At 57.7% G+C, this 68,429-nt stretch overlaps 2 protein-coding genes across 3 annotated transcripts; both read right to left on the bottom strand.

Annotated features, from left to right (window-relative positions):
• Window positions 1-1,852: 1,852 nt before the first annotated feature.
• GNAT1 (G protein subunit alpha transducin 1) lies at window positions 1,853-5,265 on the bottom strand. The gene is made up of 8 exons (XM_046637541.1): window positions 5,160-5,265; window positions 3,858-3,863; window positions 3,574-3,743; window positions 3,323-3,480; window positions 3,104-3,232; window positions 2,741-2,870; window positions 2,279-2,432; window positions 1,853-2,155 (listed from the first exon to the last, which is right to left on the bottom strand). Exons 1-8 carry the CDS (start codon window positions 5,263-5,265, stop codon window positions 1,965-1,967), a joined length of 1,044 nt encoding a protein of 347 aa, XP_046493497.1. The 3' UTR covers window positions 1,853-1,964.
• A 2,490-nt stretch (window positions 5,266-7,755) lies between these two features.
• On the bottom strand, window positions 7,756-37,518 carry SEMA3F (semaphorin 3F). Of its 2 annotated transcripts, XM_046684727.1 has the most exons (19): window positions 37,002-37,518; window positions 32,858-33,017; window positions 18,653-18,813; window positions 18,488-18,550; window positions 18,249-18,368; window positions 17,442-17,534; window positions 15,788-15,881; window positions 14,346-14,465; window positions 13,727-13,866; window positions 13,493-13,607; window positions 13,258-13,327; window positions 12,946-13,090; window positions 11,660-11,882; window positions 10,934-11,022; window positions 10,760-10,801; window positions 10,417-10,574; window positions 10,161-10,228; window positions 9,746-9,879; window positions 7,756-9,093 (listed from the first exon to the last, which is right to left on the bottom strand). In XM_046684727.1, exons 2-19 carry the CDS (start codon window positions 32,967-32,969, stop codon window positions 8,683-8,685), a joined length of 2,358 nt encoding a protein of 785 aa, XP_046540683.1. In that variant the 5' UTR covers window positions 32,970-33,017; window positions 37,002-37,518; the 3' UTR covers window positions 7,756-8,682. The 2 variants fall into 2 exon arrangements, with proteins under 2 accessions (XP_046540683.1, XP_046540691.1); XM_046684735.1 differs by lacking the exon at window positions 17,442-17,534 and having other exon boundaries at window positions 37,002-37,517.
• Between the last annotated feature and the right edge of the window lie 30,911 nt (window positions 37,519-68,429).

The raw sequence follows: 68,429 nt of genomic DNA on the forward strand, positions 1-68,429 counted from the left end.
ATTGTCTCCCCACCCCATGTCCCCCTTCCCTGCTCCTTCTCTGCTGAACTGTGGCCCATGTTCCTGGGCATTACACATTCTACTGTCCCCACCAGACTGAACTTCCACCTCAGAACTCCCTCTTGATCCAAGACCGTCCCTGTGAACATCTCCCATGGCTCCTTTCCCCCTCATTCCTCCTCAAGAGACACAAGTTGGTCCCATGGCCCCAAGAGTGCCCCCTGCCATGTCAGGCCAGGTGCTTCTCCCTGGAAGGGACTATCTTCCCACTCATGTCCAGCCCAGCACTGGGCACTGAATATTTAAATGCCCGCGACTCGCGATAATTAATGCTCTCCCCTCTCCCCAAGAAAGGACAGCTGGGCCCTGATGTAAAGGTTTATTACAGAGTCCGTGCATCCAGCTAAGTGGAGGGCAAATCGTGCCTGGCCTTGCTAGATGAAGCTCTTTGTCCTCACCTGCAGCACAGACTCCAGCCCACAGGCATCCGAAAGGACTCCGTGCCTGATGAGGAAGCAGGGAGCAGGGATGTGGGGCATGGGCCTTTGTCCCTGATGGTTCAGGCATGGCCCTCAGTTTTTCCTGCCAGGTAATGGGCCCTGAGTGGAAAGGGTGAAAGAAGCTGCTGGCAGGGACAAGAGGGTCACCTAGGTTTGCTTATGACCTCACCTGCGGTAGACCCCTCTGGGCACAACCTAGGCCTCCATCCTGTCCCAAATCCTCTGCCTGGGGCTGATCGATGCGAGCTGAACTCTGCCCCCAGCCACCCCTCAGGACAGCTCGACTATTGGCCACAGCTGGTGTCAACAGTACCCTCCCTCAACAGACCATGCCCTTGACCTGAGGGCCTGGAGTACTGTGGGTGGCTGGGTAAGGTAGAACATGGATCTGGTGTCCAAGGACGGACAGAGGGGGAAGAGCTTGTGGGGGAAGGGGCTAGGGGGTTACTCTAAACCTGGAATGTGGGGAAGAGTCCAGCTTGAGTCTCTCCCTAGCACCTAGGGGCTCCCAGGCCTGCCCCTACTCATTAATTCATCTATGTAGGAGCTGCACAGGCCAGAGCTGGCTTGGACTTTGGACCCCTGAAGTTGCTGAGAAGGACAGTCACTGGCCACTGGGTAGACAGGTGTCAGACTTGTCACATGGAGGTGGTAAGGCTGGTATGGGCTGATGGTAGGCAACAGGACTGTGTGGAGGAGGGATCTCTGCCTGCTCCACTGCCCTTCATGAAACTCTGGGAGGGAGGGCTATTTGCTGAGCCCAGACCCACCAGGTGAGTCACGGGCGAGAGCTGTAGGAGACTGGTCGGTCCTGCACTGCTGAGTCACTGTGAGCTCTGGCACCCCAAGTCTTGCCTGTTCCTAGCTGGGGCTGGCTGTGGTGGGTCCTGGAGGCTAGTGCAGCCAGGCCACGAAGGGCAGCGCTGGGGTTGGGGGCAGTGGACTCTAGGAGACCTGGGAGCCATAGGGGAGGCTCCGGGCTTTGGTTCTGTGGCTGGTGGGGCCACAGGTTGGGGCCCAGGAGTCCTGGGAAGCTGATAGGGTCCTGTGGGCTGGGGCTACGAGGCGGCTAGGGCTAAAAGGTCTCAGGGACACAAATGAGTTCAGGCACCTGTGAAGAGAAAAGGAACCATGTCAACATCCTTGAGCCCCAAAATAATTTGGCTTAGGCTGAGAGACATGTGGAGGTGGGTTTGGAAGCAGTGACACCTGGGGATCTGGGCGGGGTCAAGAGATATTAAGTAGGTGGGACTTGTGACCCAGGGGAGGGACCTGTGGCAGTGGGGTGGAACCTGAGGAACCAGGGTGGGGCCTAGAAGCAGTAGAGTCCAGGCAGTGCTGTGAGTCTGGAGAGCTGGGGCGAGGTCTGCTGTAGTGATGTGGGGTGGGGAGCCGAGGACCGGGCTTGGGGTACTGAGACAAAGGGGCACGACAGGGAGCATCCGGGCCCGCGAGGGGCCCACCTCAGAAGAGGCCGCAATCTTTCAGGTTCTCCTTGATGATGATGTCGGTGACAGCGTCGAAGACAAACTTGACGTTCTGCGTGTCGGTGGCGCACGTCATATGGGAATAGATCTCCTTCACGTCGCGTCGCATGTTGAGCTCGAGGAACTGCACCTTGATGTAGTTGCCCGCGTCCTCGTAGGTGTTGGGCCCTGGCGGGGGAGGGGGCTATCACTCCCTGCGGATCCTTCCCGCAGCGCCGCGCGGGGAGCGCAGGCCGAGGTCGAGCGTGGGGTTGGGGCGCCGCCTGGCGGCCGGGCCGGGGGGGGTCTCACCGTTGTAGTCCGGGAAGCAGATGCTGAGGTGCGCCTTTTTTATCTTCTCCGAGAAAACGTCCTTCTTGTTGAGGAAGAGCACGATGGACGTGGTGGCGAAGTAGCGGTGGTTGCAGATGCTGTTGAACAGGTGCAGGCTCTCGTGCATGCGGTTCTGAGGAGGGCAGAGGCTGTCAGGCACCACGGGGAGAGACGGGCAGCTGCCCCCCGCGCGGCCTCGGCCGACGAGCCGACCCCTCCTCTCTGGGCTCTGGGGCACCCGGGGCCTCCCCGCTCTGACAGCCCCAAGTCTTCCAGGGTCCCCCTCAGCGGGGCTGCTGGCTGCCTCCTCTCCTGCTTCAGACAGCTCTGGAACGAATATCCCCTCGCAGACGCTCCGGCTTCCGCAACACTGACTCCCGCTTCCCGTAGGCGGGCAGCTCCGCCTCCCCCCTCAACACACAGGCCCTGCTTGGCACTCACCACTTCATCATCCTCCACTAGCACCATGTCGTAGGCGCTCAGTGCCGCAATGAAGATGATGCAGGTTACACCCTCGAAGCAGTGGATCCACTTCTTGCGCTCCGAGCGCTGTCCACCAACATCGAACATCCTGCCAGGCCATTGGCGCCTGAACCCACGCATCCAGGCCTCTGGACGTGCCCACAGGCATCCCCTCGCCTCCTAATGCCGGCTGGGGGGTGCTCAGAGGGGACTGGCATCTGAAGGGCCGGGCCTTTCCGCGGGCAGGGTGTCTCAGAAGGGGCAGGGTCTCTAGTAGGGACGGGGCCTCGGGGCGGTAAACTCGTGGGTAGGCCCCGGGAGTGAGAGCGAGGGTGGTTGTACCGGAAGTTGAGGTCCTTGAAGGAGAACTGCGTCTCAATGATGCCCGTGGTCTTGACACGCGAGCGCAGCACGTCCTGCTCAGTGGGCACATAGCCCGGGGTTACCAGGCGCTCCAGGTCGGAGAGGTAGCTGCGGGAGACCCCGGGGTGTGGGTGGGGTTGGGTGGAGGGGGTGTGACAGGACCCTGCCCGCACCCCCGCGCCCTGCCTGTGCGCTCACTAGCCAGCGGAGTCGTTGAGCTGGTACTCCGAGGCGCGATCAAAACAGGCCTGAATACCCGAGTCCTTCCACAGTCGCTGGATGATGTCCGACATCTCTTTGGGCATCGTGCCCTCTTCGATGGTGTCTGCCATGTGCATCAGCTTCCGGGCATCGTCCTGGGGTCAGGGCGGGAGTGGTTGGTGTGACCGTGGGCCCAGCCCTGGGCCTCGAGTACCCAGAGGCCCTGCTCAGCCCGCCTCCTGGCACACCTGGCGCGCAGAGTCTCCGTATTGGATGTTGAGCGTAGTCATGGCGCGCACGATGGCCAGGATGGACTGCAGCGTGTTGCCGTAGATGATGGCAATGAACTCGAGGCACTCTTCCAGCGAGTACCCATCCTGGTGGATAATCCTGCGGCCGAGGTGAACCGGGTCAGCGACTCATGGGCGGCTGGGGAAGGACAGGCCCCATTCACGCGCCCATCCCCAGGGTCCTGGGACCGGCAGGGGTACTCACTTCATCTGCTTGACAATGGTGCTCTTCCCGGACTCACCTGCACCTGGAAGGGAAGCCCCGGTGCCTCAGAGCCACGCTGACCGCACCTCCCCCAATTCCACCCGCCCGCCCCCACCCCCTCCCCGGGAAGCCCGGAAGATGGCTAGGGGGACACAGGGCTTAAGCCCAACCCCCAGTCCCACCTGTTTTCCCCCCACCCCTCAAAGATTCTGATACCCTGGCAGAAAAACTTTTGTAAATATCAGGAGTGACGGAGAGGGGCTGACGAGGGGCATCAGCGACCTCAACTGTGCTGGCGAGCCTCGAAGATGCTGATATACGAAGTCTTTATTAGTCTGAGACCAAAATAAAGACAAACTGGAGCGCCACCTTGTGAAGAGTTCTTGTACTGCACGCACGAGATTATTTGAGCTGGGTCAACCCCTGCTTTTCATCTGAGGTGGGAGGGGAGTGTCTCCAAGAGGCTCAAAGGGAATTAGCACCTTTGGGTCGGGGAGAGGACAGAGTTGACATCCCCTCTGAGCCTGCTCTCGCGAGGGCGTTGGGCGTAGTTAATGGGATTTCTGGTTTAGCTTCTCTGTCTTCCCCAGGATAGTCTGTCTTGGTCCCTCTGCCCACATCCAGCTGCCTGACTGGACCCTGGAGAGCCTGCGGGGGAGCCTGCACTACCCTCTCAAAGCAGCTCCTTCTTTCCTTCTTCCCTTTGGGGGGAGGCAGTGGCCTCGAGGCACTGGGTCAGCCTCATCTCCCCTCACTACTCATGGGACCAGGGACATGGCTTTCTCTATCCCCCAATGGGCATTAGTACCCCTCTACCCCCTTTAGCTGCTTTGCAGGTCTGCCAACAATAAAACGCTGGAAGCTGGGGGTCATTGTCTGTGGATCTGAGCAGTCCTAGAGGCTACCCACTCCCAGGAGCACCGTGACCTTGTCCTTCCCAAGGGAGCAGCCCTATTGTGGGGCTACCAAGGAGACCCCTCATTTCTGAGCCCTTCCCAGAAGGCCCATCAAGTGGAAGGCTGAAGCTTGAGGGAGCCCAGCCAGGGTACAAGTGTGCCTCATACACACATCTGCACAAAAATGTGGTTGGCACACACTTCTCCCGAGGGGAGGTTGCCTGAGGGAGGGCCCTCTGGAGAGGGGTCTGTGGGACACCCAGCCTTGGGGAACAGGAGTATTGCCTATCAGGCCAATCCCTGCCAGGGCTCCCACTCTGTTCCCTGCCTTGTTGCAGGCTCATTCTTCTTCCCAGGTTACCCCTGCTTCACAGAAGGGCCACCTGCCTGCCCCTGGGCCTATGCCCTGGTGGCAATGGCCCCACTTGGGCCCACACCCCTACCCAGAAGCAGAAGTTTCACGGTTCGAGCATCCTTCTCAGCATCTTCTTTCAGCTTCTTTTCCAGCTCCCTTGAGTGCTTCTCCTCCGCACTGGCCCCAGCTCCCATGGTTCCAGCAGCAGGTGAAGGAACACGGTGGTCAGGTGGCTCTTCTGGATGGAGGGGATCCCCAGAGCCAGGCTCAGGTCAGCCTCTGGCCTCCCCAGACACCCTTCTGGCCCTAGGACTGGCAACCAACTGGCTCTCCACAGACCTGTGCGGGCCCTGGTGGGGCTGCTTAGTGGGATTTGGGAGCTGGAGGTATCCCAGAGCCAATCAGGGACAAGGACAGGTGAATCCAGCTCAGCCCCCAGCCCTTCTAATCAGGCTGGCATGGCCCCAATCCCTCAACTGCTGACTCTGCACTCCCCTCTACCCGCCCAACACTCCAGGAAAGATCCTGGAGACAGTCCAGCCCCTACCCTAGAGCAGGGAGATAAGTTTGGTAGGGTCCAGCCTCAGAAAGGGGAGGATAGGGCCTCGAGCCCCAGGAGCGGGGACAATAGAGGGTGGGGCTGGCAGCGGGGAGTAGAGGCAGAAGCATGAGCGGAGAGCCTGCCCCCTACCCAGCACTGGGCTCAGCACTGCTCCTTAGCATGTTGTAAGCTCACACTGGCCCTGGGGGGTGGGTGCCCCATCATCAGCTCCATTTTACTGATGAGGAAGTGGAGGCTCAGAGAGTCACACAGTGGGAGGTGATTGAAAAGGGCTGGGTGACTCTGGGCCAGGGTTCCATGGTCTGCAGGGAGTCAAGAGGAAAAAGTGGACCCTACGTTTGCCCGGTACCAAGGGCTGGATCTGACCTGGGCAGGGCCTCTACATGCCTCCATGATTCCAATGGGCTTGGGTGGGCGTGCATGTCTGCTGTGTGCCTGGCTGTGTGTGTCTATCCTTTCCTGGCACCAACCAAGGCTATGACATGACACATATTTGTCAGTATATACTTGTGTGTACACGTTTGTGTGTTTGTGCTTTTGTGAGTGCATGTTTATGTGCAAGTGTGCGCAAATGTGTAGATGTACTTTTGTGAATTTCTCTTCATGTGTACAGTGTTCATATGTGTTCATTGCTGTGCTTGTGTGGATTAACATGTGTGCATATGTGTGTGTGAATGTACACCTGCATGTACACGTGCAATGTGTGTTGGTGCGCGCTGGCCTGTGTTTGTGCCTGTGTGCATGTACATTTATGCATGTGTATGCCTGTATATGTACACACTTGTGTGCGCCTGTGCCTGTGTGTACATGTGTACTCAAGTGCAACAAAGTCTCTGATCTGCAGAGGTGGTCAGGCTCTTCAAGAGAATGTTTTGCAGGCCTGTTGTCAGATGGGGAAACTGAGTTCCAGAGCGGGTTTGGTGTTCTCAGGGGCATGGAGGGGTGGAGCTCATCTACCCTGTTCCTGTTCTGTCCCCAGTGGGTACTTGGGACCTGCCTAGGTGTATCTCTAGGGCACGTCTGCCTCAGTATCAAGGGTCTGTGTGTGGGCTCAGATGGGACAGGGTGGGCTGCCGGGCAGAAGTGGTTCCATTGAGCCACAGTGTTGAGCTCCCAGGCTCTGGAGGTTTCCCACCTCCCATCAGAGGCCCTCCCTGGGCTCTCAGGGCCTCCTGGCTGGACTCCCTCCTGGAAACCTGGCTGCCTTTTAGTACTCAACTCTGTTGCATACCCAAGAGACCACAAGGGGGTGCCAGGGCCCCAGTTACTGAGCATTGAAGACTGTCCCTAAACATGTGGGAAGTGGATACCGGCTCCTACTATTAACTGGTGGCTTCACTATCTACCCTGTTGGATGAGAGGGATCTGTCCAGGAGCAACAGATCATTTGTGTCACTTTCAGCCTTCAGGTTCCATCCATCCTCCACCTCCCACATTGCAAGTGGGCCCTGGGGGTCTCTGCAGCCCCTTATATACTCCTGAGGGGTTTGGGGTGGTACAGGAGCCCAGGATTGCTAAACCAGCAAAAACCTGGTTTCTATATATTGGGTTTATTTAAAGTAGTCAGGCCAATCCACTGCCTCCCAGTCTCCACCTGGCTCCTCTTACCTGCCAGGTATAGCCCTAAGCCCTGCTAGATCCCTGACCTCCCCAGCTCTTAGCTTCCCCTGCCAAGGCTTGACTCATTAATTTGGTCCAGGGCCCCCAGCCCCACTTCCTTCTCTCCTGCAGCTCCCCATCTCTCCTCCTTGCCTTCCCCACTTCTGGACATTTGCTCATGCTGGGCCCTCTGCTGAGAGCTGGCTGGAAGGAGGCAGGAAGAATGGGAATTTTATCGACTCTCAGGGCGGAGGAAGCTGGACTGTGAGGGCTGTGGCTTTGTCTTGCCAGTTCTGAGTCCTTAGTGCCCAGGACAAGGCCAGACACAAAGCCAGGTGAGAAAGCAGCATTGAATAATGATCAAACAGTTGAATGAGTGAATGAAAGTGAATGGAATGAGTGAATGAGTGAAGAGGTGTGGGAACTGGTGGCCAGGCCACATGGTGGGGGGATCAGGAGAGACAGAATCTGGGCACAGGCTGGACCCCCATCCTCCCTCCTCTGCCAAGGAGAAAAGCCAAAGTCCAGTCCCAGAGCCAGTGTTTATTAGCAAGATGGAACCCAAGGGCAGCTGTGGCCTGAGCAGCAGAGGGCCACCAGGAGCCCCTACCCACCTACCCAACTGCCCCCCAGAGCTATTTACACCCATCACCTGAAGTGGTGGGCAGAAGGGAACCCTGAAGAGCTGCTGCAGGCCCCAAGCCTCCACCATGCCCCCCTCCCCCAGCCCTTCCTGCTCCTGGCCTCTCTGCTATTCTCCCAGGCCCTGGGTCACAGTGGCCCAGAAAAAGCAGAGGTAGAGTGGCCAGGAAGGGAGGGAGGAGGGGCTGGAGGTGCTGCAGCACCCAGGTGGGGCTCTTCTCCTGTCCCCAATAAATACAGAATAAATACCCGGGAAGGGGCTGGCCTTGACTGAGTGCCCCCCTCCCAGGCAGGGGCTGGCATCCTGTGACCACCTCTTCTTCCCTTCTCTGAGTGCATCTGAGCCCCCACCCCCCACCCCGAGTCTCCGAAGCAGTCCTCGCATCCACATCTATGCCAGCGGCACAGGTTGACAGCACACATTGACAAAGGTGTACAGTCCATGCCGCATCCAGGTAGAGCTTGCTCCCTCCGTGTCCTGTAGATCCCAGTGGTGGTGTCGAGCAGGTAGACTCCCAGCTGAGTCTAGGGACTGTGTAGTCCTGGCCTGGCCCTGCTAACTGGCTGGGCCTGGTTTGGTGGGCTCTGTTTTCTGCCATCTCTGACCAGCATGGGTTTAAGTTCTGGGTGATGCTGCCGCTGAGGCAGGCTATATACAACCCACCAATAAATACTGTCTTTGCAGGGGCAGGGTGTGTATAGAATATAGATATTTTATATATTTATATATATTTATATATATATATATCTTTTATATTAAAAGAGACAAGGGCTAGGCTGGCCCATGGCAGGGCGCAGACAGCTGGCCTCATGTGTCCGGCGGGTGGTGGCGGCGGTTCCGGGGCTTTTTCTGGTCCTGGGGTTCAGGAGGCCGGGGTGCCCCTGGGGCATCCCTGGGGCTGGGGGGCACGTGGCGCCAGTAGCCCTGGCAGTACTGGTGGATGAGGCCCACTTCTGGCTGGGCCAGCAGCTGGGCCAGCTCCTGGTAAGGGGGCGTGGGGAGGCCAGCGCCTGCAGGTGGAGGGGCGCTCACAGCTGGTGGTGGGAAGAGGGCAGCATGGACAGCGTCCCGGCCCAGTACATGCAGCTGCACTCGTGTGACGACATGCTTGAAGTTGTTCTCGGTGGCTGTGCAGGAGTAGAGGCCGCGGTCCCCGAGCTGCAGGGCACGAAGCAGCAAGCCCTGCTCTGTGCGCAGGAAGCGGTCCTCTGCACGGATCTGCAGGGGTAGGGGGCGGGGGCTCAGGGACTGTTTGACCACTCTGCTGCCCCAGCCAGCTCCCTGATCAGACCACCTTTGTGGCCAATCCATGTAGGGGTACCCATGTGGAATTTCCATATACCAAGAAAAACCACATAACATTTGAAGAAGGCACCAATACACATTTCCATTTCAGGAGGGATGACCATAAGGGGATTCTGTACAATGAGAGAATTTTGGAGCATATACACAGAACTTCTATTTAATGAGAATACTCAATTGGGGCACCCTCATGGAGTTTCCATATAAAAAAGGATGCCTTGGAAGTGTTCCCTTAAAATGAGGGCTACCCCACAGAATGTCCATATACTGGAACTCAACCAAGTGACGTTTCCACACAACGAGGTGTACTTCCAGTGGAGAACACACCTGGAATTTTCATGTAAAGAGGCATGCCTATAAATGTTTTCATATACCATGGAAACTCGACAGCGTTTCCATATAACTAGTCGCCCAAATGATTTCCATGTAGGGAAAGGAGTTTGGAAGGGCTTTCTTAGAACGAGGGCTGCCCCAGATTGGCCCTATGCCACATTCCACCCACGTGGAATTTCTACTGTACAAGGGACGCCTGCATCCACAGCGAGGACTGTGGGGCACAGGAAATCACCTCACGACGCCGGTCACTGGGATCTCGCTGGAACAGCCACTTAACAGTTGCCTGGGGTGAGCGGGGCTGGCACTCAAGGAAGGCTGCACTGCCCGCCACACCATACTGCACCGACTCCACGGCATTCTTGTTGGCTGTAGAACAAGAGGGCGCTGTGGGGAAGCAGCATTGCCTCTGGGCAGACTGCAGGCTAGCAAGGGGCAGCACTGAGGGGCGCATACAGGACACCCATTCATAAAGGCAGGGCTGGCCATCAGGCATCCACTTCTTGAGGGGGTGGCTAGGGACATCCTATCTCCAAAACCCTGAGCCCCCTCACCCCTATGAACCATGGGAGAATCCTTCCAGTGGGGGACCCTGCGAGCAGCTGGGTGGGCTGCCGAGGGCTCCACACTGTGATGCACAGCACACTCACCATTGGAGTTGAACCCACGGCACTGCCTGATGGGGTTCCCGTGCCGGACGTCCTGCCGGCGGCTCCGCCTGGTGAGGATAGCTCCTGAAGGAGTATTCTCAAGGAAGCTTCCCCCCAGGTGCCTGTACCCCTAAGACTCGAGGGTAGGATGTCTCACCCATAGACTTCCCCCGGGTAATATCACCTCCATCTCCAAACACCCAGGACAGGGCCCTGCATCTGGTGGCTAAAGTTCCAAGGATCTGGGGGTCCACACCTCTTGGAGGATGCTGTGTAGCGGGAACAGGCCTGGCCATCCCAGGCGCAGTAGGGGTCCCGGGCGAGGCAGCAGTCGGCACAAGCAGCCCCATAAGCCTGGCAGCGGTGTAGGCTCAGGTGTGTGACACCCACGGCTGAGGCCACGTACAGTTGTTGCTGGAGGTGGGGGTAGGGGATCGTCAATTCCTAGGCCCCACAGTCAGCCCCCATCAGGAGCCAGTTGGGTTGGGTTCCTTCCCTTCCTATTCTGTGCCTCAGTTTCCCTATCGCTGTGCTAAGGGCATGACCCCAAGGCGAAGCAAACTGCAATGCCACCCCCAGCCCACCTCGCCAAAACTCACTCTCTTGGAAGAGATGGTCATGGTCTTAACGGGTGCTGGATCCTGGAAGAATATAAGGGTCAGCTTGGGACCCTGGGGGTCTCCTCCCTGCCCTGACCTTGAAATCTGAGGTCAGGAGCTGGTACTGAGGAGGGCCAGGGTGAGGAAGACAGGACTGGATCGTGTCACACCCACCTTGAAGACCTCCACCTCCTCCAGCATGAGCTCCTCCATCTCCTGGTCATCCTTGGGCAGCACAATGACCTTCTGCACTGTCCCGCGGTCTGGAACGGGCCGAGCAGGGCCTCAGTGGGGCTGAGGACGCTGGGGAAGGGGCACCAGCCTCAGGCCCTTCCCCCACCAGGGCACCCCCACCCCCCCGGAGGGCAGTGGAGAAGGAGCTCTGTGCCAGGGTTGAAGAGTTTCCCACCAGGATGAGGGGAAGAGGTCTGAGAGGAGTGGCCCAGGATTAGGGGGTCACAGCCAGGGTCTGCCCCTCCCACCCCAGACCCTCATTTGGGCACTGCTGAGAACAGGACACTGGAGGTATTCCTCTGTGTTGAGTGAGGCTGGAACTGAGGTGGCTGCACTAGCAAGTGTGCACCTGAGAGCATGTGTGTCAGTATTTGGATCAATGTATCCTGGAGGTGTCTGCCACCTGTCCCCGCTTTCCTGACCATACAAGGGTCCCCAGGTGCCCAGTGTCCCTGCTCTCCCAGCCCCCAAGGATGGGGATGGGAGTTTCCCCATCCCCTAGTCTGTTATCCTGGCAATAGGGAGAAGGCTCCAAAGGATGAAGGTGGCAGAGTTGACCTTGACAAGCCTGTAGCAACCCCCAGCAAGGCAGGTCCCAGCCCCATGGATCAGCACCCTCCACCCAGTGGGCCCAGCGTGGGAGGGGCTGGGAGCAGCAGTGGGTACCTGTGCCCAGGAAAAGCACCTCATAGCGCCCATCAGCTGCATCCACCTGGTCCACAGCAACAGTGGTGAGCCGGTAGGGAGCACCTGTGCGGACCACCAGGGGCCTCCGCTGCAGAGGGTACACAGCCTGGTACATGAGTGGGTGGCTGCGCATGAAGTTGATGACTTCATCAGGATAGTCCTTGGTGGACTTCATGGATGGTGTGAAGGTTCCACCAGGGCACTGCAGGCAGGTGATGAGCATCAGGCCCAGGCCACCTGGGCATGGCTCGCTGGACCCATTAGCTTCAGGAGAAACCTCTGCTCTGTCTGTCCCGACTACCTCCACCTGCTCTGCTCCTCAGAACCCCCATCCAGGCTTTTGTCTTACACCCAGTCTCTACAGGTCCTCCTTCAGCCAAAGTCCCAAGGTCCCACATGGCCAAATACCATGATCACTTCCCTGGCCTCATGTGCCATGACCTTGTGGCAGTGCTCAGCAGAGCTGACCACTCCCTTTCCACGTCATCATCCCCACCCAGTTGTCTCCTTCCTCTCTGGCTATTCCTCCAGTCTCCTCCCCGCCCCCCACCCCTGCTCAGTGGGACTGCAGGCCCTAGTTCCTTTAACACCCTAGGCATGCTCTACTCCTTCCCTGATGCTGTTCCCTCTGCCTGCTCCCCACCCTTGCCAGCCTAACTCCAGCCCATCCTTCCAGCCTCCAAGTTCATCTCTGGGGGGAAGCCTTCCCTGACCTCTGCTGAGACAACCTTCCTGCTTCCAGCCCTGACCACATGGAGTAGTAACTGCCCACTGTGTTTGATCAGATCATGTTGCTCTCCTGCTTACTCCTGCAGTGGCCCATGTCACACCAAGATCAAGTGGATCACCTCCCACCCTGCCCTGCTCACCCTCACCTCCTTGCCTACTGTTAGCCAGCTATGCTGACATCCAGCCTGCCCCACAGCTCTGCCATGAAGACTCTTCCCTCCAACTTTCAGCTCCCAAACAGCACCCTGAGGGAGCAGCCTGTCACACCCAGCCCACCATCTTTGTTTCAGGATCCTGGCTGGGTCCCTTCACAGCCTGACCCTGTGTGTAAATGGTGTTTTTTGTGTTTGTGTGTGTTTTTTTTTAATTTCAGCTTTATTGAGGGTAAATCGTGGGTTTATATGTGTGTATGGTCCACCTCTCCCTCCTAGCTGTGAGCTCCATGATGGTGGGGCCCATGTCTGCAAAGGGCCTGGCCCAGAGCAGGCCTCGTGGAAGGAGAGGAAGGGGAGAGGCGGAGTGAGTGGGGTCCTCACCGTGCCGGGCCGTGGGTAGGGCATCTTCCCTGAGAAGGGCATCCACTGGTAGTTGGGGCCCTCTTTGTGGGCAAAGGGCCCATTGAAGACCATGCGAATGTCAGCCATGGAGTAGACACACACAGCAGAGCCTCGGAACACGGAGCTGCGGGTAGGACAGGCTGCTGCTGTGAGTAGGGCAGACCTTTGGCCCAGGGTCCCTCCCCAGCCTGCTCCCACCCCACAGCTCGCCATCAGGCTGGGGTCCTCCACGAGTCATAGCCCCCCAACCCAGCCACCCTCCACCACTGCTGGCCCCAGCCCCAGCCTCACCCCGAGGAGGTAAAGACAGCGTAAATGACTGGATTCCTCACATCCTGGGTCTGCTGGACAAACACATCCTCTGGGGACAGAGGGAGAAGGTGCTGGGAAGGTACCCAGCCCTAGGAGCCCCAGGGCCCTGCCCACTCCTGCCCAGGGGAGCCCACCAAATGCACCCTGACCACCCATCCAGGCTCCATCCCTCCCATAGTAGCCACAGGACTCCACCTGCCTGCTGGGTACTCACGGAGCTCATCGAAGTGAGTCTCAATGCCATCCTCGCCTGGCACGGAGCAGACTAGCCGTGCCTTCAGGAATGTGCTCCACTTGTTGACCAGGCAGCAGTGGCCACCATCATCATTCTAGGGGGCAGGGGGCCAGATCAGATCAGCTTACTCACCCCCAAGACTCTGCTGGTGGACTGACAGAGCAAGGAACGAGTCTGGAAAGGGGGCCACATGGGGGCCCTGCCAGTGCCTACCAGGCAGATCCGTCCAATTCGGGCATACACAGCGGGGCTCTGCGGCGCCTCTGCGGACCGCTCACGGAAGAAGAAGTAGAGCTTGTCGTCATTGCGCTCAGCGCTGTCGGGGACGAGCTCAGCGTGGATGAAGGAAGGCTCTGCAGGTGGGCAGGGGTTCACTGAGTGAGCCCTCCTCCAACATGCCTCTTTCCCCATCACAATTCCCAGCCAGGCAGAGGAACAGCCCTAATTCTTCCCCAGACAAGAAACTACCCCTGCCCTAGCCAGGCATAGGGCCAAAAATTACCCCACGAGAGGTTTTTTTTTTTTTTGAGGAAGATTAGCCCTGAGCGAACATCTGCCGCCAATCCTCTTCTCTTTGCTGAGGAAGACTGGCCCTGAGCTAACATCTGTGCCCATCTTCCTCTACTTTATATGTGGGACACCTGCCACAGCATGGCTTGCCAGGCAGTGTGATGTCCACACCCGGGATCCAAACCGGCGAACCCTGGGCCGCCGAAGCAGAACGTGCACACTTAACCACTATGCCACCAGGCTGGCCCCAAGAGCTTCTTTATGATTCCCCTGACACATCCCAGACACACTGCCCACTGAAGGTCTTGTAGGTTGTGCTCACCATTGAGCCACCGGGAGTTGTACTGATCTGTGCGCATGGCTGTCTGCTTTCCAAGCGTGCGGAAGATGGCTGCATCGGTGCCCATGAAGTCGATGTACACACCAGCATAGAGTTCCTCGTCTGTGGGTGGGCCGGTGGGTCAGTCAGGGGGACCGCCCTTTGATAGGACCACAACACAGCCCAAATGACCTCCAAGGCAGGGTCCTGTCTCCCCCTCAGGCTCCCCAGGGCACGATCCTATCACCGGTGGGGTGCTGGCTCTGGGAGGACTGGGATTAGTAGCAATTAGCTCTGACTAGTAGCAAGAGCCAATTGCTGTGGTGTAAATACTCCCACCACGGCTGATTTCAAGCTACTAACCTGAGGTCACTGAAAGTGGAGTTGGGAAGAGCTGCCAACAGTATAGTATTTCCACCCCACAGATAAAACAGATGTCAATAACCTCAAGAGCAGAGATAATAATAAAATAGTGGTAAAATAATTAGGAAGTAATGAGTTTTGAGTATTTTTACCTTTGTTTTTAAAGTAATTTATTTAATTCTAAGTTTATAGAATGTTTAATAATAGCTATGTTTAACAGTTAGCTCACAAAATACCTGAAAATTTAACAACCATGCTGGCTCCAGCACTCCACTCATGTCTTCCCTCTAGACTCCCCAGGGCAGGCCCAGTCTTCCCCCATCAGACTCCCTGGTCTGGGCTCTGCCATCAGGCTAGGAACCTTATCACTCACCAAGAGGGGAAGGATAATGCCTACCCTCTGCCCCGGGGCCTTTCCCAGGCTTGGAGGTGGCACAGCGCCCTGCAGCTGCTCTGAGAGGCAGACCGGGTTGGGCAGCCAGAAAACAGGCAGAGTGCAGGGGCCAGGGTCAGTGGTGGACTCACCCCACCGGGAGGCAGGGGCAGCAGCTGCTCTAGAGGCCCCAGGCAGGACCCCTCCTCAGAGAACATTCCCCCAACTCTCCCAGACACCTGGCCAGACCAGAAACAAACTCCCCCGAGCTGGTCACAGGGCCAGGACCTCCATTGGTGCTTCCTTGTGGGCCTTTCTCAGCCTCCAGAACCGAGAACATGTTATGGGACCACCTGCCTTATACTACCCCTAGTACAGACTCAGCTCATCTTCTCTTCCGGGTGCCTGCAGCCGGGAGAATTCTGGCCTTTGCATGAACCACACTGTGGATTTCAGAGTAGGATCTGGTCCCCTTGGCACTCCATCTGAGAGGCTGGATGGAGGCTTACACCACCTTGTTTCCGCCCCTCAGTTCACACTAGGGTCTGGTCTGTACCCCTCTCCCTGCCAAGTGGGGCCCAATTGAGGAGGTTCAGGGACGGCATGTTCACTATCTCAGCCCTGGGGTGTGTTGGTACCATGCCCCCCACTCCAGAGGCAGAGGCCACACCTTCAGGCTGTAGAACCAGGGTGGGGTGGGGGCACTCACTGATGAGGGCTGAGGCTGTGTCCAGCTTGGGGTCGTACGGACACTTGCCCTTCCCTGACTCGAGTCTCTCAGGCTCCAGGTAGAAGATGTAATCCTGCAGGGCAGAGGGGGGCTCAGCATCGTCCAAGCTGGTCCCAGAGCCGGAAAGGGCAAGGGTCATCCCAGGGTGAGAGCGAGTCCCCAGGGACACTCCTGAAGCCACCTCCCTTCAATCCCCACATCTCTTTGGGTTTTAACTGTCTAGCCAGGTCTTCCGGGGTAGGGCCATGCTGAAAGTTCCAAGGGAGGGATTTCCTGATCCCAGGTCTCAGATAAGACCTGGGAATCAAGTCTCAGAGGACTCTGCTTTGGGGGCCATGAGAGGGGCATGGGATGGGCTTATAGGGGCCGAAGCCCGTCCATGCCCACTGGTTCTGGAAGACTTTGGCCATAGCCCCCTTGGGCCACAGAAGCACAACTGTGAGCTGTGGCTGCCTGTCCTGGGCCAAGAAGGGGCTGCCAAATTGACCAAGGTAGGAGGTACCGGCCAAGGGCCTGGGATCCTGTCCTCTGCCATAAGGTCCCTCCAGGTCAGAGGGCTCTGAAGCCACTGCTTCCCCAGGCTTTGTGCCCTACCTGCGGTCCTCAGGACAGACTAATAGGCCATGGCCCTTTTCCTGCCCCTCAGCAGAGCCCCCAGCTCCACATGTCTCCCTAGAGAGCCAGGAATTGAGGGGTCCAGCCCAGACCACATGGAATTCACAAAGCCCCCTGTGCCTCCCAGCCCAGCCTGAAGATGCCAGGAAGAAGGTTGGTGGAGGCACTGGGACCAGGGTGAGCTCATGGGAAGAAGGGAGGGAAAGCAGGGAGGCACAGAGGCAGGAAGAAGGCGGCAGCAGGTGGCAGGGATGGCGATGGGAAGGTGTACACAGGCCCGCTTCCAGTTCCACTCTGCACACATGACTTCCTGCACACGTGGGGCTACACACAAAGCATGGCAAACATCACTGGCAGCACACGGAACCCACTGCTCACGCCCTAGGCACCACACACGCAGAGTCTGAGCAGTCCCACTTTTCAGCACTCCCTGCCACAGACACTCATGCTCAAGTGCCCACTTGCTCTATCATTCACCGGCAGCCCCAGCCCCCCCAGCCCAGTCCCAGGTCATGACTAGTGGACAGACAGCTCTGTCCCTCCCACCCCCGGGGAAGAGAGCCCCAAGCATGTGAGTGTGCAGGACACCTGTGTCAACCGATGACCCATGGGAGGCATGGGGCATGGGCACCTGAAAATAATGTGTCAGACCGTACACATGTGCCATGTTTCCACTCTGGGTACTAAGAAAGATTTGGGTTTGAGAGTACACAACATGTGCCCAAGAGTATGTTGGTGTGTACCCATGTGTGTCTACACATGTGTTATGAGACTAAGGCACAGCTGTCCCCAGGGCTCCTGTCTTCCCCACCTGGTGGCTTCATGATTTCTTGCCTGCAGGGGTCACATTGAGGTTGACATGAATCCAACTGGGAACGCCTTCAGAGCCTGAGGGCACTAGAGGGGAAGGAGTGGGGTTGGGGGCCCAGAGATAGAGGGAAGACTGCGGGGAAGCTGGCCTAGGTACAGATTCCTGGCTGGCAGTACTGCCTGGAGGGCCTGGAGGGATGAGGCCCACCTGGCGTGGGGCCGTGGGCGTCGGGCGGAAGGTACCATCCGTGGCTCTGTTGCCTCGGCCTCTGACCACCTGCATCTGGGTCCAGGACATGGCCTGAGAAGATGAGGAACAAGGGTTAGAGCCAAGGGTGGAAGGGGCTGGGGGAGCGGACTTGGGCTGCCAGTCTCTCACACCACACGTGCCAGGCACACACGTGAGCACTTGGGCCCCCAGAGTACATATATGCACCTGTAGGTGCACACACACATACAGCTTGGTGCACGCCTGCACACATGTGTCCCTTTGGTCCAATCACTTTCACACATGCTCTACAAGGTGGCACCAGCTCACACACATGCCCACATGGAAATGGAAAAGGGCAGAAGCGGGCAGGGTGGGGCAGAGCTGAGGAAGTGGCAACTCTCCCCCAGGTTGTGGGACAGAAGCTGATCCAGGCATCCAGTCTCCTGAGGCTGAGGCCCCCTCCAGGCCCCCTGGCTTAGCTGCAGGGGCACGGTCCACAGGCATAGCCAAGAGAACTACTGCCAGATATGGAGCAAGTGCTTACTATGTGCCAGGCACAGTGCTAAGAGCTTTGGGAGTGTTAGCTCACTGCCTTCTCCTCACACCAACCTGTGAGAAAGGCAGCTATTAGCCCCACTTTCAGGTGAGAAACTGAGGCTCTGAGAGGTGTAAGGAGTCACTCACCCAAGGTCACAGGGCTGGGAAGTGGCAAGGCTGGGGCTCAAGCCCATTCTCCCATCAGTGATAACCCTGGAATGTAGCCACCAATGGGGGCAGCAAAGGGCCTGGGTGGGTGGGGCTTACCTGGGCACGGCGGCCACGGTTTACGTAGGTACACATGGGGTTGTAGGCGCCGGTCCCACACACGTACAGGTGTGTGCGGTTCCAGGGCTGGATGAGCCTGACGAAGTTCCCACACTCACCCTGGGGTGGGAGGGAAAGCCAAAGAGGTACCCGGATGCCTGCCTGGCTCCACTGCCTCCCTGGGGTCACCTGCCCCACTCCCCATTTCCCATCCCACCTGTGGACCCCACCACACTCACGTTGCCATCCTTGCCTGAGAGCACGCACTCCTCAATGCGCTGTGGGGAGGCTGCCCAGTGGATCTGCAGAGATGGAGATCAGAGGGTACAGCCTGCTGGAGAAGGCCGCCAGCCCCGGGGCCCTGTGTCCCTCATCCCCCACCCAACATCTGGGCTGGCCCTTACAATGAGGGGCTCTCGGTTGATGTCGTGCAGGTCCAGGGATAGCACGTAGTCCTTGCTGCCCACATACATGCGGTCGTGGTCCTCGTCCTTGAGTAGGATCCGGTAGTCAGTTGTGTTGAGCAGGAAGTTAAAGAAGTGGGCAGTCCCTGTGGCCTTAAGCTCTGTGAGTGGAGGGCAGGGCAGCAGTTGGGACCCTCAGAGATCATCCAGCCATACCCACTTTGACAGAGGGGAGACCTCCACCACACAGTCATTTTAAACCCCCAGCTTCCCCTCCAGGGCCTACTTAGCTCCCTCTCTAGTCCCTGACATGCTGGAAGGAGAAAGTGGGACAGGTGGGCAGGCCAGGGTAGGGGCCACGCCCAAAGCTAAAGCCCTGATTCATCGGCAGCCCTAGCCGGTCTCTGGGTCCCAATGAAAGGGCAGTGGGCAAGGGCCAGGGCGTGTGATGGCATCAAAGAGCCTTTATTCAGGTGGGGGTTAATGCTCCTATGCTCAGGGTGGGGCCAGCTTCCCACAGGGGCCTAAAAGGGTTAACGAGCAGGGGAGTGGGGGGCAGGTACATCCAGGACAGCCTGCAGATGCTGGAACAGAGCCAGGATGCCCTGTCCTCACCCCAGCTGCCCACCAGACAGAGGGCAAAGCTGGCACACAGCAAGGTCCCACCTTGTCTGAGTAGGTTAGCCAGGACACCAGAAAGCCCTGCTGGAGCCATACTGCGTAACAGACTTTGGGTTTCCCTCAGATCTCACTGGGCTGCTAATGGTGGAATTCTCAGGCCACTTTGAACTAGCCAGGGACAGTCTTTCCCAGGAAAGAGACTCTCCCCCTAGTGCTGCAGTGTCCTGGGGCTGGGGGCAGGTTCCAGCTGATTACTCAGTTTCTCTTTTGCGTGAGTCTGGCAGCCTTGGCCCTCCCACCCCCAGGTTCCTGGGGGAAAGTCCTCCTTCCTGGGGATGAAGGACGGGAGGGAACTTAGCAGGTGAAAGGTCAATGACAGACATAGGACTCCAGGAAGCTTGGGAACTTTCCTCTGGGAGGGGGAGAGCCAAGGGGTCCCCTTGGTAAGCCCCTCCTCCAACCACCACCAGCTATTTTTAGCTCAGCAACAGGGGGAAGATTGTAATGAGGCTGATGAATATTCACCAGCACAGGAGGCTTGAGATGGCAGCACACAGAAGAGCACATGCATGTACGCACATGGCCCAGGTATGCACACATGCACACACATGTCCTGCACAAGATGAGGCATTCACCAAGGGGATCATCCATGTCCCATCTCCCCGCCCCACAGGTGGTAACCCATTCCACAGGTGGTAACCCATTTCACAGGGTCAATCAACGAGGAGGCGTGGAAAGGGAGAGCAGCTGGGAGCTGAGGCCCTAGACACTGCCTGAAGGTGGGACCAGCAGGTGACCCTATCCCATCAATCAAGGTCACCCTCCACTCAGGCAGCTGTCTCCAACTGGCCTGGCTGACCCTGACCCCTGCTGTGTGCTGGGGACCTTGGTGCAGAGTTGGAGGGGCTGTGCCTGAGAGCAGCTTTGGATGAGAGCTCCAGGATGAGATGGGTATGTGAGGTGGGCTGGGAGCCAAGGGACTCCCACAGCAGACCCACAGCCCCCGTCTGAGGGGCTGGGAGACAACCAAAGGCCTTGCCCTGCGCAGCCCTGACTACATGGTGTCAAAAGAATACAGGTGATGACCTTGGCCAACCGCTGGGACGCAGGGACGCCGAGGGATCAAAGGGCCGATCCCTGCCTGGCTACGGCCTCACCCGCCTGTCCGGCGGTGCCTCTGAAGTCCTGGGCAGGGCAGTCTGGGCACCTGTCCTGCACCTGTTGTTGGGCTACTCGGAGTCCCCCGCCTGGCCACCCAACCATAGTGACAACAGGAAAGTAAATACTCCCATACCCCCAGGGCCAGGAAGTGGCCAGAGAGGAAGTGGGGCTGCCAGCAGAGCCCCCCCAGACTGGGACAGCCCGCCAGGGGTTATTTATACCCTGGCTGGGGGCATGGCCTTCGTTGTGCCCTTACCCGTCCTGCTGGGCTAGGGGCATTCGGGGGGCAATAGAGGGGAGGGAGGCAGAGGCTCAAGTGGGCATCTTCGGACACAGGCATCTGGGGTGGGGGAAAGCTCCAAACATCGAGTCCCTGGGATGCAACCAGCCATAATCCCTGCCCACCATCCCTGCCCAGCCTTGGGCCTCTACAATCTGGACCCTCCTCCTCTGCCGTGCCATAACTCCCAGTGCCCAAGCCCCAAGTTCAAGTCTCCTTCCCCATCTCAAAGCCCCAGCTCTCCAGGCTCCACCACCTTCTGCGAGAAAGGCAAGAGGGAGACCACTCAGCAGATGAGGAAACTGACACCTACATGGGAAGCAGGAGACTAGCCTTGATCTGACACTCTACCTCTCAATCCTCCACACCCCCCTCTACCCCTGGGTAGAGGTGGGGATGGAGGGAGCCTCTCACTTAGTCATCAAGCATCTACTACGTGCAAAGTCCTATGCTCACAACATCCAATTTCCAGATGAGGACATTGAGGCACAGAGAAGGGAAGTGACATGCCACAGTGTACAGCGGGGGGTGGGGGGTGGGGGTGGGGGTGGGGGTGGGTGGGATTCCCACCCAGGTCCAGGACCTTTTGGGTCGAAGGAGGGGGAAGCCCAGGCAAAGCCAGTCTTGGTGGTAGACTGCCTGCTGAGAGGGCCAGGGCAGGAAGATGACTCGCACTCCCTCGACAGGGCACATGACTCAGGACCCTCGGGATCCCTCCCAGTGACCACAGGATATGGCATCAATGGCTCTGTTGTCACAGGATGTGATGTTTTTGTCACTGTGGAAACTGTGGTGGGGGTGGGGAGACCCCATGAGGCTGTGTGGGGTGGGGAAGGGGTAGGACCAAGGGTCAGGAATCTTTGACTTTGGCATGGACTTCACGACCCCAGCTGGGGCACTCTGGCTCTCTGAGCCTCAGTACCCACCCCTAGTACTAACATTCAAGGTGATCCTGGAGTGGGGGTCCTGCTCTGATCTCAGGGAAATGCTGACAGCTGAACATTCCTTGGGTCCTCCCCAACCTGTCCTTCATGAGCTGACTCTGACTTACAGGGCAGAGGACAGTGGGAGCAGGTCCCAAGTTCTTTCTCCATGGAAGCAGGCTCCCAGATGTTACCATCTCTTGGAGATATCCACCCTCAGTCCAATCCCGGTTACCCCATTTCCTAGTGCTGGAGTGGGGAGCAGAGAGGGCAATGGGGCAGGAAGGGGCTTCCTGATGACTCATCCCCAATCCACAGGAGCAGAGTAAACCCTGAACAATCCATCCAAACCCAGCCTACAGAGGGGAAACTGAGGTGGAGAAGGGCAGGAGTTTTCCAGGGTCCTAGAGCGAATTGGGTGTAGGGCTCTGGCCTTATCAACTCATGGCTGGAGTGCTTATCTCACTCATGTCAGATTGTAGGAAAGAATCCAAACAAGGGGCCCCAGGACAGCCCTGCACGCCCAGCTCCAGACAGGAAGGCTGAGCTCCGGGGAAGAATGGTGCTCACCTCAGGTCACAGGGTAAGGAGTGAAACTGGCGTCTTTCCTCCACCACCCCCACCACAGGGCAAAGGAATTGGGGGCCTTCAAGTGGCCCTGGTGTCCTGCTCTGACACCTGTGGTGTTAGCAGGGCTAGATCCCACTAGCACCCAGCCTCCCTAAGAAGCAGGGACTTGGGGCAAGGCATCAGTGTTTATAGGGGGGAGGGCTGACATAGACCTAGCCTGGCCATGTCCTCAGGCCAGTCCCTACCTCTGCTCTACTTGTCCCAGGCCCAGTTCTGGTAGCAGGAGTGTCACCCCTCCCCCATGCCCTGGTAATACCAATAGAGGGGCGGGGGAGCGATCGAGGGTTCTGTAGGTGTCGGGACTCAAGTCTGGATAAGCTTTGACCTTGGAGAGGGCAGGTGGATGCCTGGGTGAAGCATCCTGGGAAAGGCTCTCCACCTCCATACCCTCACCAGGCTGGGCACAAGTTGGGTGGGGCGACATCCGGGAAGGCTTTTCCCGTCATTGGGAAGGAAGAGCCTTTTCTGGCATCAGATACCTCATTTCCGCAGCCATTCCCAGCCTCTAGCACTCCCTATGGCCATTAGATACTCAGGGTCCCAGCCCAGAATGGCCTGGCAAAGGTCCAGAGGCAGGAACATTCTCAGTGGACAGAGGACTTAATCCTGGGGGTCTCCGTTTCCTCATCTCTGGGAAGCAGCTGATGATGCCTTGCTTTAAAGGAGGTAGTGGGCAAGGACAGCACTGAGGAGGCGTGTCTGAGGTCCTCACCCGCAGACTGCAAGTGGGCGGCCCCTGACCCCTGCTGCCCGTCTCTAGGACACCAGGTCTATTGCTAGTGAGGCAGGGGCTGCTGCAAAAACCAGGGTCTTGGAGCAGAGGTGGGCACCCCACCCCCTTGGTTACAGCCCCACAAAGCAGCAGGCCCTGACTGACAGCATCACCTCCTCTGGTGGTGCTTGGGTACTAGGGGGTGATAGACAGGTCCCTGAAGCCCAGCCCTGACCTCTGACCTCATGTGGGCTAGTGCAGCCCTAATGCCTGGGCAGAGAAATGAGACTGGGGGTGGGGATGGGGGTGCTAGCCAGGGTCTTTGTCAGTGCTTCATCTTCCTGCCCTTCTGAGGAGGGAAACTGAGGTGGACAAGGAGAAGGTAGCAGTGGCAGCAGCAGGAGCGGCAGGGTTCAGCCAGCCACTGACACTCGCTGTGGGCTCTAGGGAGGGGTGGCCCACAGCCCCTTTAGCACTCTCCCAAAGCTGCAAGGGGCCCCAGAGGAAGGCCAGGAGCTGGGCTGGCCCCCTGGCTCCGGGCCTAATCCTCTTTTAATGAGCGGCCAGCCGGAAGGCCTCAGCCCCTGGCCACAGCCCTAAAACACTGGGAGCCCCAGGCAGGCTGAGCTGGGGGCAGGGCAGCCTCAAAGCCTTTGCATGCACCTTTGCCCCTGCTCAGCACACCCACCCAATATCCCAATGCCAAGACCCCAACACAAGCCAGGCCAACCCAGGGCCCCAGCATCTGACAGCTGCCTTGTGCTCCCACAGACCCTCTCTTGGGCATTTACCAATTGTTCAGGTCTAGGTCCCACATGGGGCCAGGCAGGGACACTGTCACTGCTGATCCAGGGGCTGGCTCTCCTAGTCCCTTTTCCCCTCAGGATGTTCTGGATAGAAATCACTAGAAGCCAGACCCAGGGTTTTACCTTGGGCTTCAGGGCCTCCTCCCTGGGGGGGTAGGTTCCAGGTTCCTCTGGCCCCAAGCCCCTCAATATCTGTCCCCTGCAGTCCCATCCCTGGGCCAGGCTCTCCAGATTAGAGACGCAGAGGCCTCCCCAAGAGTGATACACACTTGCCCCCCATCCCCTAGGCAGGTGAGCCAGGTCGGTGCCAACAAAACCAATTACAGCCGCTCTCACCCAATTAGCAACTAATTATGGCCTCGTGGTCCATTCAACATAATTAACATGTAAATGACTCGGCGTGTTTATATTCAATAACTGCTCTGATTGAATTTAATTTAAATGTCTGCACTGGGGACCCAGTTACCGTATTTCACCACCTAGAGCTGCCTCTTTCTGGGAATGTCCTCTCCTGCAAGGGAGAAGGACCCAAGGCCAGCATGGAGGGTGAAGGGGCAGGCGCCACGACACTGGCCCAGCCCTGGTGAGGGCAGGGATGGTTGAGTCCCTGCATCCCTGACACTCCTATCCCGGGGTACAGGGAGGTGGTGAGGTCGGAAGAGCCCACAGTGGAACCCTCAAGATGGGAAATACTCTGGAACAAGGGGCCCCTTCTTAAAGGCCACTGTAAACATCCCAGCTGTTCAGTAAACATTAAGCCGAGCTGAGCTGGAGTCACCCAGCTGGGCTAAAGCTCTGCCATCAGCTTCCCTCCCATTTCAGGGGCTGAGGGCCGGGGCCGGGGGCCAGTAGGCCTAAGCCTGCTGTTCCCACGCCCGTTCCGCTCCAGCGCCCACCTGCTCCACCCAGGAGAGCACAGGCTGGGGGCACAGCTCATCCTGACCCAGGAAAAGTCAGGAGGGAAGGGGCAGCAGGGTCACTCCCTGGCACACACGCCAGGTGGAAACCAGAGGTTCTACATCTCTCTCCCTAAGGATGTCCAGTGACTTTCGACCATTTTGTCCCAGCAGATAGGAGGCTCTCCAGTCTAGGTGCCTCCACTGATCTCTGTCCACCCCCAGGGCCCATGGCACTTGATCATTCTAGATCTGGGCTGGTGGCTCAGGGGTCCAGGAGGTCCTACATGGACACTTAACGGCATGCATGGCTGCCTATGAGAACACCTTTGGGCATTCACCGGCCAGGCAGAGTTCAGAGCTCTAGCCCAGCTTGGAAATGACACAGTGTAGTCAAGAAAACTGGCCTGGAGGGGCAGGGAGGCTGGGTGCATGGAGTGGAAGGAGGGGGCCTAGGCCAGGCAAGCAGCTTACACAAGAATGTGCCCCAAGGTGCCGACCTGGTGGTGCAGCAGTTAAGTGTGCACATCCTGCCTCGGTGGCCCGGGGTTCGCTGGCTGGGATCCCGGGTGCGGACATGGCACCACTCAGCAAGCCATGCTGTGGTAGGTGTCCCACATATAAAGTAGAGGAAGGTGGGCATGGATGCGAGCTCAGGGCCAGTCTTCCTCAGCAAAACAAAAGAGGAAGATTGGTAGCAATTAGCTCAGGGCTAATCTTCCTAAAAAAAAAAAAAAAAAGAATGTGCCCCAAGAAGTGTGAAGGGGGTGGGCAGAGGGGTTGGTGCTGAGGGGGAGGGTCGTATTGATCCATTTCTTGGGTAGGGAGAGCAGATCAGCACCTCCAGTTCCACAGGCCTCAGGGGCCCACCCCTCCTCCCACATTCCAGACCTGGCCCGGAAACCCCTCACTCCTTCCTCTGCCACCTCCTCCTCCCTGTGACTGCAAAAGATAACAAACTCTCCATGGCTCATTTACTCCGATAAATCAACCAGACAGACAGGCCAGGATGGGCCCAACAAGCTGGTGGGCGTCAAGACCCTCCCCCTGCCTTGGGCTCAGCCCCCATCTCTGGCACCCTCCTCGGATGCCTAGGGTCCCTGGAGCCCCTTCACATCACCCACTCAGAGATTCCCAGGATGTCCTAGTCTTAGTCCCCTCCTCAACACTCAAATGGGGAAACTGAGGCACCATGCAGACAGATGTGTGCTCAGGGTCAGCCTTGGGGGATACAGTGAGGCTGAGTTGGGAGCCCAGGAAGAACTCAGCCAGTCAATGGTCCAGGAAGGCAGTGAGTACTGCACACAGGCCTGGTGCTGGGACAGGAGAGTGTTAAATGACAGTGCAGGCAGCCCTGGGTAGAGGCCCCCTGGAGTGCCACCCACTCAACCTCAGGTGCTGCAGGAGCCCACGAGGCCCCCACATTGTAGCTGCTGCTCTGCCAATTGTAGCGTATGACCCACAGGAGCCAACCATGCTGGCTGAGCAGCAGGTACACAGGCAGCAGACTCTGCCCTTGGAGGGAAGTGAGAGGATCAGCACTGAGCCCTAAGTGGGAAGAAACAAGGCTCTTGGCTGGGGGCAGAGACCTCAGAGGAAAGAGCATGTCCGGGTAGGAAGCCAAGGAGAGGTCAGGATGGTGACGGGAGGGGGAGAGGCAAGGGGGGGATCGGGGAGAGGAAGGAAGGAAGAAGAGTGGGGGAAGGGGCTCTGGAGCTGAGGCCTCACGCTCCAAAGTCTTCCTGGTCCCTGGAGGGGCCTGCTGCTTTGGGGCTTTCTCTGTCCTGCAGAGATGTAGCAGATAGCCAGTAGTTGCCCCAGTGAGAATGCCACAAGTCAGCCTTGCTGAGCTCTCCCTCCCCCACAGTCTGGCCTCCTGGATCCCAGGCCAGCAGCCACCGCCCAGGCCCCATTCTTTGCTGGTCAGGACCAATGGTCAGGGTCTGGAGCCCAGGAGGCCTCCGCCCTCTCCCTGGGGCTTCCCAGCAGGGGGAGGGGGGCAGCAGGCCGGCCAAGATTAGGCGCCCACGTGAGCTGGGCTTTGGATTCAGACCGGAGCCTTCTGGCATCCAGGCCTCTGGCAAAGGCCCTCTTGCTATTTCTAAGAAAAATGCAGCAGGAATCTTCTCTGCTTCTCCAGAGCTCCAAGGCTCCCTTGAGGCATGGCTCAGATTCCCAGGACAGCACCAGGCTAGGCCAGCAAAACATGCTCTTGGCCCAGCTGTGTAGATGCCCAAGTGAGCAACCCAGGGCCAGTCACCTCTAGCACAAGTGTAGGAGCCAGAACAGTGTTTGAGGGGGGGTCATTGCAGCTGATCGTGGGCCCCAACCAGACTGGGGAGCAAATCCCAGGGGGAAGCTCCCTCCAAGGCATCCCCTCCCCAAATTATCTCTGTCATTAGGTTTTTCCCACAATATGTATTTGGTACCTCTGCCATGAGAAAAAAATAGTTTAAAAACCACAAGGAAAAAATGCAAACTCTACACCCAAGCACCAAAAACAAGACTCCATCTAGCATCTTGCTCTTTCCCCAGCTGTTGCACCACACACATCTGGCCTCTGTTCCTGGCTTCCCTCTCCCACAACCTCCCTTCCTCTCTTTGAGATGCAGCCTCCTCCACAAAGCCTGCCCGGATGCCCAGGGTAGGAATTCTCCTCCAGACCCCACTCCAACCACAGGGCTCAGCGTCCCTCCTGCAGTCCTTTTCAAACACCATCTCCCTCACCAAAGGTTAGAAATCTAGAGGGACGGGCGAAGCAGTTCGAGATTCCTTGGGCACCCCCCAGAATCGTCTCTCACCTGTCTGCCGCCCTCAGTGCAGCACCTAGTTCCTGAGACTTCTTTTGCCAGGGCTATAACTATACTCACAAAGGTAATCCTCCCAACAACACAATGAGGTCAGTACCATTCTTATCCCCACTGTACAGCCCAGGCAGCAGGGACACAGAGGGACTTCACTACCCAAAGGATCCCCACGGCCAGGATGCAAGCAAGGCAGCCTGAGTCCTCAGGGTGCTGCTTCCATGGGGCCACTGCCATCCCCACCTTACCCAGGGGGAAACCAAGGCTTGGAAAGGCTAAGCCACTTGTCCGAGGTCATACAGCTGACATGAGTGGAATGGGGGTTTGTCTGCCTTCGGGGCCAGCCGTCTCAACCACAACCACCATCACCTCTGCATTCTGCCAAATTTAAGCGCCCCATTCCCTTCCCTGGGGGAGGAGCTAGAAGTCTCCCAGGAGTCAGGGGCCAAGTACCCATGGCTCTGAAGACATCACCACCTTAGGAGGGGTCACAGGGTCAGAGGTGCACACACACACAGGTGCAGATAGCTGGGCGCCCACTCTGAGGCCGCTACCTCCCAAGCCACAGGGTGAAAGATGCCTTTATGGGCTGAGATGAGATTTTTATCTTGGCGGTTTCTCTTTAAATTCTTTACGATTACGAAGCAGCGGGGGCTGCCAAGGAACATGATTTACTCCTTGAGCATGCACCAGCTCCTCGCTCAGTGCCAAGGGAAGCTGGAGCCAGGGAGGAAGGGGTGGGCGTTGTGCCAGGGAAGCAGAGACGGGGCCCGTGCTGCTGAGGCCCAGCCAGTGGTGGTCCCATCCAAAGCTTCGCTGGACCTGGAAGGACCACAGATGAAGGTTCTAGCCCCTGGCCTGGTTGACTCAGGCTAGGCCCCAGGTAGGTTCTTGGCAAGCACAAGGACCTGTCCTCACTGTCTCCGAGGGCCGATTCCTGACCAGCTGAGAGGTGAACAGCCAGCCCCCAGGACCCAACTCCTGAAGTGGCCACTTCCAAGTCCCCTCCAGGAGTGAGGCAGCTCCCATTTCCAGGAAAACTGAGATCTCAAATACAGGGATCTGGACTCAAGTTCACGCTTTAGGTCTTCCTTCCTCCCTCATCCTGGCTCATCCCAGAATACCTCCTTGGTTTGCTAGCTCCAAATCTGGCTGTAGCTGTCAAAGCCACCTGACCCTGGCCCAGCTCCCTGGTGCCACTTCTGGCCTCAAAGCTCTTGGGGCTCCTGACCCCTCCTCGCCTCCTCCTCTGCAACTTGAAGCTCCACACCTCAATTTGGTGGCCAGGGAGCCCCTCGGGGGCAACGGTGGGTCCTCCAGCTCTCCAGCCCCACCCTCACCCCTGTGCCGTCAGGTCTGGGGCTGGGACAATGCTCTGTCAAGGCTGGCTAAATACACTCCCACCTCAACTCATATTCATTCCCCCTCGGATGAAGTAAACTAGCTGTGACCCCTTCTAACCTCCAATCTCATTTCCTAACAAGGAGACCTGGCAACTCTGGTTCTCTGACACCACACACAAATAATATAAGTGGTGGCACTGTTCTGGGTCATTAGCCCCCGAGGCTCGGAGGCTGGGCTGAGGTGGTGAGTGGGCAGTGACCAGCACCCAGCCATTCACCCACCACCTTTAGAACATCCTTCCCCACCGAGCAAGCCAGTTATGCCTGGAGTCAGAGAAGGTCCGAATCCCAGGGTTACTCTGGACATAGGAGCCCTTTCCTCTCTTGGACCCAGGTTTTCTTTCGCTGAAAGGAAAGAGCTTCCTAGAGGACCATGGTCAGTGGAGGGGTTGAGGTGATGGAGGGCTAGATTTATAGCCTGTGCTGTTGCTTCTGTGGGCAGAAGGCCTGAGAAGCCTGCCTAGTGTGACCCCAGCTCTTTCCTTGGGCAATGAAGCTGGGAATGCTAAAGCCGGCACTGTGGGATCCTAGAACTCTGTCCCTCGCTCATGGCAGAGGGCTGTGCCTGTATCTCCCACCCCGCCCTCCACTCTTAGTCCTGGGACAGGTTCAGATATCAGGCAGAGCCATGCTCCATCTTAGTCCTGCTCCGGAGAGACTTGGGAAGGCTCTGGGTCTCACGCCTCACAGGAGACCCCCCTCAGGCCTTGAAGGAACCGCCACTTGGTTATCATTATGGGCACCAATTGTTTTTCTATTATTTCATCTTTCCTGACCTTCCCTGGCAAGGTGACCTTCTGCTCCATCTGCCTATTCCTGCCTCGGTTTCCCCAGTAGCCCAGCCACCTCATGTCATCACAAGACTCCTTTCCCCCACCAAAGTCCTGGCCCCAAGTCCTGGCCAAAGCTGGCCCAGGCAGAAACCATATGGGGGTGGCTTCCTGGGGAAAAGTAAACATTCCTCAAGCTGAACAAAGGAGATTGCAGGGCCCTCACACCTCCCTGCTGCAGCCCAAGGTGGGTACCCTAGGGCTTGGGTGTCCCAGGCTGGGGTAGGGGAGAAATTTTTCTCCCAGACTTGGCCATTGACTCTGGGTTAAGGGGTCTCCAGGCGCAGGTAAAGGTGAGTGGAGGAAAGAGGGTCCCACTGGCTAGGCTCTCTAGTCCCAAGCATCCGCAAGTTCTCAAAGAATACCTTGCCTGCTCCTGGAAATAGTCTCCACTTGACCCCTCACTTTTGCCTGACCTGGATGTGCTGCTGTTGGAAGCTCAGGAGATGGAGCATAGGAGCCCCTGACTCTGAGTGAACCTGAGGCCCCATCTCCCTGACACTCTCTTGGCTTTAGGCCCGACTGGGGTGCCCAGGCGGATGGGCAGGCAGCAAGCCCAAGCCTAGCCCAGTTCCTGCCTTTGTCCCTATATCTGCCCTGAGCAGCATGGCTTCTCATGCCAGCACCTCTAGCTTGGAGAGTCTGGCCTGACCAGGCCGGAACCAGCACCTCCCAACTGCAGCAGGACCCAGGCAGGGGAGGGGATGTGCCTAGGCTGAGTCCCTGAGGCCTTATATGCCAGCTGCTATATCCATCCATGGCACAGATAGAGAAATTGAGGCGTGAAGCCAGAGTGACCACCAGTGCTTCTGAGAGCAACCCTCTGTGCTCATGACATGCACCCGGAAGAAGCCCTGCCCCTTCGCCTCTTCCTGGCCTGGCTGTGGCATCCCAGTTACTGTAGGTGTTGGTTTCCATTCTCACTCCACAAACACTTGGTGAGGGCCTACTCCTCACTGAGGGCCACTTCATGTACATGTCCTGGCTGAAACCATCCAGCACGGGCAGATGCACAGGGCCTGGTGCACAGTAAGTGCTGGGCTCCCAGGTGGCACTGACCAGTTGGGTGTCCATTGTCTTTTCAGCCAGTGCGACTGTGAGCACCCCGTCTTGTTCACTGCAGCGTCGCCAGTACTCACAGGGCCTGGTACACAGTAGGTGGTCAAGTACCTGTTACACTAAGTGTCATCTAAGTATAAAACCAGGGCACCATATCAAGTGGAGAACAGGAAAGGTCACTCAGGGCAGGGAAACCTGTGTATGCAAAGGCACAGAGTCCTGGGCGGGGGTGGGGGTGGGGGTGGCCCCAGGCATCCTACAGCCCCACCCCAGGCTGCCACAGCAGTCAGCACCATAGGCTGGCTGCCAGTGAGTTGGGCTTTTCGTCACTGCGGGTGTCGGCTTTAGAGCTAATTGAGAGGGAATCGACCCGACCACCGACCACCGATGTGGGTGTCAGGCGTCGGCAAGGCCAGGACACCAGGGTTCTATTTCTGGCCTCGTCTCTGCTTCCTGCCTGCCCTTGGCCCTGCCCTTGCCTGAGCCTCGGTTTCTCTCTCTGGAAAACAGGAACAAAAGCCTTTGCCCTTTTGGCCCTGGAGGTCTGAGAAGGTTGAAAAGAAGCACGCAGAGGCCTCCCATGTCTCATCCCTTCTGCGTCCTCTCGTGGGTCTCCAGGGTAACAACAGAAATAACACCCAGAGTGGCTGTCTGGGCTCCAGGGCCCCAGGAGTGTGGAGACCGAGCCACCCCTCCCTCCCCCTGTGGCGAGAGAGGACACTCTACTTCCGCTCCAGACTCTGGGCTGGGAAGGGGATATGAGGGGAGAATCAGGCCCCTTGAAGATTTATTAATGGGCTCTGAGGAATTACACCAGGGAAGGATCGAGGGGTCAGCAGAATAAACATCTCACCTTTCCAGGCTAGGAGGGGGTGCTTTTACAGCCCAAACTAATCAATTCCTCTGCCCGTTTCTCAGACCCAGTCTCCTTCCAGGCACGTGCTCAGAAATTCCTTCCCCACTCCCCCATCAAGTTGCAGAGGTGGGATGAGGCCAGGGGAGGGGCTCTGCTGGGGAACATGGGGAGGTCAGGGCTGGGCCTCAGTCAAGCCTGAGGAAGGAAAAAGGTCAGCTCAGCCTTTCACTCCATATGTGTGCCTGGAAACCTGGCCAGTCAGGGCTGAGTTCGCCCCACCCAGGGCAGGAGCTGGACAAAGTGACCCTGGGCCAGAGGAGGGCCAAGGCTGAGAACTCAGAAATGACCCCAGGTCCCCCAGGCCCCTGCATGGCCACTGCCCCTTACCCCAGGCCAAGGGTAGACTCTTCTGATCACATACAACTTCGAGGAAGTGGCTAGTGAGTGAGCTGTCTGTCCACCTGGGTGTGTATACCATGCGATTCACCTGCCCAGTGGGTTAGGGGCAAAGGTGATGGAACTGGCGAACTGGCCTTTCACTCCGAGACCCCAACACATCATTAAAACCGTCCAGTGACTGCCAAGACAAAATGCTCATTGGGGATCTCAGGAACTCAGGCCTCTCACAGCAGCACGCACTCTCCCAGAACTCCCCAGGTGGCCTACCCTCCAGTCACAGCCAATAGTGCCCTCCCTAATTCCTGGGAATTCCTCCCAACTAGAGACCCAAACAAAGGTTCCTCAAGCACCCACAACCCAGCAGAGCAGGTCCTGTGCCTCCAGTTTCCTGAGACCTCAGTGTCTGCCCAACTGCCTGACCCTCCCCACCAGGGACTGCCCAAGGCAGGAGCAGATGCATAGCAGTGGCAAGAAGGGGCTTCAGCAACACAAGTTTGGAAAGAGTGACATCTCCATATCCCCAATTATCAACAGAGGGAGATGCTCTGCAGACCCTAGGCCACCCAGCCCAAGACCCCACATTCTGACTCTAGAAGGGGCCCAGACTCAGGACACTTCTCCAAAATGTCTAGTGGTCCAGTCTCCAGCCTTTCCCAGCCAAGTCACTACCTCCCCTATCTCCCAGCGCACACACACAACCAGGGTGACCCACGTGTTTCCACAATCTGTCCTTTTTTGCTCTGATCTCTCCTCTCTCTCCTGTGCAAGGGGGCCAAGTGCTGCGAACAGAGGATGATTCTGGGGAACAGCAAAGCAGCCTCTTACCTTTGAATGAGAGCCGGACCCGGGGTGTGGCTGGGAGGTGGTCCTGGGTCAGAGTGGCTGGCCAGGCCCCAGTCAGTAGGGAAGCCCAGAGGAGGAGACCAGCGACAGGCATTGTGGGAGGGGCTTTGGGCCCAGGAAGCAGGCTCTGCTGTCTGGACACCTAGTTGGGGGTAACCAAGATTAGAATGCATGAGACAGACAGGAGAGTCTCACCTTACCAACGCTTCTCTTGTATAATTCTGCCCAAGGTACCTCAGTGTCCCTATCTGAACAAATAGAGTGATGCACCTATTTGTTGCCCACACCCTCAACCTGGGGCCTAAGTGCCCCAGAGTGCAAACCTCACATATTTCCTTGTCCCTGCCTTTGTCTGGGGAGGTTTAGCCGATGGGCCTGAAGACCAAGTAAGTGGATGTAGCCTGGGGTCACCAGAGTTAAGAGGAGCCACCAGAGACTCAACCTCCCCGCTCCCCTACAACAGAATCCTAAATCCCACTCACAGGGCCCAGCTCAAGCAGGTGATCTCACAGCTCTCTCCAACTCCCAACAGGCTCTGTTTCTTGCACCCACTCCCAACCAAATGGGCTGCTCCTTCCCTCTCCCACCTCAAGGAATGGTGGAAAGGAGGGGTCCAGCCCCTCCTGCTCCAGCCAAATCTCTCCTCCTATAGGGATATCGGGACCTGATTACTGGGGTGGGGGACAAGGGAGAGAGTGGAGGATGAGTGAGGCACACATAGATAGCCTAAAGTGGAAGAGAGACAGCAGCCTGAAAATGAGAGGCAAAGAAGAGCACAATCTACTTTTACTGAAATCACAGCAGGAGGGATCCAGGTCAGACAAACAGAAGGACTTCCTGCCAGGAAAAGTTCCAGCTCTGCCTCCAGAGGGTGAAGAAGGGGAGCTAGGATGGCCAGCAGGTCTGGGATGGGCCTGCAGTGTCCCCTGCAGAACTCCCACACCCCCAGCAGGTTCAATTTTCCATACTATGTTTTTCAAATATTGTCTCACCAGGCAGGCTGGCTGTTGGGTAAACGCAGCCCAGCACCAGTTGTCTGAACATATTGCTCCCTCCAGGCAAAAACCAGCGCCAATTCCCAACCCCCCCACCCAGATGCACAGGGGGTGGGGGCACCAAGAATTACGATGTGAGCCACATCCCCCAGGTCTGCCTTGTCTATTCCCATCACCCACAGGAGGCAGGACCCCAGGCCCATTTCTAGGACTCTGGGGGGGAGCGGTGAGGAGTACTGTGGCCTGTTGCTCCCTTGCACTGGTTGATATATGCTGGGGCTCCACATCTGACTACCAGGCCCCACTCGACAGACCCTGGTGCCCGCCCTAGACCCACCACTCGTGGTTCCTCAGAGAGGAAGGGCAGCTTCAGGTCGCGTGGTCCACTTCGCATGTGGTGCCCTCTGTGGGAACATCTTCTCCTGAGTGCTTGACACACCTCTCATTTTCCTTCCAGATCCCCCATCACAGATACTCCCTCCTGGGGAGACTGGCTGGGGGATGGGAGAATCAGAACTGGCCCCTCCCCTGGTCTGCTGGGGCACAAAGCTGGGGCTGACTGAATGGCAGGTTCTGATGAGGGGGCAGGTAGGAGAAAGGACCATCACTCCCGGGGTGCACCTCAGCATCCCCCACTAACAGTTTTGGATATACAACATCCACATTTGCACGCCCACACACGTCCTCACAAGCATGTGTTTGCTCAAGAACTTGATCTGCTGCTGGGGTGGGGCTCAAGGAAGCTGGGAGACACTGTCCTAGCTTGGGGAGGGGAAGATGTGGTCTGGGTCCCTCAGAGAGCTTTGAGTCTACGTATCAGGCGGCTCAGGTTGACTCACCTCCCCCCCTTCCCTGTGACCTCATTTCTCCTGCATCTATTTTCATGGTGACAAGGTTAGGGTCACCAAGGATAGTGTTGAGAGTCCCCCAAGGTATCAGGGAAGGTGGAGGGGCCTTGCTTCACTGGGCCCCTACAGAGACCTCCTACAAGGTTCTGGCCCTTTAAGGGGGTGTGAATGGGGGAAGTTCAAGTCTGCTGGGGCCTCAGGCCCAAGTCCAGGTCCCCCCTTTGGCAGCCTGGGGGATGGAAGAGAGAAAAAGAGCGAGAAGGAAGAGAGGAGGAGAAGGGCAGAGAGAGAGAAGGGGAGAGCGTTTCTACTGCCGCTTCCCCTCTGCCAGCCCCTAGATGCATTTCACTCAGCCCCAGCCCCAGAGAAGCCCCCAGTCCAGCAGAGGCCAGGTGGGTGGACAGAGAAGGAACAGCCACCGCCGCCTGGGAGCCCACCAGGAGGAGAGCAGAGAAAAGAAGGAAAGAAGGCTGGTGGGAGGGAGCAAGGGAGGGAGCAAGGGAGGGAGGCAGGAGGGAGGGAGGAGGAGAGAGGGAGGAGAGAGGGAGGGACAGAGGAGAGACGCTCGAACAAAGAACCGAGGAGCTGGGGCTGGCAAGGGGTGCAGGGAAGGGCGGCCTGAGGAGGGGTCCGGAGGTACCTGGGGGCAGGGCAGGGAGCTAGATGGTCAGATTGTCCAGCCTGAACCAGACCTCCCAGGCTTGGAGTTTGGGGGTGGGGGGGTTGGACAGCCTGTCTCAGGGAAGGGAGATTGGCTCCTGTGAGCTAGGAACTGCCTGGATGGAAGGGAGGCAGGAGCAGGGGCTGCGGGGGAACATGGGGAAGAAATTATTAACAGCACCCCACCCCCTACCCAGCCCCTCCGATACTGTCCTCGCAGACCAGAGCTCCTTCCTGGCTCCTCGGCTTCCCCCTCCCCCAACACCCCACAGACCAGGAAGCAGAGCCACCCCAGCATAGCTGGGATTGAAATCCCCCCTTTCATGGTCAGGGTTTCCAGTCAAGGTGACCTGGGCTTGGCTCCATCCTCTTCCTCAAGGTATGCCTAGCAGGGGAGGCGGGGGTGAAGAGGCTGGGCTGCTGGCCTTCTCTCCCCCAACCCCCGCACTTCGCGACCTGGCTCCTTCAGAACTAAGAGACAGCAGCAGGAGAAGGTGTGCCCAGGGCCCTCATCTTCCAGGACACCATACCCCATGGGTCCAGGCACACTCCCTATGCAGCCCGGGAAAAGGCCCCAGCTCCATCCAACCCTCTGGACTGGGATGAGCTTCCCAACCCGAGTGCAGTTTTCCTGTCTGCAACTAGGACAAGGGCTTTGGGGAGAAAATCTGGGTGAATTCAGGACAGGAACCCCCAACCTGGCCTAGCTCCAGGGCAGACAGACCAGCGCCTTCAGTTTACCCCTCTCCCCCAGGTATTCATGGGTTGGTGTTCACAACAGAGTTACCTCAAGAATCAGAAGTTATTTATCCAGCCAGGCCCCCAGCCCTAGCTCTGGCTGACCCCTCCTGCCACCACTGCCTCATTCCTGAGCCACCTTGACACTCTCTGGTCCCACCTGCTCTAGGAGAGCTCACCAAGCTCCTAGTGTCTCCTGCCCACCTCGCTACTGGGGCTCCAGGCTGCCCACATGGAGGCCTGACCGCAGGCTCTCCCAGCTCATCTAAATCCCACATACAGCAGGGCCCCTAATCCAGGCAAGAGTCCCTGCTGGAAAAGCAAACCCAAGCTGGCAGCTGGGGGGTCAGGGTCTGGCACAGTACTAGGAGAAAAGCCTCGGGGGCTGGAGGTCCTCCTGTCCTGCTGATCTGACAGACCCTCCATGTGGGGGTGGGCAGTATAGCGCTTCCCTTAGAGCAGACGATCTGGGACACTGAGGCACGGCAGGCGTACCTACCAAGGAAGAGCACTGCCTGAGGCGTTCGTTAGTGGGAGGGAGAGCCGAGCCAGGAGAAGGGGCATCTGGACTCCTGCTCCAGAAACGTGGGGGTGTATGGGAGCACCCCCCAGAACCTTACGGGGAAAAAGTTGCTTTGCACACTGGTGACCCCGCAGGCCATCATCCACATATCCCCACGTGGCCCCGATGCTAAGCGTCCAGGGAGCCCCGACAGGTACAGCGCCCACTCCAATCCTGTCAACCCTGAGTCTGTGGGAAGTCCGCTGGCTCTCTGAGCCCCGCAACCCGGACACTTCCGCAGAGTTGCAGTGCCGCGGGTCCCAGAGGGATCGCGGGGTGGCCCGGTCGCCTGCCCGCTCCCTCCCGGTTCCCGTCGCACTCACCTCTTTCGCGGCGGCGGGGCCTGGGCTCCCGGGCGGAGGCGTCCGCGGCGAGCGGCTTCTGGTGGGGCCGGCCCGCGCTAGCGGCCCCCCGGGGCCATGGCCCTGCCCGCGCCCTCTCGCTGCTGTGCCTGAGCCGGAGTCCGCGCCGCGGCCCCGGCTTAACGGGTTCCGCGGGCTCAGGGCGCGTCAGCAGCCGAGGCCCCGGGCCCCAGCCCGGGCCATAAGAAGGCTCAGGGGCGCTCGGGGCCGCCTCCCCCCGGGTGGGCTGCGGGCGCCCCCTGGCCGGCGCGCCGAGGGCGCATTCCCCGGCGCGGGGCGCGGGCGACGGCGCGCGTTCGGCTTCGGGGCGCTGCGCTCGGCTCGGCCCGTTGGCGCTGCGCTCGCCTGGTTGCTGGACTGGGGCCGGGCGGCTGCGCTGGGCTGCACCGCTCCTCGCGGCGCGCCCTGGCCCTGCGCTGCGCTGGGGGATCGCCGAACCGCGGCCGCTCGCTCGCTGGATCACTCGCTCTGGTCTCGCGGCCGCCGGCGGGACGGGGCGCTTGGAGCCGCGCGGGGAGCGCCCGCAATTGGCCGCCGGTGGGCGACATTTGCATAGTGCGGCCCCGCCCCGCCCGCCCCGCCCGGCCCCACCCCCGGGGCGGGACCCGCCCGGCCGCCGCCCCGCCCCCGCCCCACCTGTCCAAGGGCTGGGCTCGGGGCTCTGAGGCGGTGGGGTGCCCCGCGTCAGGGGAGTCTAATCTGCACCCCGAGCCCCCACCTCGGCTTTGCGGGCGGCGCCCCGCCCCGCCCTGGCTTTGTCTCTCCGTGGATACACCGCGCACACCGCGCCTGGTGTTTACCCGGGCACTCAACTCCCTGGCGGGAAGGGCGGGCGCGCCGGGGAGCAACGAGTCTGCGCTCACTTGCACACCCCCTGCCATGTCCCTCCTTCCCACTCGCTACCGGCCGCGCCTGGCCCCACGCGTGAGCCCCGCAGCGCAGGGCCCAGGACTGTGCTGGCTGCTCAGCAGGTGGCGGTGCAGCCCCGGGACGGCTGACACCGCTAGACCTGCCCACTGCCTCCAGCCCAGGCCAGGTCTTGGCAGCCCAGCCTCACAGCTCTGTCCAGCCACTCAGGGGCTCCCTGTGATCCCCCCAACGGTCAGCCGTAATGCAAGCCAGCAGTTCCACAAACCCACTCCTTATAGTTCCATACACCAGGGAAGCCAGATAGGCTGGGCCTCCTCTCCTAAGGCCTTGTGATGACCCCAGGACCCTGCAACTGAGCTGGGAGCCTACCTTGATTCCAAGAAGGGACCCTCTACCCAAACCAACCCCCAAGGCCACAGCCTCACCAGCCAGGACCACGGTCTCAGCCTTGCCCCATGCACTTTGCTGAGATCCCAAGGGGCATGGGCCCTCTTTGTTCTCTCCTTCCTTCTCTCTCTCCTCACTCTTCTCCCATTCCCTCCCATTCTTCCTCCTCTCTCCTCTTCTTCTCCCTCCGTCTCCCCTTTCCTCCTCCTCTTCCCTTTTCCTTCTCTGGCCCTCTTTCCTCCTCCTTCTCCTTCCCCTATTTTTCCTTCTCTTCTTCCTCCTCCTCTCCCTTCTCTTCTTTCTTCCTCCCCTCTCCCCTCTTCCTCCTCTCCTCCTTCTCTCCCTTCTCTTTCTCCCTACTCCTCTCCTCTCCTTCCTCTTCTTTGTCCCCCTTCTCTTCCTGGCTAACAAGACCCCCTGGAGAAGGCATCTTTCTCTCTGACCCATTGACTGGTTGACTGAAAATATAGGGTAGGGTGGGATGTTAGGGATCCTGCTGAGGGTCTCCTGGCCAGGACTTGGAATGCAGGCCCACATGCTCCAAGCAGAGGCTGGCCATGAAATGAGGAAATACCAGCCTGGAGTTATGGTGGCTGCAGTGACAGTGTCTGCACCTCTCCTCTCTTTCATGCCTCATTTCAAACACTGACAACCATCTCTCCTCATCCCTACTCCCCTGTACCAGGGTCACACCTGAGGTCACCACCACTGCTCCACCGTCACCAGTGCAGCTTATGCCACCCTCACTGTGGTTTCCAATGCCATCCCTTCCACTCCCCTGCCCCCAGCCTCTCTGGTCTCCTCATAGCCTGGCCACCCCCAGCATGATCATCATCATAGTCACTAAAGCAGACTGTTAGGACTTGCCAAAGACGCCAGGGTGCTGGGCTGGGACGGGAAGAGACTCAAATGATTTGTCCATGGAGTGCCACTCAGACACAGAGAGTAGGCCCAGCACACAGAAGCGTTCGGTGGCAGGAGGGCCAGTGGTGAGGGACAGGGAGAGAGAAGAAGAGAGCTAGAGCTGAGCCTGGCTACACAGTGTAGCCAGTACTCTCCTAAACAATTTGACAAGGCTGAAAATCAATATACATAAAAACAATGACTAGCGGCTGGCCCCATGGCCAAGTGGTTAAGTTCACTGGAGCTCTGCTTCGGCGGCCCAGGGTTTTGCTGGTTCGGATCCTGGGCGCCAACATGGCATGCTGAGGCAGCGTCCCACATGCCACAACTAGAAGGACCCACAACTGAAAAAAAAAAAAATGCACCTATGAACCAGGGGGCTTTGGGGGAGAAAAAGGAAAAATAAAATCTTTAAAAAAAACAAAGCAACAACACAAAAAAATAATTACTGCAGCAGTGAATCCACCCTGCACCCTTGCCCTGTGTCCACCTGGGCTGAGCATTTTGTGTCAGTATATATGTTGTTATACATATAAAATATGTATTATTGGGAGGAATATTGTAGAACCTTCCAGGATTTTGCCTTCGATTTCAGAGATCCAAAGAGCCATTGAGGGGCCACCTTAGTGGCACAGTGGTTAAGTTCGCAAGTTCCACTTCGGTGGCCCAGGGTTCGCTGATTGGGATCCCGGGGACCTACAAACCGCTTGTCAAGCCACACTGTGGCAGGTGTCCCAGCTATAAAGTAGAGGAAGATGGGCATGGATGTTAGCTCAGGGCCAGTCTTCCTCAGCAAAAAAGAGGAGGATTGGTGACAGATGTTAGCTCAGGACTAATCTTCCTAAAAAAAAACCCAAAGAGCCCTTGAAGCCAGTGCTGGATGCCAGGTTGGGAGGCCCTACATTCCAGCAGGGTTTTTGGCTATTCACTCCCAGGCACTTCATAATCCTGCTACGAAGCAGGCCCTGCTGTCCCCATTGTATAGATGAGGAAGAGGCAACGGGGAGAAGTGAGGTGAGGCCTGTAACCACCAGGCTGCGGTGTCCAAAGAAGGCGGCATTTTCAGGAGCTATGTATGGGAAGGCTCCAGGAGGGAAGGCTGGGCCAAGGGGCCCACACAGACCCAAGGGCCTGCAAGGCAGATAGGCGATCAGGGACTGGCAACGGGGCCTGGAGCCCCATGCGGCACTTATAGAGTTCAATAAATCTTTATTGAATGAAGAAGAGAGCAAATCCCTGCAGCATCAGATCCAAGAGGGAACACAAAAGCCAAGAGCCAAGGAGCCAGGTGCCAACTGCCCGCCTACCACCTAGCTCCCTCTGGACTGGCTGCCCTCACCTGATACTCTCCCTGCCACCCAGAGTCCCTCTATCTTCCCCTCCAAAAGCCACTCAGCTGTGCTAGCTCCACCAAGGATGTCACCCAGGATGCCCTGTGGGGTCACTTGAAGGGAGACAGCCAGGCCAGGCTGACTTCCCACAAGCTGGGCCACCCTCCCTCCTCTGCGGGACACTCAGACCCCAGGCATGCTTCTTCTCCAGCTCCCCCAGGCTCACTCTGTACCAGTCTGGACCCATAAGGTGGTGAGGGTGCAGAAATGGTTAGGCCAGGTCTGGTTCTCCCACTGATCCAGCCTCTGGGTCCTCCTCCTGGAGCAGCCCCCTCTCCCTTCCCACATGGGCTCTGTGTTTGTCCAAGATAGGCCCTCAGAATGACATCCTGACTGTGTAGCCTTGGGCCCATAGCTCAGCCTCCCAGAGCTTCTGATGTGCCACGGAGTCCAACGGTGGGGGTTACAATTGAGAAGGAATCAGCCCTCTTTGTCCCAGCCCCCACCATGGGTGACAGTGCTGGCAGCAGGCAGGAAAGCTTTGAAAGTCTTCTCCCCCAATCACCCCCAGCCCTTCATCCTGGCCCAGCCTTTGTTTCTGGCAGTGCTCATGCCTGTTTCTTTTTCTTCTGGCTCTTCCAGGCTGTGCTGTGGGGGACTGAAGGGCAGCCCTGGGCCTCCTGCTGCCCATCCCCCTCTATCTGTCTACCCTATCCACCTCTATCTGGCCTACCTTGCGTGGGGAGAGGGATACCTTGCTATACGGAGTAACTTTGAAAGAGACTCTGTCCTTCCAGCCTCAGCATCTGGACAGCTGGACTTGGAAGGCCTGGCCTCAGAGACCCACCATGCCCCCTGGATGAAGGTGGTGACTAGACCAGCACTCCCTCCTCTGGCCCAGTCTCTGGGGAACCTGTTTCCCGGGCCTAGCAGGCTGAGCAAGCCCTGGCCCGCCCAGCCCCAGCGTTGCTGGCTCAGGTTTCCCCACTTTCTGGTTTTCTCATCTCCCCTGCCCCAGGCGCTGCCTGCTCTGGGCTCCCAGCCCCCACCACCGGAACTGGATCCCAGAGAGGGGGAGTGTTGGAAAGGGGGGCTGGGGAGGGGGTGCATGGCCTGTGGTGCTCAGGCAGCACCAGGAGGGGGCAGGCAGTGAGGAGTCACCAGAGGCCCAGGCTCAGGATGGGGTTCGGCCAGCCTTCTCATGCCTAGCCTGCCCCAGGAGCTGGCTCTGAGCCGATCAAAAGCTGGAAGAACCCACCTCCCTGGCTGCTCCCCAAAGCTGCCTCCAGGCCTTTTCTGCTGTTGTCCCCTCTACCAGAAACGCTCTTCCCAGACTTCAGCGCCAGTATAAATCCTGTGTTTCCTCTAGACCAGAGCCCTTGGCCACCTTCTTCACCCACAAACACAGTCCCTTTCTGTATAAGCTGCTAGCCTCCCTTCTTGAAGGTACGTCACCCTCTCTTTCCACCTTCCAGCCCCATAGACATCTCAGGCCTCTTCGAGGGGCTCTCCACTCTCTCATCTCTGGATCTTTGCACATGCCGTTCCCCTATGCCTGGAATGCCTTTGCTGTTTCCTTCTAGATCCTTCAGGCTCCTGGGAAGACATTACCTCCCAGGAAGCCAATCCTAATGGCTGGGTCAGGAGTTTCCTTGGGCCCCTGTAGGTCCTGCATCCGCATCCAGACACTTAGAGATCCTGCCCGGGACCCAGGCCTCTCTGCATTCTCCCAACTGGTCCCCAGACAGACCTATCAGCAACTGCTTCTCTGAGTGAACACGAGAGGAGAACACAGGGCCCTGAGATCCTTGTGTGTTACTCCACAGCCCCTCATCCCGTGTGTGTATTCTTGTGAGTGTGTGTATGTGTGTGTGGGGGGGTTGAATGGGCCCAAGCTCGGCTAGCTGCCAAGTGACCCATGACCATTGGCCAGCCTGAGCATATCCTGTTTAGACAGAGGCCAGACAGCCATTCTTCACCCACTTGGGCCTGCCCAGGCCCTGCTGGGGAGTCCAGGTCTTGGGCCTAGAGCTCAATCCACATCTGGCTCCAGAGAGGCCTCCTCGTTAGGAGTTGAGAGGGGAATTCTTGGTTTCCTCTGCCCCTATGGCAGAGGCCTCGTTTTGGGGTACCTGGGCCCTGGGTCAGTAATGGTTGAGCAGCCCCAGCCGCTGGGTATGGAGGGGGTGGGGTAGAGCCTGGCTAAGGAGACAGGGTCTATGTGGAAAAGAGGAGCCCAACCTGGGAGCCCCCCACCCCAGCAATGCCTTGGCCTTGCCCACTCAGTTGAGGCCATTACATTCTTCCAGCTGCTCAGGCCAAAAAACTTTTGAATCAACCTGGACTCTCTCTTTCACATCCACATCCAAGCCACAAGCAAGTACTTTCAACTTCACCTCAAAAAATGCAAAATATCAAGTGACCACTTCCCACCTTCTCCCTGGCCGCCAGCTCTGCAGCCATTGCAGATGCAGGCATCACCTTGTCTTTCACCTGACCAGTACAGGAGCCTCCTTACTGGGCTCCCAGCTTCTGCTCTTGCCCCTGACTATCTAGTCAACCAGGATCCAGAGGGATCCTGTTAAAATGGAAGCCAGGTCATGTCTCCATCTTGTCCAAAGCTCTCGATGGCTGCTGCTTTGTTGAGAGTCAAAGCCGAATTCTACGTGGCTGTCCCCCCAGCCTCCTGCCCGCCTCTCTGACTCGTATCCTCCTCCTCTTGGCTACATCCTCCTCATTCTTCCTCCCACACCAGGCCCACTCCAGCCTCAGGGCCCCTGCAATGACTGTTCTCTTTGCCTGGATGCTCTTCCCATAGACACCTACACGGCTTCTCCCTCACCTCCTTCTGGTGTTATCCTCTCAGTACTATTTGGCCAACATCGCCCCAGCATTCCTTTTTTTTTTTTTTTAAAGATTGGCACCTGAGCTAACAACTGTTGCCAATCTGCTTTTTTATTTTTCTGCCCTTTCTCCCCAAATCCCCCCAGTACGTAGTTGTATACTTTAGTTGTGGGTCCTTCTAGTTGTGGTATATGGGACGCCACCTCAACATGGCCTGATGAGTGGTGCCATGTCTGCGCCCAGGATCCGAACCGGTGAAATCCTGGGCTGCCGAAGTGGAGCGTGGCAACTCAACCACTCGGCCACAGGGCTGGCCCCTACCCCAGCATTCTTGACTCTCCCTTCCCTTCCTCTGTTTTTCTCCTCCCAACACCCGACATCATTTACTTCCTTTTATGCTTGTAGTTTATTGTCCATTTCCCCACCCCTGCTAGACTGTAACCTGTAAGAGGCCAGGAACTGGGGCCAGCCCGCTGGCATAGTGGTTAAATTTGCATTCTCCACTTTGGCAGCCTGGGGTTTGCAGGTTTGGATCCCGGGAGGGGACCTACACACCAGTCCTCAAGCTACACTGCAACAGCATCCCACATAAAATAGAGGAAGATTGGCATAGATGTTAGCTCAGCAACAATCTTCCTCAAACAAAAAGAGGAAGATTGGCAACAAATGTTAGCTCAGGGCCAATCTTCCTCATCAAAAAAAAAAAAGAGAGAGAGAGAGAGCACAAACTGTTTGTTGTGTCTGTTGCTGCTTCCCCGGCACCCAGCATGGAGACCAATACACACTAGGTGGTGAATGGCTGACTGAATGGGAGGGGGCTTGGTGCTCTGTACCTGTACTCTGTACCCTCTGTGCTCTGATCAGGGACTGGGAGCTGCTTACTGCCTTCATCTTGAGGCCTCTGCTCACACTCACCTGGAGCCGAAGATGGGGTAGGGATGGCTGCCCATTTGCTGTTTCTTCCTCTACTTAAGAGCTGGGCTGAGGAGAGCGTATGTCAAGCTGCAGCAACAGGGACTCAAGGTAGACTCTACCTTGACTTAAAAGGTGGTGAAGCTCCAGCTGTGAGCTCCCCAGGGGCAGGCTAGTCCCTTAGATGGAGGTATACCTCAGAGCTAGAGGAGACCTGGCAGCCCCCCGACAAAGCTGATGGAGACGGGATCTCATCCTATGGGGTTTCTGGCTGCCTTCCAGCCCCACATCTGCTGCACACACCCCTCCATGTGTCTGTGTGGCCGCAGTCCTGGGGGAGGGAGGCCTGCAGCCCGGCCTGCAAGCTGGGATCTGGACTTACTTAGTTCCAAATGACTGGGGAATGTCCCTTCCGTGACAGCCGCGGTGTGGCCTCCCCTGGTCCCCCACTCCCAGCAGGAAAGTGGGGCCCAGATGAAGGCAGCCCCCTGGAAGGGGGAGGAGCTAGTGGGCAGACCATGGGCACCCTGCCGTACTGGCTGTCTTCCCTAAGCCTGACTCCAGCTCTTCCCCGAGGAAGGGCTGTAATATGAGGTCACTGTCCATGCTCTCAGACCAGAGATCTAAGGCCAGAGCATCCCTCTGGGTCTCCATCCCCCTTAAGCCAGGAAATGGAGGAACTTGGCCAGTACTGTTGCCTTCTAGGCTGCAAGGCTTCTGGGGCACAGCAGCACTGGGACTGGCCAAGGAGGAATGCTCCTCGCCAAGATTCTCCCCTCACAGCTCACGGCCTCAGTGCCTTGGAGGAGGCTCCGGGAGCAGGGCTACAGCCAGGTGATGGGGAGCTGGGCCTGTCCTGGGCAACGTGATGCCTGCTCAGCACTCCATCCGGAGTGATGGGTCTGGGCCAGGCCGGCGGTGGAGCAGTTATGTTCACATGCCGTGCTTCGGCGGCCAGGGATTTGCCGGTTCAGATCCCACATGCGGACCTACACGTGGCTTATCAAGCCATGCTGAGGTGGTGTCCCACATATAAAGTAGAGGAAGATGGTCACGGATGTTAGCTCAGGGCCAGTCTTTCTCAAAAACAAAAACAGAGTGATGGGTCTGTTTGCTCCCTGTGCTGCAGTTGTCAGGGCCCGTGCTCCTTACCCCAGGATAGGGTGCCTTCCTGTCCTGTGAGGGTTTGATTTTCAAACATAACTGGGCAGAGTTGACACCTTGGCCATTCAGGCCTCTGACCGTGCACCCAGGGATTGGAGGCTCCATCTTTGCCATCTGTGGAAACTCAGGAAGGATCACGCCTCTATTTCATCTTGGCCAGGACATCGTTGTGTACCCATTTAATAGAAGGGAATACTGAGACTTTGAGTAGTAGGAGCCTGGGGAACCTTGTCTGGGGGTTCCAGACTAGGGCCCCCTTGAATTTTGGGGTGTAGCCTCTGATTGAAGAAAGACTAGAACTGACCTGAGGGTAACAAGGCATGGCATAGTCTGAAGATTGTAAAGGATTCCTTTGGCTCCTGAGTGGCCAGAAAGGAAGCTAGGGTCATCCAGCAGAAAGAGGACAGGGACCTCGCTGGATCACTGAGGGGTGCTCAAACTTGGCCAGGGTCTCCTAATCTTTCCCTTGAAGCCCATCCATCGGATCTGACCTGGGATTTTTGGGTGGGGAGAGAGGCCTCTCCCCGGCCCCTGTATACCCTCTACATGTGGCCTGGCTGGCTGGCCTCTCTGCCCCCTTCTCTTGAGACAGTGATTTAAGCTTTAATCCAAGGACAAGTTTTTGCAAAGCTCATGTTTGCTGCCGGAAGGAGCAGGGATCAGCCTAGATGGAGGGATAAGAGGGGGCTGGTATGGAGGAAGGGAGGGGCCAGGGCCTGCACAGGGAGAGGTCAGAAATCCACATTCTACCTTTTGCCTTGCTTGCCTCCAGCACCCCCAGACTAATTTGGGGGCACCGTATTCTTGCCAGAAGGGTGCATTCATGTGTCCACAGCCTACCTGACCACCTACTATGTGCCACTTCTACCTTAGTCACAGCCACACGGCTCACAGGAGTCTCTCACTGAAGAGTCTTGGGCTGCCTTCTCCCCAGCTCCTGCCTGGCAGAAAAGAGGCACATGGAGAGCTGGGTAGAGGGAGCCAGGCGGAAACTCCAGCTCCTCCCTGTAGTTCCCCTACCTCAGGGCACCCATTCTGGGGGTGAAGCCAGGCATGTGGGGAGGGCCCAGACCTAGCTTGCATCTGATTCCCCTGAGGTACACATCCCACAGACTACCCATCTCAGCTTCCCTCCCTGAGAATGGGCTGTCTCAAGTGTTACCCTGCCTTCACTGCAACTGCACACTAGCTGAGTATCCCCAGCAACCAGTGCCTCCCAGACAAGGACATCTGTATCCCAGCCTGAGAGGGATCTTAGCCCCTTGGGGTGGCCCAAAGATGGGATCTTAGGCAGCAACCCAAGGCCCTGGGTCAACACAGGGCTTCAGGAAGCCCACATTTCCCAGCCAGGGGTCTGGTTGGGCCCAGCCTAGGCTATGGGGGCCCAGTTCCCTGGGGAGGGGCCAGGCAGGGCTGGCTGGGGCTCCTTCTCTGAAGAACCCTGGTATTTCTTGCTGGAATTTTAGTCACCCAGAAGGGGGACCCAGTCCTGGACGATTGGCTTGCTCAGGTCTCAGGCTCTGTGGCCTGGGGACACAAGGTGGTCCAGGCTGGGCCCGCATCATCCTGGGGCCTTCAGTCTGGGAAGGGGCCCTGGAGGAGAAGGTAAAGGCTGAGCTGGGGAGGGGCACAAGGCATGAGAGCACTCCTACCAGCCAGAGTTTGAGGGGAATTCTGACAGTGTTGAATTCCCCTGAGCACCACCCCTTCTCCATCTGCTTCCCTGGACACTGTTTTCTCATGATAGGACTTACTGTGGGGGGATACCTTGGGACTCCCAGTTGTCCAAGCAGGTGCCAATTCCTGCTCCCTCTGTCACTTACTGATCAAGGGTACTCCTCTCTCCCCTTGCAGATGAGACTGCATGCTCTGTGGGTCCTGGGCTCTCAAGAGCTCACCCCTACCCCTCTGCTCTCCCCAAAGGGCCCTAGGATGGAGTCTCCTTACCTTCCCATGCCAGGGACCCCTCACGATCCACCAGGCCAGACCTCAGACAAAGGCACCACTTGGCAAATGGGGAAAACAAAATGAGGGGCCTGAAAGTCTGAATCAGAACCAGCAAATCCCAGCTTGCCTGCTGGGGGACCCAGGAAGTCAGTCAGGGGGGTCTCTGCCGGGGCTCCCAGGCAAACCTCAGCACATGAAAGCCAGGAACCCATGGCCTGGCTGGGCAGTTCCTCAGGTCACTCCAGGGTTTCTGGAGGGCCACGGCCTCGTCACACCTGGTACCACGTTGTTCTCAAGTCCTTGCCCAGGCCATTCTCCCTCCAGGAACATCTTTCCCATTTCCCTAGGGAGGTTCTCCTGGTCCTTCTGGCCTGGCTCAAATACCGTCTCCCCAAAAAAGCCTCCCTTGATTGCCTTGCTAGTCTCTGTCCTCTGAGCTTCTAGGGGAGAACCCATCACTGCCTTGTCAAATGTCATTCATTCATTCATTCATTCATTCTGCAGACATCGTATGCATCCAACCCTGTGTCAAGTGCTAGGACCTTCACTCATCTCATCCTCGTTCTGGACCACAAACTCCAGAGGGTCTGGTGGAGTCTATCCCGGGCTAAGGATGGAGGGCTGGTTCACGGAAGATGGGCAAAATGGGCCAGAGCTCACTGGGTGAGGAAGCCACCAAATCCCCACCCCACGTTTATAATTCTCCACCCAAGTTTGGCCTGAAATTTCAACAAACTTCTCTCCAAGGAGTGGTAGGGTAGGCTTACAGGCCTGGGGCTGAGGGGTGGGGGCTGCCTCCGGAGACCTTGATGGCGTAGGGTTGGGGGTTTCAAGTTGTTGAAAATCCCAGGCCCGACCTGGACCTTACACCTTGAATAGGTCCCATGAGGGTTGGGGCAGGAAAGGGTCTGGCATCTGGAGAAGGCTGAGTCCCACAGAAGCATGGGGACTGGTGTGCAGCCTGGCAGTGGCAGAAGCCCTGCAGCCGTGGCTTTGCTTACCAAGCAGCCACTAGAGCTTCCATGGAAGTGGGAATGGGCAGACGCAGGCAGGGCCATCGAGCTCCTTGACCTCACTGTGCCTTTCTCTTCCTACTCAAACATCAGGGCCAACAAGGCTGTGGCCGTGGTGCAAGTGCACACACATGCATGAGAAGGTCCCCGCTGGCCCCATGGAGGACCCCTCAACTCCAAGCCTGGCTGAGAGGCTCTCATCCACTCAGGTGTATTTGTTTGCCCATTCTCTGGGTCCCAGTTTCCTCATCTGTAAGACGAGAGCAAGTCCCTTCCTCCCGGGGTGCTGGAAGGATGAAACAAGCCATCAAAAGTAGATTGCTGGGAGTAGCATCTAGTATGTAGGGCACACTCTGCCTGTGTCACCTTTGTTATGACTCATCATTTCTCCCCAGTGGATGACAGAGAGAACCAGATGCCATCACCAGGGACATGAGGGCTTGCCTGAATTACTGTGCCACAGGCTGGGGCCCCAGGAGACAGTGGGTAGGTGTTTGCCTTCTCCTCCAGCAGAAGGTCTACTCAGGATTGGGTGGCCTTGACCCCATATCCTGCCGCTGCCTCTGCTTGTCAGACATCCAGGACCCACGTGGAGGCACACACGCTCACCCCCACTGGAGCCTCCACTGGCAAAAGTGACCTCACGGTCCTCCCTAGGAGAGGACTTGCATACAAGTTGTCATGGGAATGCGGTACTAGTAAAGCAGGCCACTGGGACTCCCAGGCCACATACTTGCCTCCCTCCTTGAATAGGCCAGCCCCATTTTGGCCCTGACCCCAAGATCCAGCCCATAATTCCTCCAAATATTTACAAACCAGGATGTGAGGGCATCAGTGAGGTGATGTGTCCCCAAGTCATCTCCTAGGTCCAGAGGGAGCGATCTTGGTGGGTGTGTGTAAGGTACCCAGAAGGCTAGGAGGGTGACTCAGGAAAGGCTGCATAGAGGAGATGACACTGCTACTGCCTTAAAGAACCAATTAGAGATCTCCCAGATTAAAGGATGAAGCAATAACCTGAGCAAGAGCCTGGAGGAGTGACCTGTCAAGGTGTGTCCTGGAGGCCAGGTCATGGACCTGTCTTGAGCAGGACTCAGACAGTGACAGAATCTACTAGAGATGGGCGTGGGGCAGGGGCAGGGTGGGTAGCAGCAGTGGCACATGAGCTCCATTTGTACTGACCCTTGTAAGAGCCAGGAGGGGCCAGGGCTGAGCTCAGCAAAGAAGCAGAGAGGGCAGATGTGGGCCCTGGAACAGTCCTTGGGGAGGCCCCATCCAGAGGAAGAGGCCAAGTGAGGAGGCAGTGGCTGGTCCAGGGCAGTTGGCAGAGCTAGTCAGGAAGGGAAGCAGAGGAGCAGGGAACCAGGTCAACGCTGCACGAGGAGTTGGGGTGGGGCTCTGAGAGACCCCAGGCTGCGAAGCCTTAGCTGCCTCTGAGCAGTCTATTGAAGATTGTGAGTTATCCTCCCCAGAGGCACAGATGTCCCCTCTGGAAAACATGCTGCTTTCAAAAGGGGTGGGGAGATGGCGGGCCTTGAGGCTTCCAGGAGGGTAGAAAGCCATAGGTTGTGTCTCGCCCCGAACCTTCCACTCTCCCCAGCTTCCTAGTGTCCTCCTCTACACACCTAGCTGCCATTCAAGCATACCCAAGGATGACCCTTGGGGTGGTGCAAGCCTCACCTGCTTCCAAGGAAGCATGGACTCCTTCTTAGACACCCTGTCCCAGCATGCTTGTTCACAAGTGGTGAAAGTGAGGCCCAGAGGAAGAGGGCCTTGCCCAAAGTGCCAAGAGGTTGAAGGCTTCAACCCTCCATGGTCTCCATCAGCCTTCGTCCCAGGCCCCCATAAATGAGAATTCCTAGCAGAGTGGAGTCAGATTGAAAGCTGGCTTTGAGGTGCCTCTGGCAACCTCAGCCTGCCTTCCCGAGCCCTTAAACCTTGCTTGACCCTCCTTCCTCTGTCCCTTCCCCAGGGGCCCCAGGCTCAGCAGATCTTCACTATCTAGGGCAGTTCCTGAGGCTGCCTGCTTTTCCCTGTAAGGACCTTCCACCCTGCCCCCTTGCCTGTTTCCTATGGGCTGATCCTATACCAGTCTCTGAGTACCCCTCTTCACCAGCCCTGCCTGCGGATGCCCTGACTTGTCGGTTGTGGCTCCTCCAAGGTTTTCTCTGGGAGGTAGATCTGCTGAACCAGGTCCAGGGAGAGATGGGGAGGTGGTGGGAGAGGGGGCTGAGTGGGGTTGTAGGGCAGGATCCCAAAGGAGGACTCCCAGCCTCAGTCTCCTCCAGGGGTTGTCTGTGTTCTGGGTGTCAGGCAAGGCTCTTGGCTGCCCTGCCCCCACCAGGTGTGGGGCTTCCTGCAGCTCAGAGGCCCCTTTGTCCCTTATCTTCACTGCCTCCTTGGTGGCAGTATCCAGATAAGCATCCCATTTGGGGTTGAAATTCCAGCCCAGCTGCCCATTCCCCCACCTGGGGGTCTGGGACCTGCCAGCTGCACACTTTCCCCAGGACCCCCCCCCCCCCCCCCCCAGAGTATACAATCCAGCTAGGATCCCCCCAGCTGTACATTTTCCCTGGGACACACCTCCCTCATCTGCACACTTGGACCTGCACCCCCACCACCCACTGGCCGTGAAGACGTGTGCCTGACAAACAGAACACACACACACACACACACACACACACACATGCATGCATGCCCCTGACCCTCCCCCATTTGGTTGACAGTGGGCCACTTTGAGGCCCCTCCCCTCCCCCCATTTCCACCCCACATAGCTGGGGGTAGTGAGGGTGGAGAGATTTGCGCATGGGCTCCTGACCTACCAGTGGGAGCCTGAAGCTGAAGAGCTGACCCCTACGTGATCCCAAAGACCCCCCAAGGCAACCCCCAGACACGCACATCCCTGAGCTTCCTGGACCACCCCTCTCAGGGACTCTGTCTCCATCTCTCAGCCCCGCTCAGCCTCTCTTCTTCCAGTCTCCCCCCTCCCCCCTCATTAAGCCTCCTAAACCCGCCAGCTCCCTGAAGCAGGAAATTGCATTCTGCCAAGATTAAATGGACTTGAACGCCCTGCCTCTGCCCACGAGGGAGGGGAGCTGAAAGGAGCCAAGTTTGCTGGGGGTGGGGGCCCCTGAATCCCAGTTTGGGGAGGGGGATCCAGAAGGGTGGGGTATTTCAGGGTGGGGTGGGGGCTTCCTGAAAGGCAGAGGGGAGGGGACAGGGACTATAGGGCTGAAGGCAGGAGGCCAGGGCAATAGCCTCTCCTGGCTGCGGTAGGAATGAGACACAGTGAGAGGAAGCCACTCTGAGAGGGTGGGGTATGCTTTGATTAGGTTGGGGAAGGGGTGGGGAGTAGAAAGGGGGCAGGGGGGAGGGGAAGAGGTGGGAGGAATGGTGATTGGGAGGTGAGAGAGGAAGCCTGTCAGGTTGAGACCTGACCTACAGGAAATAGGAAATGAACATTGGGGGATGCACTTACTGCTTTTTTGGAGTGCCCAAGGTCTGTAGAAAGGGTACAGTCAGGCCAGTCAGGGACCTCTTGGGTCCTTGGGGAGCCCTGAGCAGTCCTACAGGCACCCACGACCCTGCAGCTCCCACCCCTGCACTATCTGGAAGTCACCTCTCGGGAGACAGAGAGCGCTAACAGTTGGTCATAGGGAAAGGTGCACTGAAGGTCAATCCACCCTCTGTGCCCCACCCCTAGGCAGCAGACAGAGTGGAGGGCTGAAGCCTTCTGAGGGACACCAGACATGGAAGGGCCAGATCTTTTGTCCACAGCAGCCCCACACCCCATAGATGGGGACAATCATCCCCATTCCCCAGATAAGAACTCTGAGGCCCAGAGAGGCTATTCCTCCACCCCAGGTCACAGGGCTCCAGGCAGGTCAATGCTGGATGTGAAGGGACTAGGGGAGGGGTCATGCCAGTCCCTTCTTTCCCCAGGTGGGCAAGAGCAGGGACAGCTGACTGAGTGTGGGCCTCAGACGGGCAGCTCCCACCCAGAGGCCCAGCCCAGCTCTGTGTCCGGCTTAAGTCTTCAGGGCTTGGTAAAGTTACATGAGCTGGAGGAGCAGGAAGAACAGCTGGTCTAAATCGGTGAGGCATCATCCTTGGGAGCACCCACCCTAGAGAGTCATGACCACAGGCAGCAATGCCTCCTGAGCACCAACTGTGTGCCAGCCTGTCCTCATCATTGGGCAGTGGTGGGCACTGGGAAGGACAGCCCAACTCAGCTGGTGTGGTGGCAGGGGATGGAGGGCCATGGGAAGAGTCTTCCTGGAGGGAAGCAGAGGCCATTAGGGCACCAGGAAGAGAAGACAGAGTGTCTGGGGAGGGCCTGAGAGAGCTGCAGCCCGGCTGAACTGAACATGGGCAGACAGTGGACAGCCTTGGGGCTGAGGGATTGGAGGTCCATGTGGTCACTGGGCAGGACTGGAGCAATGGACAGCCATGGGAACTCATGTGATCCCCAGAGCAGGGCTGTGGGGGCTACCTACCCTCCTCCACCACTCCCAGCACCCCTCTACTCAGGGCGCCAGCCCCACCCAGCTACAGGACTGGTTGTTCAGATGTTGGTGCCCATTTCAGGCAACCTGACCTGGGCAGATGGTTTCTCAGGAAGGAGGCTGGTTTCATTCCAGCAGCTGGTAAAAATGGGCTTCACCTGTCCAGATGTAGGGGAACAGACCCCTGTGTCCCTGGGAGGTGGGGCAGGTGTATGCTTGGCTAATGCATTGGGGGTCACCCTGGCAGGCCCTGGGGAAGACAAACCAGCCCTGGGAATGAAGTGGCTGCTACATCAACAGCTGTGCTGGAGCTGTCTTGACAGGCTTTCCCTGAGACAGGTCTCAGGGGACGGTGGCAGGAGGGGAGGTCAGAGGGGAGTGCAGGGGGTACCTCTTGTCCACAATGGATAGCCTGAGGACATGGAGCCAGGACAAGGCAGTGACAAGGCCTTGGGTCACTGCTTGTCAGTGACCCGAAGGACAGGCCAACTCAGATCTCACCAGCAGCTGGCTCCACTGATCTGACTGGAGACTGAGAACCCAGCCAGGAAGTCTGCTCCCCAGTGTTCTTGGCCTGAATGTTGCCTGTCACTTCCAGCCATGAGGGTTCTTCCTGGGTGCTGCCACGCCTCCCGCTCTGGGCTGTGGATTGGAGACCCTGGACCTGGCCAGCTTAGCTCAGGGCCCTCTTCTCAAAGAAGATACCCTAGCCTCTCCTCCTTGTTATCTCGTCTCTCCTGTGGCCCTCATTACTGGTGGAACCTCTCCGTTTCTGCTTTGTCCTCCTGCCCATGGGACTGTGAGCTCTGGGAAGATGGAGACCACATCTGTCTCAGTCACACTTGGTCCCCAGGTCCTGGCAACACTGGGTAGCAGCTCAGTCAATTGGCTGACTGACCACAAGGTACAGGCACATTTCCAAGGCTCTAAGGCAAAATCATTCATTGCCTTGCACATGAATAGCCTGTGTGCCCCTTTCTTTTCTGGGTCCTGGGGTGGGTGTTGGATGGGGAGGGGTATGGACATTAGCCAGATATGGTTTCTGCCTGCCTGGATTTCAGAATATCACTGGAGGACAGATCTGGGGCTGAGGAAATAGGTGTCACGCCCCTGGGACCCAGAGAAGCCCCGAGAGACCTGAGATAGACTCGCTGTCAGAGCATCAGGAGACGAAGTGGGCTGTTGAGGTCAGGTCAGAGGTGCTTCCTGTAGGGGCTCTGTGGAGAACATTATCATCAGTTACATGGGGCTTCCTAAACTTCCAATCTCTAGTCTGCTCAGCCAGCAGTGGAGACCAGTATTTTTTTATTTTTTTGAGCAAGATTAGCCCTGAGCTAACAGCTGCTGCCAATCCTCCTCTTTTTGCTGAGGAAGACTGGCCCTGAGCTAACATCTATGCCCATCTTCCTCTACTTTATATATGGGACGCCTACCACAGCATGGCATGCCAAGCGGTGCCATGTCTGCACCCAGGATCCGAACTGGAGACTGCCGCTGAGAAGCAGAACATGTAAACTTAACTGCTGCGCCACCAGGCTGGCCCCAGGGGACCAGTCTTGATAACACCGGGTGCTCCCCATACTGACAGGACAATTTATATCCTCTACTCCTTAACAATCGCGCCTACAGATAGTCCGACAGCCTTAGTCCACACAGGGGAACTGGACTCTTCGCTCTTCTGCCAGGAAGCCTATTCGACCATCCTTTCCTGCCGAGCAGGCCTGCCCACCCTGTCCTGGGCTGAAAGCCTGGCCCTGGCAACCCGAGTAAACGCCCCCATCCCGGTGCCCCTCCCCTCACCCTGTGCCCTGGGTTAGGAGTTGCCCCCCTACCCTGTCTGGCTCCCAGGGCTGTGCAGACCACGAGCTGTGGGATGTCAGCTAGGTCTCCTGCAATCTCTGAACCTTTGGAGTCTCCCAGCTCTAGAGCAGGATGCTCACCCCTGGCTGCCAGGCGGCTGGCGGGAGCACAAGGGCAGGGGTGCAGGCTGCCATATCCCACAGGCTGTCTACAGTTGCTAGAACTTCCTCAGCTTTCTTTCAAATGCCCCCTGGGGAGGCAGGCTTCTAGGCCCTGATTCCCAGTCCTGGGGCTCTAGGGTCCCCTCTCCACTGAGGCAGAGCAGTTTGGGGTTTCTTGATGTTCAGAGATCAGGCTGGTTCAGGGATCCCACCAGTGGAGTATGAGGCCTGCTCCCTGCATGATGTATGTACATGGGGTGAGGGGGACCCTAGAAGACAGAAGGTGTCAAGAGTTTAGGTGGTGCCCAGAATCTAGGCCATCAGGGGTCCCAGGATGAGGTGATCTCTATCCCCATCCCGCTGACTCGCGTCCTGTCCCAGCTGAAGGCTTGGATCAGCCTTGCCCTGCCCTGCTGGTCCCTCTCCCACCTGCACCCCTCCTCTGACTCCGGGTGGGGGCTGCAGTGCTGCACAAGTCTGCCAGGGCCAGCAGACCTTCTTGGAGGGGCTGCTCAGCTGGACAGTGCTCTAGCTGATGTCAAGCCCCCCTCAGCAGTTTGCACTGAGTGAGGCTCACCAGACGCCTGCGCTCACTTGAGAAATCTCCAGCAGCTCTGCCCCTAGGACTTCAGCCACACCGTCTCCAGTGTGGAGGCCCTGGTGGAGCTGTAGTGTGGTTCAGAATTGGTTTCCTGACACTAGGAAGCTCTTCAGGTAGTGTGAAAACCACAGATTGCTGGGGAGAGGGGGCGTCTGGACCTCCCCGGGTCTCTAACCCTCAGAAGCGGTCATGGGCTATAGAGAGGAGGTTCCTGGGAGACAAATGGAGAGACTCCCAGGCACCTACCAACTGAGTGTGGAGAGAAGGTTCAGGGACCAGGATGTCCCCACCTAGGACGACCCCACTCTCACCTACGGCTTGGTCTGGGCTCCCTCCTCCTCAGCCTAACCTGGGGGCATCCCTGGTCCGGGAGTCCATGAGGGGCAGGGGCTGAAAGAAAAGTGGGCATGTGGGGAGGGGCACAACACTCTTCCATCCAGTCCTCCCACCACCACCCCCGGGCACTCTCTGCTTCCCAGAGGTTTCTGGTTTAACCCTTCCTCACCCAGCTCTCCCACCAGCTGGCGGGGGAACAGAGAAGAGTTAATCATGCCTGCCATCAAGAACCCCGTGGCTGTGTCTGGGCCAATGGAGCCTACCGGGCTGGTGGGAATAATAACTCACGAAAAGTGTCAAACACAGACTTTATTATCCTGCACACAGGGGCTGCAGATCCAGGTGTTCAGGCATTTGTGGACACTGTAAGGATCTGGTGGGTCCCCTGTGGGAGGGCAGCAGGGGCTCCCTCCCCCGGGTGGAGTGGGACTGTGGGGCTGAGGCTGTGATTTATTAGAGGAGATTAGGAGGGTGATGCTTACCCAAACAAACCTTCTGGTTTCTGGGACTTCCCAGCCTTGGGTGAGGGAGGGGCAAGAGTGGGCAGGGCCTCTGGCAGCCAGGGCCTCAAACTGGGATTCTCCGTGGCCCCCAAGATCTGCCTGCCCATCTGTGCCCCAGAAGGGCTCTTGCTATAGGGTCTTGGCTCTTGAGCCCAAGGGATAGGGAAGCTGGAAGTGACTGCCCTGTGTCTTTGGCACCCACCTAATGGTCCTGCAGTCCCTGGCTTTGGGGAACCAAGCCTGGGGCTGCTGGAGTCATGGTGGTACTCTACACCCAGCCTGGGGGAGAAAGGCCCCCTAGCCAGCTAACTAATGTGGTGGGAGAACAGGCATAGTGGGAGATGGGTAGGGTCCCCCTGCTGTAGGACTCTCCCCGACTTCTCCTTCTTCAAAACCTCTTTTCTAGGGGAGGTCCCACCTGTGCAAGCACCAGCCTGCTACAGACACAAGTCAAAGTGTGAAAGAATTATATGCAGACGAGGCAAGGTCAGGTAGTGCATGGGGCTTGGGCTCCCATCATCCCCTAGTCCCAGTCTACTCTGCTCAGGGGGGCATCCACTTGCCTGTCCTGGGCTGTCAGCTCCTCTTCTCTCGTCCAGGAGGCAGGTGGGGGCAGAGAGGGGATGAAGTGGGCGCCTAGGGAGAGAGGACCCTAGTGTGGAGGGGGAGGGGCAGGTACTGAACTCTGTCTGTATCCCCTTCCCTTCATCCTTCTCAGATGCCCTCTTTCCAAATCCGGCCAGCCTGGGGTTTCACTAAGCTAAGCTCCTTAGCACCAGGGCACAGGATTAACATCTATCCCCCACTGTCCTGGGGTCTGGCCCCTGGTGCCTGGAGATCCTCAAATGAGCCCTTGGGAGACATGGGGGAGGTCTTGGAGGGTCCCTGCCAACTCTCCTGCACAGGCATATAGTCAAACAGGCTGCACCCTCACCCAGGCCTCCCAGGTGTGCTGCCCTCTGCTTGCCCAGCCATGTAAAGCCCTCATCTTCTCACTGTAGACCTGAGTCTGGAGAGGGAGGGAAGAAGCTACCCTATTCTTCAGCATCTAGTCTGGGTCGAGGAGTCAGGGAGGAATGGGGCCCAAGTCTTCCAACCAGCCCCTCTGACCCTCCACCTCTGGCTGGTGGCTGTGGCCCCCCTCTCCACCTTCTAAGATTCATAGAAGAGAAGAACGAGGTGCCTGATGATGAGGATTGAGGGGTGGAAATTACCTCAACTGAATTTTAAAAACCTCTGGCTGGTTGCCATGGTAACAGAAAGGTGCATCCCATTGCCATGGCAACAGGCAAACACCGAGGTCTGCTGCTGGGATTGGGGATTTGGGATGTGGCCGGAGGGGGTGGGTGGAGGAGGCTGGGCCTGGGCTAGAGCAGTTGTGAGGGGAGCTATGTAGGCTGGGATTACCCACCCCCACCTTTCCAGGGGGCCAGGCTGGGTGCCTCCTCCCTGTTGGTGGGGTCAGAGGAGAAATGATTGTTGGGAGTAATCCTCTGGCCCCCACCATGCACCCCTATCTTGTACCATCTCCAGTCTAGGAGCCCGGAGGGGGATCCTGAGCCTGCTGAACTGTGCTCCTAACTGGGCAGAGCCCGGGGCTTGAAGAAGTCCATGTGGGCTCCTGACCTCAGGGAACCTCAGGGAGTAGCGGTCTGGGAGTCACTATCACAGTTAGTGGAAAAGTGCATGGCCAGCAATTTGCTCCATGAGGCCTGGAGGACAACTATGTAATAGCCTGAGGACAGTTACACATACATGGAAGATAACCACACACACCTGGAGGATGGAGCCTCGAGGTGGCAGGCATCGTTTCCAAGAGCCTCTAGATCCAGGACTCCAGACTTCTCACCAGAACCCTGGTTTTTGTGTAAGGGTCTTGTGAGAGGCAGAAGGGCTCCTGTTCTGCCACCTCTGAGGACACTCTCAGGAAGCCCAGGACAGCTGGGCAGCCAGAAGCACAGGTCACATTCGACAGGTCCTGGTGCAGGCTCAGTCCTGACTTGGGCAGCCATTGGGTCCCACCTGACCCTCTCACACCCACAGGTTCCATGCAAGGGGCTGGACATTCAGGCTCACTGGCCCCATGGCCTGACATCCTACCATCAGCGTCAGTCTCTGGGGTTCCTAGTGACGCCATCAGATGCTTGTTAGACACACCTGGGAGCATCTCGGCTCCCAGAGTCTCAGGCTTTTCCATTAATGCATTAGTGTAGCCAAGGTTCAGAGATTATATGGGCTGCCTGTGGCCTTGGAGACTTGTGAGTGTGTATGTGTGTGTGTGCAGGACAGTCAGCAAAGGAGGTGGGGGTGTCTACCTTCCCTGCCTGCTAGCCTCAATCAAGTGGGCTTATTACAATCTAGATTCCCAGACCCACTCCCAGAGTTCCCTCCCACTGAGAGTGTGGCCTGTGTACAAGAGCTCTGAGGAGACAAGGGAGGGTCAGGCAGGCTGCTGCTTCTTGGGCTACCCAGGGAGGCTGGGTAACCCTTGGGGCTACCTGGGATGGGTGGAGAGAGGAGCAAGTCTTCTAGGGGAAAAGCTGCCCTCAGGCAAGTAAGAGACACCTCTTGACTCTGGAGAAGTAAGAAAGAGCCCGAGGCACTCTGATGCCTCCTGCCCTCCTTCAACATGAGCCTTGGCTGCTTTTCCAGGAGGCTGCGCATACTAGTGGGTGAAAGACAGGCATTCCTTCCCTGGCTCCCCAGCCCAAGGGCAAGTCAGTGCTTCAGATCAGGCTCCCAGCCCAACTGTCCCCACACAGGTAGGAAAGCTGAACCAAGAAGGTATCTGCCTCTGCCCAAGCTCCTCTACCCAGCCCTGGGTGGGGAGATCTGGCCCAGGGCTGCCCCTTCAGGATCCCGCCTCCCTGTTAGCCCATGTTGCCCCAGGTTAACGAATTCTAAGGTCCTCATAGCCCTGGGCAACAGCAATTCTGCTAAACACAAAAACTGTCCTGGTGAAGACCCCATGCCTCTCCCCTCCCCCGTGTGATTGGGGTCACCAGGCCCAGGAAGGCTTGGAACCACTGTGCCTAGAGGGTTAGAGTTTCTGCAGGCCAGAAGGGGACATGAACCTCGAACCTGACCCCCTGATGAGGGTGCAGGTGCGAGTGCACCCAGGCCACGCCTCTCATTCACATGTGGGTGTGCACACACAGGGACCACAGGCGTACTGGAGCTCCCCAGCTTGGACTTGGGACCTCAGGCCTCCATGCACTTGCCTGGAGATGGCCGACCCCTCTACAGAGCAAGGACCCTTAAGCTGCCCCCAGGCTGGGCAGGCTGATCCTGCGTCACTCTCCATCCCCACCCTCGCCCTCTGGTGTCCTAGTGGGTGCAGTCACTGCAGCCCTAGGCTGGAGCACCTGGGGCCACATCCCAGAAGCTGATACCCCCCAGCCCCCAATCCTGAGCTGAGGACCCAGCCCAGGCTGACCCACCTCAGCCTCCACCCTACACCAAAATGAGTCTGATCTTTCTCCCAGGGGGCTCGGTGCCCAGGCTCCCAGGACTGGCACCAGTGAGCCAGATGGCGTGAAGACCTGGGGCCTACTAGGCAGGAGCTAGAGAGAGAGGGAGATGGGGACTCCTCTCCGTGGCCTCCCTAGGCTGCCCCCACCATCATCGCCAGCCCCGAGCCCAGCTTGGCAGAGCTGGACTGGCCGCCTTGTGGGGATTGCACCCATGGGCAGATATGGAACCCATGGGTGCCCCACCCCCCGGGCCAGGAATGCTCAGAGGCTCACTGGGGTCACCATTAATGACGTTCCGTTTTCAATTTCAGGGCTGCTTTGAATACCCTAGCTAGGGATTGCCCCTAAGCATGGCTTGTCTCCCCCTGGAGACAGCAGTTGTCTACTCTAGAGCAGGAATTAAACGTGTCCCAAGTACAGTATGTACTCATGCCCCCAATCCAAGACCTGCCAGGGTCGGGGAGAGTGGCCTTGGCCAGTGTGGCACCTTGAGGCAGCTCCCTCACTTTCCCCCTCCTCCTGAGCCCAGAACCCTGAGACCCAGCTCTGCCCCAGAAAATCATCGTATTGTGGTTTTGACCCTGCCTCTCCCTCAGGCTCCTAGGACAAAGGTTTGGGCTGGGACCTGGCAGATCCTGCTTATCTTGTCATAAATATTTATCAGGCTCTAGGGGCCAGAGCCTGCAGCTGGCTTGGGAGGTGGGGGTTGGGGCAGATGCTTCAGAAGGATCTCAAAGCCCTTCATAATGAGGGTTCTGTAAGGGGAGCGTGCCACCTGGGCCTGGGGATCCTTGGGGAGGGAGAGGACAGATGGACAGCAGGACAGAGTCTTGGGGGACTTAGGCATGCCCCAGAAACCAGACCTCACCATGCACCCCAGGAATGTGGGGGAGGAGGAGTCAGAAGAGGCCAAAGCTGTGGGAGACGGGGCAGCCTCCTTTCCTGGACTGCCCTCCCACAGAGTATCCTTGAGAGCTGTGCTCCACACACACATCAGCCCCCTAGACTATGCGCTCACTTTCATTGTGCTCCCCGCACGATCCTCCCAGAACTGTTCTGCCCCCATCACATCCTCCCAGTCCGAGAGCTCCCACTAACATCGTCCTCCCAGAGCTGTGCTCCTACAGATATCAGTCCCTGCAGAGCTATGCTCCTCCATACACTGTCCACAAGGAGATGTGCCCCATACAAACCTCTCCCCACCATCTCTCCCAACCTCCACACCTTCCTCCTAGAACTGTGCTCTGCACTCCCCCATTCTCCTTGAACCGTGCTTCCATCTTCCCAGAACTGTGCCCCTAAATGCTACTCCCCACTCTCCATCCTCCAGAGCTGTGCTCTCCACAAATTCAGGAGCCCCCACCTCAGCCAGCCTGAGCCCCTCTCCTTGTCAAGTGGGACTCCTGACCACAGGCACTGGAATCCCCTCTGGTAGCAGAGTAGACTTCCCATCCCAGGGGTCCTGCCAGTGCCTCAGTTCCAGCTCTCCTGTGTGCCACATGGCCGCCCCCTGCCTCCCTCATTGGCATGCTGGCAGGGCCCACAGGTGGAATCAAAGCCCTCTGCTCAGAGCTGAGCTGCACAGCAGGGAGCTGGGAGCCTTTGTCTCCCCAGCTGTGGGGAAGTAGGGGAGCGAGGGGCAGAGAGGGCACATTTTGGGGCCCAGAGCCTCCTCCTTGCTGCCACAGGCAGACACAGCTGCAGACAAGGAGGGCAACCTGAGGCAGCGAGCACCCCCAATAGATAATGAGGGGCTGTGGGGGAAGGGACAGCCTCAGGCACAGCCTCGGGTTGGGGGGAAGGCTGCCTCCCAAAGCTCAGAACGCTCATTAGTAGAAGCCTGAGAGGGAAGACAGCTAAGTGGGTCAGTCCCCCTCCCCCAGCCTGCCTGACAGGTGTGGGTGGGAGGGAAGATTGTCAGCCTATTATCCCCCACTGAAGTAGGTCCCACTCTGAGTCCCCTCTCTCTTCAACCCCCTCCCTGAGCCCCCTGCCCCTCACAGAGACCCTGTCTTCTCCCACAGCTCTCGCCCTCAGAACCCCTTTTCTCTCTCTGAGACCCCCGCTGTGGTTTCCTCCCCTTCCTGAGCCTCCTCTCCCATCCACTCCCTTCTCTGCATTACCCCCCTACCAGGTGCTGGCCCCTCAGCCAGCCTCCCCAAGGCATCCTCCAGACTGAGCCACACCTGGGAGAAATTGAAATCTTAGACTCTTCCCCTACCCCCGCCAATGAAGCAGACATCCCTGTCCTGGCCACGGAAGGCAGTAAAACGCAGCTCCACTGGGGCAGGCTGTGAGGGCTGTGCCAGAACAAGCATCCAGATTTTGGGGATGGAGCCAGGCAGGGCGAGTTGTGGTCTCCAAGCTGCGCCCCCCCCAACTCAGCCAACTGTCCCTGGGTGTCCACTCTGGGGTCTCCAGCTCCCCTCTTTGCCCCCACAATTACAAAGATGATCTTACCGGCAGACCCATCTCAGGAGTAAGGTGGGCGGAGGGGGGATGGGAGGGCATCACAGACGGGGGAAGGGGGGGTGGGGGTCTTTGTAGGGTGGGGAGGTTCAGAGAGACAGAGTCTGCTCCTTGGGTCCCCCTCCCAACTCAGGATAGCGTTAGGTAAGGACAGGATGGGCAGCCCAACTGTCAGCTGCCCCCTCAGGCCCCTTGCCCTCTAGTCTTTGGCTGGGCCCCTCCCTGATCAGGGACCTTCTAGGCTCCCCATTTTCTGTCGAGCCACCTTCCTCAGGCTCTGAGAAACCTCTGGACCCACCCAGCTGGTCTCAGGGCAGAGGGTAGAGCATGGACCATACTCTGCTACCCTTGATGTCCTCCGAAGACTGTATCCTGAGAGGAGCTGGGTGACTATCCTGGCCCCACCAAGCCCCACCCCAGCCTGAGGCCCAGGGTCACTGCAGCTTGAGGAGTCTTGGTCTGGCTGCACAAGAGTTAATCTCAGGGCGCGCCCCCCCACCACGTGTGCACAGTCAAATTCCAGGAACGCTTTCCATTAAGGACGCAGAGCAGATTTCATTTACATTAATAAGAAACAGAAAAATCTGGGGGGGGGGGGCGGAGTGAGGGCGGTGGTGTGCGGTTGCTGCTCACGTTTTGCATCTGAGTCTGGGAGAGCCTGAGGGGCTCAGGCTGGGGCTCCTAGTCTTAGAAGAGAGGCCCAGCCAGGCCAGTACTGGGATGCCTACTCTGAGGGGAGAAGACAGAGTCCATCCTGTCCTAGGAGGTGCCTATCTGAGGGAGGAGGCACAGCCCAGCTGATTCTGGGGATTTCTAGCCTGAGGGGGTGGCAGAGCCAATCTGGTCCCAGTGTCTCCCAGTCTGAGGGCGTGGGTGGGATAGGACACCAACCTATGAAAATGACTAGGAGCAGGAGCCCTGGGTTTACATGAGCTATTGATAAGCTCTATCAGCCAGGGTTTGCCCCTCTCTAAGCCTCAGTTTACCAGTCTGAGAAAGATGCCCCCTCCCCTCCCCACGAGGTGTGGCTGCAGGTATTAGAAGGGATGGTCTGAGCCTTGAGCCAATCTATTTCAGAAGCATCTGTGGTCCCTTCCTCAGCCTCTCCTGCCCCCTTTCAACCCTACAGCTGAGCTGTGGACCCTGTTCAGTAAGCTCAGGAGTGTGTTTAGAGTAGAGACCCCTAAGATCAACCTACCTGGGAAGGGGGGAGCTGTAGAGTGACTGGGTGCGTGCACAAGGGTGTGTCTGTGCTCTGCCAGCCTGAGTGTCACCAGGCTGTAGCCCTGGGGGCTCCCTTCCCCTTCCTAGCTGCCAGCGGGCTGCAGACCAGGATGCCTTCCTTCAGGAATAGCAAGAGTCTGATTCTCGAACCCTTGGGCTGGAGGAGGCTGCAAGTGTGCACAACAGTGAGCTTTCGTGACTAGACCTGGCCTGCCCATATACAGATAGTTGGGGAGAGGTATGCATGAGCTTGCATGCTTCATGCACACAGGTAGGGGAGGAGGTTGGGGTCTGCAGGCACCTGTGTGTCCTACCCCCCGCCACACCCACACCCACACCCACACATCCATGTCGAGGGTGCTGGAGAAGAATGCTTGCTGTTGCTGGATGACTATCCGGGCCTGTGCGTGCGTGTGCATGCGTACCTGCTGCATGCTTGTCAGTGCAGAGGCCTGCCATGCAGCCCAGCTAAGGAGCTGGAGAGAAAGAAGGGAAGGAAGGCTGCCCTGGTGCCCCTCAGGATTTGGGTCCAGTCTTGTCTTGCTCCAGGCTGCGCAGATCTGGACTGGGTGTCCTGGGGCACTGGACTGCATTGAACTCAACCCTTGCACAGCAGGCTGGGCTCCCACATCTGCACTCTCCTTCCACACCAGGGCCTGAGTAAGGGGATAGTGGGGGGACACTTAATTACATCCATGAATCATTCTCAAATAGTTCCTGTCCGGCTGGACTCGAGGGTTGTGCCTGTCCAGAGCTGGGAGCCCAGCCTGGGTGTGCCAGGCTCGGGGGATATAGGGTGTTGGGGGGGTGCTCAGTCTGGCAGGAAAGCCAGAGGGGGTCCTGGCCAGGCCTCCTAGCCCCTCCTCTCTCCCCATTCTGCTGCAGCCTCACCTCCCCCATCAGCGTACAGAATTCATCCACCGCTGCTGCTGCTCCTCGGCTGGCCGGCTGGCTGACTGGCTCTTATCTCAGCAGCGGCCAGGGGGTGGAGCATAACTGACTCCCCCAGACCCAGCCGCCCCGACCCCGCATTATCTTGCCCCACAGCCTCCTCCCACCCCTGCAGCCGCCCAGACCTTCTGGGGCTCCTCTTCCCAGCATCCTCTAGGCCTGGCTTTGTCTGCAGTTTTTTTTCCTGCCTCTCCCTGTCTGCCTTCTCTCCCTCCCCGGGGCGTTGTGGGGGGGTCCCAAGGCCGAGCTCTCTCCACTCCCAACACGTCAGCTGAGTGTCTCCTGCCAGAACTGGAGCCTGACCCTCTGCTTGCAGCTAAGGACCCATCTCTGTGAAGTTTCTTCCACCCAGGGGCAGCTGGGCAGGGACACCTAGGTTGGAATCCGGGATCAGCACTTGCCAGCCAGGTAACCTCCAGCAACTGCTCTGCTTTAAGCTTCAGATTCCTCTTTAAACTGTATGAAGGTGCCACAAGGACTAAAGGAGATGGAAGAACTCTGCCCCTGGCTTGTGCCTCCTGCTGGAAGGCTCCCCTCTCCTCCCACCTTTCCAGAGGCTGAAGGCACATGCGCATCCCCTGCCTCCATCTGAGAGCCCTGGGCAAGCTTGGCCTCAACTCCCCCTGGGTATAAAGACAGAGGCTGTGGATCTGATGTGGGCTTTGCCAAGAGTATTTCTGTGAGAGTCAATAATCAGGCAAATGGGTGAAGGGAGTGTGAGACCCAGAAATGTATTTTATCGACCGCAGAAATTATTTACCTGGGTTGGAAAGAATTCCTGAGACTGAAGCACTTATTGTGCATAGGGCTAGCCTGGCCCTTGCTCCACAGCTGGGCAACAACTTCCCCTTCTAGCCAGCGGGATTCCCTGGGGGTAGAGGACCTGTCAAGAACCTGCAGGGCCTGCAAACTTGTTGCCTACCTAGCTCCACAGAGCTTCTAGGCCCGAGTTCTATCCAGGTCTCCCTGGATCTGAGAGAGACCTGGAAGAGGTCTTGAGACCTTCCAGCACCCCAGGACTTGGTGAGACACCCTCCCACTACTAACACCTAAACCAGCTTGGCCCAATAGATGATGGAGTGCTGCCACCTGGTGGCCACCAGCAGCACAGTGCCCTCCAAGATCCGGTCTCCAGGGCCATATCCCCTGTATACCCCACCTGTCCCTTAGGGCATTCATCCCTCGGGAATCAGGGTGGCTGGGCTCTGGGTGCCCTTGAGACCCCCAGCCAGAATGTGCATGCCTGGGGAGATTAGCTCAGGCCTGGCTGCTCATCTGGGCTTTGAAACTTGTTTGATGCATGGCCATGACAGCTGCTCCTGGACGGCCCTCAAAGAGCCTTGCACATTGTAACAGGTGTCCCAGCCAAGGGCAGGCTGGACTTGGGATCCCTGGAGACTCCCTTTAGTTCAGCAAGAGACGTTTCCAAATTCAGAATTTGGGTCTCCGTGATTGGGAAGTTTGCATTGCTCTCACAGCATCTCCATGTCAGGCATGTCTAAGAGTAACAGCAGCCCTGAGGGCAGGAAAGGACATGGCAGGACACAACACACTCATCCCCAGGCTTGGGGTTGGAGCAGACCCTGACCGGTTGGTGGGGGGTTGCCTGGGTCCTTGGGGCTTCAGCCTCGGGTCCTCACAGGGTGAGAGCCATTCAGCACCAGCAGGATTACCCAAATATGGTCTTGCATGAGATCTGAGCCAAAGGTACAGCCTGTCAAACCTCAAGAAATGGGGCCACAGGTTCAGATGCAAGGTGAAGGCTGCAGTCACATGGCTGGGTGTGTTGCTGATAGGTGTGGCTGTGAAGCAGGCTGGAAGTGGGAGGGGGGCATCCAGCTTTTCTGAGGGGCTTAGTCAGACCACTAAGAACAGATATCAACTTCATGTTTATAAGAAAGCCCACGCCTGGGGCCAGCCCCGTGGCCGGGTGGTTAAGTTCCCACGCTCTGCTTCAGCAGCCCAGGGTTTTGAGCAGCTCAGGGTTTTGCCGGTTTGGATCCTGGGGGCAGACAGGGCACCACTTATCAAGCTATGCTGAGGCAGCATCCCACATGCCACGACTAGAAGGACCCACAACTGAAAAAAAAAAAAAACCCCAACTATGTACCGGGGGGCCTTTGAGAAGAAAAAGGAAAAATTAAAATCTTCAAGAAAAAAAAAAAGGGCCATGGCAGAGCTGACAGCAGATGCTGTGGTCCAGAGCAGTGTTTGTGGGAGCACTGAGCAGCTTCTGAGAAAGGTGACCAAGGAGCACAGAACCAATTCAAGTGCCCTTCCTGGTGTGGGGAAGTCAATTTGAAGCACAAGATGGCTGATGGAGGGGCCGGCCCAGTGGTTCAGCAGGTTAAGTTCACACGTTCCGCTTCGGCAGACCATGGTTTGCCGGTTTGGGTCCCGGGTGCGGACATGGCACCGCTTGGCAAAAGCCATGCTGTGGTAGGCGTCCCACATACATAGCAGAGGAAGATGGGCACGGATGTTAGCTCAGGGCCAGTCTTCCTCAGCACAAAGAGGATTGGAAGCAGTTAGCTCAGGGCCAACCTTAAAAAGATGGCTGATGGAGGCCTAGCTCCCCTGCCAGTGCTCAGCTGTGGCTCTCCCAGGGAAGAGGCTTCCACTCAGCCTTTGATAAGCTGATGCATGTAATTAAGAGCTTTCCAGATCCCGTGATGTGTGCTCAAACGGAAGAGCCTTCCAGGCTGGGTGTCAGATGCATCTAATTAGGCAGCTTGTGACTGTTGCTCAGGTGCAAAGAGCATCAGCACCTCCATGATGCTGCGAGGGCTCTGGAGGGAAGGCTCATCTCCTTTCCCTAGGGCTGACCCTGGAAATGGGAAAGTTGGTTGGGCCATTTGTGAGGTTCCCAAACCTAACCAGTTCCCACAGAAGCCCAGACTTGGGGACTTCTGCATTTGCCTCCACATCTCCTTAGCAAAGCTGGGATTAGGATCAGTGACTTTCTCCAAAACACTTCCCTGGGAGGCTGGGGTGAAGGCCCAGCTTGAAAGCTGCTCCTGAGTACTTTCCATCCCAATTTTTTAAAAATTTTTGAGGAAGATTAGCCCTGAGCTAACATCTGCCGCCAATCCTCCTCTTTTTGATGAGGAAGACTGGGCCTGAGCTAACATCCGTGCCTATCTTCCTCTACTTTCTATGTGGGACGCCTACCACAGCATGGCTTTTGCCAAGCGGTACAATGTCTGCACTCGGGATCTGAACCGGTGAATCCCAGGCCGCCGAGAAGCAGAACGTGCGAACTTTGCTGTGCCACCGAGGCAGCCCCTTATCCCAATTTTTTAAGGGCCAGGCCCCCGAAAATAAGAAAATGTGACCATCCACAAAAGTTGCGGAGTTCTAGCTGTAAGAACAAGTCCCCCTTCAATGACTACAGGCTGCACATGGAGCCCAGGCACTCAGTGCAGCCAGACTGCAGCGTGGGTGCCCCATCAACCCCTCACCTAGTCCGAGAGCAGCCGCAGACCCAGGCACACTTCCTGCCCTTGTCAAGCAGGTCTTGCTGGCCAAAGTGATGACACTATTTAGAATAGAAAACCGTGCAATGTCCCCAAGCACCTCCTCAGCAACTGAGGGGACAGAAGTGGAGTGCTGCAGGGGGAAAGAGATGGCCTCTTCAGTTCCTCCACCTCAGGAGACGGTGGACCAGGTGTCAACTGTGTCATGGCCAAAAGCAGGGAGGTTCTTCCCTGGGGTAACATCCCTACCCCTGCTCATCTGGAATACAGTCTGTGAAAACTGGAGAAGCACAAGTGCTCACACTCACTGTGGTCTTTAGAAACTAGAGGGAAGTAGAAAAAGCAACTTGGTTATGACTGGTTTCCATGAAGAGTTTTAAAACATATTATTAAACTCTTGAGCTTAAAGATCTGAATGTGACTGGAGTAAGAAAAATAGCATAGAATACTATGTATCAATAACTTTTATTTATTTATTTATTTTTTTGAGGAAGATTAACCCTGAGCTAACTGCTGCCAATC

The sequence above is a fragment of the Equus quagga genome, chromosome 1, assembly GCF_021613505.1.
Source record: "Equus quagga isolate Etosha38 chromosome 1, UCLA_HA_Equagga_1.0, whole genome shotgun sequence".
Taxonomy (NCBI): Eukaryota; Metazoa; Chordata; class Mammalia; order Perissodactyla; family Equidae; genus Equus; species Equus quagga.

Coding starts and splice junctions, on each gene's coding strand:
- SEMA3F (XM_046684727.1), bottom strand. CDS start 32,969: ATGCCTGTCGCTGGTCTCCTCCTCTGGGCTTCCCTACTGACTGGGGCC. Junction 13,608..13,726: donor GAATTGGACGGATCTGCCTG/GTAGGCACTGGC, acceptor CCTGCCCCCTAG/AATGATGATGGTGGCCACTG. Junction 10,802..10,933: donor AGGAGGTGGAGGTCTTCAAG/GTGGGTGTGACA, acceptor ATATTCTTCCAG/GATCCAGCACCCGTTAAGAC.
- GNAT1 (XM_046637541.1), bottom strand. CDS start 5,265: ATGGGAGCTGGGGCCAGTGCGGAGGAGAAGCACTCAAGGGAGCTGGAA. Junction 3,233..3,322: donor CTCAACGACTCCGCTGGCTA/GTGAGCGCACAG, acceptor GGTCTCCCGCAG/CTACCTCTCCGACCTGGAGC. Junction 2,156..2,278: donor CTGCTTCCCGGACTACAACG/GTGAGACCCCCC, acceptor CTCCCCCGCCAG/GGCCCAACACCTACGAGGAC.